Below are 60,948 nucleotides of genomic sequence, written 5' to 3'. Positions count from 1 at the left end.
CACGGTCAGCAGATCTCAATCCATTACAGCACCTTTGGGATGTTGGGGAGTTAATAATCTCTTGCTGTCTTCCACAGCATGTCTTTTGTCTCGTCTCCCTCTCCCTGAGCCTGGCTCTCCCAGAGGTTTCTTCCTGTTGAAAGGGAGTTTTTCCTTCCCATTGTTGCTAAAGTGCTCACTCATATGGGGTTGTCTGATTGTTGGGTTTTATCTAGATTATTTTAGGAGGTTTTACCTTACAATATTAACCACTTTTGACCACTAAGGTGACTTTTGTTGTGATTTGGTGCTATGTAACTACAATTGAATGTGATGGAACAGGAGATTTGCATCCTCTGGCTACACCACATTTGGTAGAAGAAGACACTGAGAAAAATATAACTGACAAAAATGTTTAATATGAAGCTTGAGATACAGCTCTGTATTGCATATTGAATTCTGGTTTTAAAAAGCAGAGTCCCTTGTTTTTTTAACTGTAGCTCTTAGCCATTAAAAGAAAAAAAAGGGGGGGGGGGGGGGGAGGTTAAAGTTGAAAAGAAAAACTGTAGTTTTCAGAATATAATGTAGAGGATCAAGAGAACAGATCAGTGAGATGACAGAAGTTCTTAAACTTGACACATACCATGCGTGTCAACTCATAGTGCAACTAATCTTTGCAAATACTCTCTGGATCCATAACTATATGGTCGTCATGCACTATCACAAGTTTTGCAGCAACTGACATAATTGAAATGATTAGATATACGGTACATGAACTCCTCATTAGGCTTGAGGGAGGAGGGGGGAGGAAAAAAAAAAAAAAAAAAAACACAACAGGCCATTTATGCACCGGGCAAATGCAGTCTTCAAACGAAAGAAACAATTTGTTCAAGTATTTTAAAAAAAAAACAAACAAAAACCAGAAACAATTACAGTTAAAATATTCTCCGTATTCATCAAAAATGAGGAAATTAAATTATGTACAAGCATTTTCTTTCGAAATGCAAAGTATTTTGGGCTGAGACGACCCAACAGTCAAAAATATGTTACATGAAAGTGCAGTCAGAGTGAATCACAAAGGAGACACTGTAACAATAAATAGATCAAAAAAAAGAAGTTTAGCAAGCCAACTTCACTTAGCCAAAGCGCTAACACTGAAAGCTAATCAATTCATAGAATCACAGTTAACCCCCCCAGCACTCAGCAGCAGTTTCCACATGTACATCCCCTCCAGTCCATCAAAAATATCTGCTGCCTCTGTTACCCAATCTTAAGAATGTAATCCTTCCAGTCGGAGCTGCCACTTGCACACAGCGAGTATCACAGCAACACCGGAGGAGCAATTTCTGAAATTCCCAGGGTACGCACTGATCCCTGATGATAACGGCCCCGCCCACTTCTCACACGGCACTGGCGTGCCAACACTTCAGTGCACTGAGCCATGTCAGAGCTGACAGCCTGCTGCGGGGCCCCAGGACTTCACCGCCTTTACGCAGCAACTGACCTCGATTCCCTTTTTAAGGCGCCAGTTATTAACAGCACCCAGTTGTGCAGGGGAATAGCCAGTCAATGCTCAGTGTTCACATATAGATAGGCCACTGAAGCCAGCACGTGTTGCTCAAGAGAGGAAGGCATTATTCTGTGCATCTTTGGGTCAAGGCATTTATTGGAAGTGACATTTTTGGAGGCAAAGAAATGGGTCTTTCTCTCCCCTTCTCACACGTCCTATGTGGGGAGTCTTCTAGTCCTATTTTAAGCCCTTTCAGCAGCCAAAGAGGACTGAAACAGAGCACGCATCTTCCTCAAGAAGCCTCTAAAAATAAAGGCCATTATGCAGAAGCACAGCAGAGCTCAGTTCATTTTGCAGTCAGAGAATTTGCACGTTAAAGTTTCTACTTTGTGAATCGTCCGAGACTAGCGGTTGCTCTCAGTGGTTTCTTCTGGCTTTTGTGCTTGTGGCGCAGAACAAAGTCAAAGTTGGCTGTTGTAGACATAGCATAGAAGACGTTTGCCTTGTCTGGTATGAGAAACTCTGGAAAGATGAAGAGAAACAACAACAACAAAATCACTGTCAGAAGAGCATTTTCCTTCCTGTCACCAGTTAAGCAATTTTTTTTATAAAGGAGTTCTCTTCTGACCTTTGCTCTGAGAGATGACCTGTGTCAGGGTGAAGTCCTGCCAGGTCATGTGCTCAAGGTGATGTTTCTCCAATGCCCTCTGGATCACCTGTGCAGTTTTGTCCTGGCTGGTCAGCTATGAAAAACAAAGAATAACGAGTGCTGTTACACATAAACACACACACAATAGTGAAGACGGAAGTTCATGGGCCACTGCGTTTAAGGAGCATTACCTCTTTGGCTCATATTACACATTCAAAGAGCACTGCAATAGCAATAGAAGCATTCTGAGCCTTAAGGTGTAGCCCTGTCCCACTCACAACTGTGACCTTCACAGAAAAGCTTATTTTCAGCAGTTGGAACAAAGTTTCTCCGCCCTCAAATCTGAATTTACCGTTACCATAAAAGTCTGACTTTGTGACAAATGATGAGAAGGATCAGTTCTCCTGATCACATCCACTGAGAATGAACTACTCGCTGTAGCACTTGTTTTAAGGATATAACTGAAGCTGGTTTCACTTCTAAAGGTTACCTCTACTTTTGCAGATATGAACGATATAAGGCAAATTATTTGAATCGTAGGTATTCACACTCCACCCCAAGATAGAAAAGCAGTAACAGGTGAAGTAAACGCAAAAGGCCAATCATATGTTCTGATAGTCGTTATGGTCGAACTGAATGAAGATTTGAATAAAGGGGCAGATTTGCTAAGTGGGGCAAATTATTGTGCTGCTGCAGTTCAAAGTTGTATAATTTGTATACAAAGACCCAGCCAGCTCACTTCATTCTACCAAGGGAGGGTAAAATATCAGCAGACCCAATGAGGGAAAGCGACACAGGCCTACTAACTAAAATAATACAGTGTAAGTTCAGGTTTTATGCATGCGTTGCCTTGCACTGAAAACAGAAAGGCGATTCAAGTTGATGAGGAGGCTGAAGGAGTGTTTTTGTTATAAAGGGATAACTTCTGATAGAAATCGTTGGGTGCTACGCATGAGATCCTGAGAAGTGAGACTCAGGTGGAGTCCAGGATTTATTCAGAGGACAGCTGCATGGTTACAAAATATTCCACCAGTATGTCCTGTACGATGTGTAGAACAGTAAATATCATTTACTTTTTGTTTACAGATGACTAAGTGTAATTAGAGATCTTTAAAAAAAACAAGCAAGAAAATAAACAAACTGTCAAATTCTCCAGTTACTGAACATCATACATCACAACGCGAGGATGAACTCACCAGGATACTTTTGTACATGTTGCCGTTGTTGTGGCCCAGATCCACGCTCACCCTGATGATGCAAGAGTCATCCACCTGACGGTTGTACACGGGCAGTGAGGTCATAGACACCGAGCGCTTGTGGTGGGCTGCTTGAGGCTTCGGCCGTGCCCCCCCACAGGGCGAGGCTGCAGAGCTGAGGTCTGCTTGGCAGTCAGGGGAGTCTGCAGACGAAGCAGCTGAGATGCTGGGAGAGGACGAGGAAGAGGAGGACGAGGACAAAGAGAAGGACTCGGATACGTTGTTGTAAGAGCTGTGAAAGGACTGCAGAGGACAGAAGATGGGGGACAGAAATGAGAGAAAGAAGACTGCTGAGTATTATTGTGTCAGAGTATTTGAAGCCTTTCACAAGTGTCTGGTCTGCAGGGGAAAGCTAGGCTATTGAACCATGGTGAAGCAGAGGACTGTAGCCCATTAAACACTACTCCAGCTCAGCTAAGCACCTCCTCGATACAAACTCCACTTGTGGAGAGCTCACGCTAGTTTCGATTGCCCTTTTGTGAAGTAGAGATTATGTAACTTTTTCAGTTTTTAAAAAGACATTCAGTGCATTTTACTTCTGAAAGCTAATCAATTCATAGAATCACTTTATAACAAAAACACTTCCCATGTTTCAGAGGTTTGTCTGACTGCTTTAAAAAGGGTAATTGTTTGTACAGTGTAAACAGTGACTTATTCTAAAACCGAGAGACCCAGTCTGAAGGCACAGCGTGACAAAGCTTTCAACAAAGGCTCCACTGTTAATGCAGCCAATGACAAAGGATGGACACAAAACATTCGGGGAAATTACTACAATGATGCACGCAGCTAAACACGGCCGTTTACCTGCAGCTTGATGGAACAGTTTGGGTTTGGGGAGGACAGATCTTCCATCTCAGACCCACTGGATCCAGAAGATGAAAGACTGATCTGGTCAGCAGGCGGTTTCTTAGTGCCGTCACTCGCCATCTTGAGACTGAAGACAGAATGAGCTTTCATTAGAAATGCCACACCCGCACCATTCAGTTACTTGAACAATGTAGTTTAATACCAGAGTATACACATCACACGATTCACTTCCATTTTACTGCATACCACAAGTTGTAATCTAAACATCTCATTGTTCTTATAGTGAGGTAAAACATGTAATGTGAACCAACAGTGGCTTTACTCTAAGTTTTGCGTGCAGCTCTTTGTGCTTAGTATAATGTGCATGTTTGAATATGCAAACTGGACTATAGCATGAGACTCACAAGGAGAGTTTCATCGAGAGTGTGCGCTGGCTCCATGGAGGTGGCGAACACAAGTCCACAGGAGGCTCCAGGCGTCTCGATAGCTCGTAGCTGTAATAAGAAGATGTTACTGAGCACCAGGGTACCTGACATCTTACTGACATATCACTTCATTCCAAACTCAAAAAATTAAACTCAGAAAAAGAACTCGAAAAAAAGCACAGGCAGACTTTCAGACTTTCTGAAAGGTGCTAGCGAACATTCCCCCCATTCTCAATTCTCAGTTTGCACATCCTCTCCTCCGCATGTTAGTCAGCGCCAGAGTTTGGTGCACAGAAGGTGAGGAAGATACAAGAGGGGGGAGTCGAGGCATTTTACAAAGTCAGACATCTTTGACTGAAGCAATCTCAGGTAAATAGGACATTTGACACAGCTGCATCATGTCTAGGGTGAGTTACCAATTTACAACATGACACAATGAGACAAAGCCATCATGCATATTTTAAATGTCAGACACACATAAGTAATGAAGGGCAGCAGGTTTGGCAACACTGATTATTTATATAATCAGTGTTGCCAAATACATATATATATTATAATTTTTTTTATATATAAAAAGAGTGGAGAGTACTCTTAGAGTGTGGCTAGAAACACCCCTGCCATTTCACATCAGCTACAAGAATAAGCGTGTTTATTTAAAAAATAAAAAATAAAAAAAACCCTCATATAACACCTCGGGTTCATTCCAATAATCCAATCCAACAATTAGCTTATGAATACAAAAGGATTTGTTCTTCTACCACCAAAAAGTCAGTGGAAACATTATCAAATGATCCTTTGAGTGGAGTAATATCAAAGGAAAGCAGCTTTATTCATCCAAATGGAGATTTAACAATCACATGACAGTATTATGTATATTATGTCTTCTCTGATGGCCTTCCTTTCATGTCCATGTTAAAATCAGGGTGTTTCAGCTCACCTCTCCTGATCAGTGAGCAGCTTGTGTCTCTGCAGCCAGGCAGCAATGCGGGGCTGGTGTCCGAGACTGTATTGGGAACAGGAAGCCTGCAGCAGACGGATCTGTGACAGAACATCAAATTCCTGTAGGCAAGGAGAGGCATGTTGATGAATAAACAGATAAACCAGGCTGACAGTTGCTTCCGCATAGTGACACAACAACGAGATTCTTTATGGTTACACAGCTTTTGTGTTTTAATCACAGTCTGTGCAAATCTTAAAGAAAAAAAAAAAGCTTTCAGCCCGACACTTACTAAGGTGTAGGAATGTAAATGTTCAAACTCAGTTAACAAAGAGCTGACGGTCTTATATGCACAACTATGCCTTCCCCCTCTCCCCCCTCCCAGCAGTCAAAAACAAAGCCAAACAAAAACAAGCAGTGACAATAAAAAACACTTACTCTCCTCCTCTTCTCAAAGTTTATAAGTCCACCCTGTAAAAACAGTACACTGTTAGTATTTCATTTATTATATTGTAATTGCGAAGTGACACAATAGCAGCACTAAATTAAATGATACACCCTTGTGTTTTTCCAGTTTAGTTATCAGGGGTGATTTATGCACTGAAAACGGAGTTCTCCATGATAAAAGTAGTTTCCCAGGCCAAGATGATAACACCAAAACACAGTAACTGGGAAACCGAAATGGCTGAATGAGCCAAAAAGTCTCTCAGTTACTACTAGAACCAAGTTTATTTATCTGTATATAAATGGGCAAAATGGAGTTTTCCTGAGGCTGAAGTTTATATGTTTATAATCTCCCATGAAGAGCATCTGATGGCAGCGCATACATCATTTAATCAGGTTTCAAAGTATATAGTGTTGCATACATACTGAGTGTATCCAACACATTGTGAACACTTTGAACCCTTAAGTCTATGAAATAATATCCAGAGGACGTGTTAGACAAAAGTACCTCCACAGTGTCTGGCAGAGCAGTGTCCAGCATGGTGAGGACGGTCAGATACGTGCCGAGGTATGGAACCGCTCCACTTGATGTACTCTGCAGGCAGACAACACGTAAGCACACAGCTAATAGGGAAACAGTTATATTTTCTTGTGCCAATATAGCTGGTCTTTTATTGCTTTATTGTGGCTAATGGGTTAAAATTTACAACATTCAGACAAGACAGGACCTGTTAGCAGCACTGTGAGGTCTTATTACAACCCAGGAGAATGTGCATATGACTCATACAAGACCCCAGCCAGGTCTATTATTACTGTCCTATAATCCTGGTGATCTGAGGCCATTTGAAACTTGCTCAGCACTGAGTGGAGCTAAACATAGTTTGGGGCTTGTGCCATGATAGATAGATACTCCACCCACACTCAGGGAAATCAGCTCTCTTGTGCCTTGCTGAAATGTAGGACAGGGATTTTTTGCATGAATCCCTTTTCAAAAGCTGAAAACAAATTCTGCATCACATGAAAAGAGAGTCCTAGGATGACGTTGTAGTATCAGCTTACGTCAAATTCAGCCATAAATGACACTGGTTGCATCGCATGTTGTCAGAACCCTGTCACCCCCCCACCCCCACCCCACCCTGAAGAATGGCTTACCATCTGTCTGGAGAGTGGACACCGTTTCAATATCCTTGGAGAAACGTTATCAGGCGTGGGACCTCCATCCTGTCACAGAGTCAGACAAAGCTATATTCAGTTCAGTGTTATTTGGATCATTTCCCCTCCCGTCTGTGTGCTCTTAGTGTTCAGTATATGTATGTAAAGCAGCATGTAAAAGATGCCGGCCCGTGTGCCAGCTTATGAAACAGTACAGCCTCTACTTGTTTCTTTGGTGCAATATTAGACTTTATTACACATTAACTCAGATATCCTGTTTAACAGTTAGCTTTCAAAGGAAGAGAGGCTTGCAAGCTTCACGACTCTCAAAACAGACTCAAGCTCCCTATAAGAGGGAGTGACTGTTTTTACATCAATAAAAAACACTGGCTGAATAAAACACTGAAAAGTGGAGGGGGAGGTCATTTTTCACTGAATAAAGCATGTTATTGTGAAGCTGCGGTTGCTATGTACAGAAAGTTTTGGTGATCTAATCCATTTCTCTATTGAACACTTCTACAGTAGCCAGACACAAGATACGGCTGACACAGTTGCCGCAAGGAGACAAAACTTAAAAGAAGAGAAATTGAAAACATTGTGTTCTAGTTTGCCATCGAAACACCGGTAAACATTTCTGTACATATGAACTCAAAAATTAAACTCTCTTAAGAGTGAAAAAACAAAAAAAACAAAAACAAACATGAAACAGGAAAACAATCACCTCCAAACTAATATTCTCCAAACTTTAAGCATGTGAAACAATCTTTGTAGCTTTTAAAACTTCAGATTCTGTTGTAATTTTAGCATTAATGTAAATTTACAATGTAAACAATTCAAGAGAAAACTAATCTCAGTGATTTCAATTAACCTCAAATCATCTCAATTGACTGCTGAGAGAAAATTATGCACAGCTGCTCGGGCTGACTTCTCTGCACTGGTAAACATTAACCTTAGATCTGCACAGAGTTCAAGAATCAACCCTATGCATTCACTGTGGAAATTTATAGGTGAAGAATTTAAATGTTTAGACTTTACAACATTAAAAACAATGATAATGAACCAGGAAACAGAAATTCCAATCAAATGTTTACCACTATCTCTGCATAGCTCTGAGCACCTGCGGGTTTATTTTGCCTGTTCATTACCACGTTTCCCAGTAATGCCTTGTGAGTATCAAGGTTTCAGAATAGTATCAGAATCAAACCTTGCTCTAAGGAAATTTACACACCTGGTGTCAAATGATGCACCACTCAAACATGTAAACTTCTCATCAAGCAGCAGGTAAAATTTATGTTCTACTTCCTTCCCTGTCCCCTCTCTCCAAACTGCTCAGAGCAGATGGCTGCTCCTCCCAGAGCCTGGTTCTACCAGAGGCCTTTTCCTGTGAAAAGGGAGTTCTTCCTGCCCGCTGACGCCAGGTGTTGGTTATAAGGGATCATTGGTATTCCCCCCTCAATGTATTGTATTATAGGTCATTTACCCTGAAGTAAGCTTTCAACATGGCACGAGTCTAAATGGACGAGTACAAGTGCAAACACTAAAGCATATGTAAGAAGTTTCAGTCTCACCTCCATCAGGAACTCTCTGTTGGTCAGAACACAATTCTCATCAGGGAAGGTCGCACAGAGGTTATCAAACGCAGCCACGTTATCTCTGCAAAGACAATGATAAAGAGCCACAGCCATCAGATATTTTAATTATTAACAATTATACTGGATGGCAGGAGTTAAAACTTGACATATTACTGCCTGTTTACACCATTAAAGGAAAACCACAAAAAGTTGTGTCTCACTCATCTTTGAACTTAGAATTTGCTTACTGCAGCGTTTCATGACCGACCTATAATATGGGTCACAGCCCAGCATTTGCTGACCTGCTCCATAAATTGACCTTAATGAGGGTTCAAACCGCTCGTTAAATGATGATTATGTAGCAAACTACACAAACAGCAAAAGCAAAAGTGGCCTTTGAACCTGCAGTTATCCAACCATACCTGCTGACAGCCGCCCAGGTCTTCCTCAGCCTGTAAACGGCATTGGACTGCAGTGCCGACAGGATCGCCTTGAGAGAAGAGAAGTTCTTCAAGCGACGACACTCCTGTAGAATAAACTTGTACTCAGTGGATGCACATCATTTAAAAATAACCCATTAGTACTTCTTGTGTTGTGACTTAGAACCAATATTAGCATCCAGACGCCTAAAAGATGCAACACAACCACAGCATTTCAACTGACCTGCGCTACTTTGATCCACTTCTCTATGATGCAAGCCCTTTGCGCTGGCGAGGTGGGAGCTAGAGGGGAGGAAGTGGGACTGCCATCTGTAGGCTGGCAGAGCAGCGACCCCATGACCTGGTTGGTGACTGCATTGAACTGTGCAATGGTTGCTCGGATGGTGGGCGACATGTTTTCCTTCTTGTCTCGCTGGGACCATACACAGCCCAGACACTGGTATGGGACCACTTTGGCAAAGAGAGCCTGGAACATCAAGAAAACCAAATCAGGCTCTGATCATTATAATACAACATGGGGGGAAATGGTGTAAAGTTCTCCTCTAACATACAGAGTCCACTTGAGTGAGCTGTTCAGCAATGGCTGCAGCAGAAAAATCCATGATGCCACCTTGATCCTGAGAGTTTTCACTGCCTGAATCTTCATCACCAGACCCCAGATCATCTTGCTCAAGATCTGCAGAAGCAGAACTGCCACTTGATGCCACTTCTGAAAGAGCCAGCATCAGCAATAATCATAAAAGTGCAATCAGGCCTCGAAGTAACGTTATGAAACAACTTGTTGTGCGTGGCCATAATTGCTGGGTCATGCTACGCAGCGAAGGATCACCTTCTTTCTGGAATGTCCTGAGCAGCTCCTCAGCTTGCCCGGCGAGTGAGCAAAAGTTGGGCTGGCTGCGCATGCTGTCATGCACCGCAGAGCTGATCCTCAGGTGATCCAAGAGCAACCGAAGCGCCGGGTGTAGGGGAGGGTCCCTGACGTCCTCGCTGTACTCATCCAACCACGTCTGGACAAAGGCCAACAGAGGGCTGGAGAAGGCAGGAGAAACGCCGTTACATTTTTAAATGACACATTAAGCCAAGGAGACACAGCAGAAACATAATAGAGACACGCTTCATATACACTTTACCTACCTCCGGTAACATTTGCCATTATCCAGATCTGACAAAACACTGTCTCTGGATATAAAAAACATAAACAAAAATTCATTTGTTATTGTTTTGTTTGCATATTATAAATACTTAAACCTGCTGCTAACCACAGTCTAAAACCTTTCTGTGCATAATAGCTGTTGTTGTAAGCCTCTGGATAATGAGCACCTGCAAGCTACTGATTATTACATCAAAGCTGGCTGAAGGCCACTGCTTCATCAGGTGGAAACAACAGAAGAAAAGATACTCAAGCAACACAACAGCCAACTTTGCATGTACAACAAGCATCGGTACCTCTGAAAGAGTAGCTCTATGAGCTTCGTGGGGCTGGTGAAGGTTCTGTACGTGGAGAGGAAGATCCTGCTGTAGTCCTGTTCCTGGCAGCCAAAGTCGAGGAGGTGATTTACAAGCAGGTCCAGGGTGGCGGCCTTCAGTCGTCGTACCTTGCAGGTTCGGTACTGCACGAAACCAGAGCATGGGCTCCCCTCAGTAGCGTTTGCGGAGGACGGGACGGGCTCTCGACGCAGGGTGACCCCGTAAACGGCGCCGTCTTCAGTCTCTTCGCCCCACTCCTGCACTGGGTTCTGGGAACAAAGGCAGCGATCATCAGAGCTGAAAACATGCACAGACACACACACTGTATATACCGAAGAATGTTTCAGGTCACAACATTAGTGTCAGAGGTTGACACACAAAAAGGTAAAAATAGCAAGCCCTCACACCCAAACACACAGATGATCCTGCAGAAAAACGAGCACTACAAAAAGCCACACTGATCCCACATGAACCACAGCAACTACATAATATTTGTTTATAGTCATAACCAAGTCTACTATCGGTGCGCAAACAAGCTGTGCTAGCTTGAGAAAATACTTAGTACTCATTTTCACAACGCAGAAAGCTAGAATTTCCTAGAATTTTGTAGGTACACACAAATGTTTTTGGACAAATAGACCTTTTAGATCATAAGTTATCACATCAAATATTACATCAAAGCAAAATTCTCACTGAGCACAAAGTTGCCATCACAGTGAGCAATCAAAAAAATAATAAAATGGTGCACTGGAGGACTATAGTTGGTTAGTGCCAAGAGCAGGTGTCATGTTTTTAGTGAAACATACTGGTTTATCATTACATAAAGTTCAAACAAGACACCTGAAACTCAGTGCACTTAAGAAAGGGAAATGGAGGTTTAAAAAAAAAATAAAATAAAAAAAAACTTGAATAGTCAGCACTTTTTTAAATATTATCATTGCAGCAGAGAGTAGCTGCATCATAATCTGCAAAGGTTGTTTGAAGGGAACCGAAAACATCTTTTTTTCTTTTCTTTTTTTTAAAAAACACTCAAGACTGAAAATCAGCTGCAATATGAGGACAACTGTCAAATGTCACCAGTAACAACACTGAACGGTTTCTCATCCATTTCTATGTCTACTTAATCTTGTCATCTCGTAAGTAAATAATGCTTCAGCTGAGGCTGAGATATCCTGAATTTAGGACATATAAGCTCAAATAAATAAATAAAAAATTTCTTGATGTTGAAACCAAAGACATGTTGCTTTCACATTCTGAGAAAACTTTACACATTAACTCTGTACTGCACCTCTAGATGCTCATAGCCAGTGCCAAGCAATCTGGGTCACACGAAATTTGTTACTACTGTACACAGCTGAACAAGACTGAAAGCTCAGTACTGAAAACAGCGTCCCATAAGCTCAGTCCATATATGATATATGAGGTGGGCTTTGCACAGACACAAAGCTGATAAAAGTAACAGACTGTTAAAAGGCTCCGGACATCTCATTTAAACTGGTGGGAGGTCTTGCATGCTTTTTAGTCAATCATTTTTAAAAAGTCATTTTGCAGTGGCAAACGTTCAGCCTCCATGTCTGCTAACCAGTAACACTCCAGCCCCATTGTCCTTCATACTAACTGGAATCAGAGCAGCACAAATGGAAAACTGTTTTCCACTCACAGTGTCCCCAGTGTGCTGGCGGTACTAAGCACTGCCAAATCCATCTCAGTGAGAAAGCATAGATATTTATTATCTGACTCTGAGTGCAGCCGATCACTGAGGTTAACAAGCTGCTTTGGGGTTCAATGATGGAGCTCATCCAGAGGACCCAACGAGACATAACCAGGGAAGCAAACATGTTGTCACACTTGAAATTCTGTAGGCCTAACGATACGTTTGAGTCACAGAAGCATGTGTAGGCATGAAAATGACGACTGCTATTCAAGTTGCACTTTTTTCCCCAAGCAAGCACTGCAGCTGGCACCGTGACAGCGTTCAAATAGTACAAAATCAGCTTTTACCACCATAGCCCCTTTACTTGACAGGAGTGGGATTATTATGATAGATGGGAACACCTTTAAAACACATTCTGGAGGTCTTTAAACGTTTTAAAAAGCAATGCTATTCAAATGTAACGCCTGGGAGGAGGAAGCAGAGTTCGTGCAGCTTCACAGACGAGCCTGTGACAGCCCACAGCCACCTCCAGCACATGTCTGATGACTTACCATTGTTATCTCCCATTTTCCCATTTCGCCTGGTCGCTCAAGGAGCGCTGAGTTTCATCTCAACAGGTCCTGAACCTAAAATGAACTTCCAGCCTTCCCGAAGAGTAGGGTCAGGGCTTCATCTTCGTGTGATAACTTATTCCTATGCTTTTTGTGTGTGTGTGTGTGTGTGTGTGTGTGTGTGTGTGTGTGTGTGTGTGTGTGTGTGTGTGTGTGTTTTTTTTCCTCCAATAATTTCGTCTCGAACTACATTCGCACGCCTTTTACAATTAGCGGTAAATCCCGACTTTCAGCGGACCGTCTTCGTTACATTTGATGCCGATATACAAACGCGTAGGGTGGTTTCCATATATTTAAACCAACGCGGACGGCATCTTGACCCGCAGTAGTCCTCTAACACCCTCTGCGGACTCTCCTCGTCGACAGTCTCCCTGACTAACCGAACCTCCTCGGCTTTATAAACAGGAGGCGACTCCTGGAGCCGAGTGAGTGCTGAGGTGTGTCTGTGAGCGGAGGGGGCGCATTGGACTCCGCCTTACTTTTCCCCTTTAAGGACAGGTGCCTGCTTGCATGTGTTTGTTAAGAGTTAAATAAAACATAGATACAGTGTTTATGGCTATAAACACATTTTTGTTTATTTGGGGTTAAGAAAAACACACTAATTCTGTGGGACTATTTTTTGCAAAACGCAAGTTGACGAGAAGCTGTAGCTAACTAGCTATGCTACCAGCTTGCCACAGTTATCCGTTTTAGAGAGCACGGACTGCTAAAGTGAGTCTATCTGGTTTTTACATGTAAATAAATAAATATAGCCAAAATGGTTTCAGGACGTTTTCCACACATACTGCAACCAGTAACATGTACAATTCAACTGCAAAGCAAACTAAAATCTTTTATGGATCGAAATAAGTCAAAGTCAAAGTCAACTTTATTTGTCAATTCTGCCACATGTACAGGACATACAGAGAATAGAAATTTCGTTACTCTCAAACCCTAGATGAAATAGCAAATGAACATTTAAATATAAGAGAGTGATTAAAAAATGCAAATGAAATAATTAAAAAGTAAAAAATTAAATAAAGCAAGAGCCTAAAAAACATTTCAGGGATCTCATTGCTGAAATGGAAAAGGTTGCAAAATAATTTCCAAGGCATTATCTATACCGTGGAATACAGTAAGCACAGTAATCAACAAGGGGGGAAATATAACTGGATGTCCCTCCAAAATTGATGAAAAGACTGGTCAGGAGCTGCAGGAATTCCAGGTGTGGACTGGTCATGTACTACATGTAATAACAATGTATGTAGTCTTCGTGTGAGCAATGTGGTAACGAGGAAAGACAAAGCAAAAGAAATGCATTTAAAACCTTTGGGGAAACAAACATCTAGTCTCAAAAGAGCATGTGGGTAAATCTTTCTTATGAGACCAGTGTTGAATTTTTTGTCCATAATTCCAAAAGATATGTTTGCCACAAGAACAGGACTGTGCATCACCAAAAATACCCACATGGAAGCGTGGTGGTGCTTATCATCAGCTCGAATTGGAGCATTAGTCAAAGTTGGGAGGAATTGTCACAAAACATTCAGGTATCTGCTAGAACACTGCAGAGGAATAATACATTTGAGCAAAGCAAAACCCCAAACTTACATCCAAACTAACAAAAGAATTAACTTTTCAGAGGATTAAAGACTTGTAGTGACCCAATTGTAATAGTTTCAAATGACACATTATAGTGTATATGCACTAGAAGCCTGTTTAAAATGCTACAGTATTAATCACCCAAAAAGAAAATGTGCATTCTGGGTAATGAGTGTTTAAACTGATGCTTTTATTGCTAATACCTAGGCTGGATTATCACATAGGCATTGTGCACACTGGATCATGTCACTTGGCAGTACACCCAAGCAGCAAATTTTAGGTTTTGGTGCTTTTATAACCAAAAACATGGGTATATATTTTTATTTCTTCATAATAGAATTATTATTTTGTAGAATACCAAAGCTCAAGTTATGAAAGGGGGAAAAGTTGCTCTCCGTAATGATTCAGAGCTATTATGTGTGTATAGGTCTTGTTATTGAGGAAAGAAGAAAAGTTGGATAGGTCCCATCAAACATTTGTGCCCAGAGTCTCCAACTTGATCATGTAAGCATGGATATTTTTATAGTGGGGTGTTACTAAGCACGATCATATTCAGAAGCTGTCCCCTACATCATCTGCCTGAAAGTCTTCCTCAGTAATCTCCAGTAACTACACATCTCTGTAAGTTCACCATTAGACCATGACGGGCGTTCAAGCTAATTGTGAGATTCCAAAACAGGCCATTCAGGAACAGAGTCCATAGCCTCTCCTTTAGCAGGTGAATGTAAACACAGTCTTCTAATGTCAAACTCAGCACATGTCACATCATTTTCCGCTGTGAACATAAAGCATATAAGCAAAGCGCTTGTTGGTTACTGACTGTTCCAAAGGGTTACACAGAAAACACAAGTATGGAAAAATGTGTGAAATTCAAAGTAGGAGAATGTTATCAGGATCACCTGATATTGTCATAAGATCAGGACATCTGCAGATTTCTGTCTGTCACTGATTCCACTGATATGTTGTTGCTAAAAAGAAAGCAAGTTATATGTAATTAAGTATGTATTTTATTGATTTTTAAGCTATATTCAACTTTATTGTTGATGATCTGTATGGAAATATATGTATGCTTAATCCCCATGTTATTTTTGTTCTCTAACCTATGAACTATGAGGAAATAAGTGCGTATGTGTGCTCGTGTTCCGTCAGTCCACTGGCTCCAGCGTTTCGTAGAGCCAACTGTTCTGTGAAAAGCTGGTGCTTCTTTTCTGTACTTGGCATTTTGCTCAGTCACGTCCTTCTTTTATTGTTCAACAAAAGCATCACGTTGTCTTTGTTTAGTCTCCTTCAGGGACTCCCTGAAACACTCAGCCACAAATGCGTGATCAAGCGTTGCCAGATGTTTTGGGTCACAACTATTCATGGGTGCTATCTCATACAAGTCGTATTGAAGTATTTTGTGGTAACAAAAGCAGTGAAACAATTGATAGGAGAGACTTCCTGATTCTACTTTGTCTCGGAGCAGATCACGTTTCCATTTTCCAGCCAGAGATTCCCTAAAGCTACGTCACTGCTTTAACACTTACGACACCCTTAGACGTCATCCACCAAATTCTAGTCACTGTTGATGATGCTGCCGTCATGTTCTGTTGGGAGGCCAGAGGCACTACTAACACGGGCCAGTTGTAACATGCTCAGTTCCTTAAAGTTCTTTGTTTTGAGAAACTCTGCATGCTAATGTAAATGGCCTGTAAATGGCCTGTATTTGTATAGCGCTTTTCTAGTCCCTAAGGACCCCAAAGCGCTTTACACAACCTGTCATCCACCCATTCACACACACATTCACACACTGGTGATGGCAAGCTACAATGTAGCCACAGCCACCCTGGGGCGCACTGACAGAGGCGAGGCTGCCGGACACTGGCGCCACCGGGCCCTCTGACCACCACCAGTAGGCAACGGGTGAAGTGTCTTGCCCAAGAACACAACGACCGAGACTGTCCAAGCCGGGGCTCGAACCGGCAACCTTCCGATTACAAGGCGAACTCCCAACTCTTGAGCCACGATCGCCCCATAATGTGCAGAATTCATTCACAGAAAAGTGATTTTGACATAAGAAAGTTACTTTTTGGGATGTGAATTTAAATTTATGTCAATTGTTTCCCTGGCTTATATTCATGCTAATATAGGCTTTGCTATCTAGAATACAAGACTGGACCCTGTATGACGTATAAAAGGAGCAGAATGTCACAGAATTGGAGCCCCGCTGTTTGTCTATCCTTGGCACCTTACTAAATGGACACATTTAATGTAAAATGATTTAAAACAACATTTAAAAATGAAAATACACTATTTTTTATTTACACGTTTTTGTCTGGACTGTTTAAAACAGTATTAGCCTACAAAAACGATTACATATGGACAGGAAAGAAGCATCAGTTTCTCTTTGTCATCTCTTTCATCTCATATTATTCTATTTAGGTTAGAAACTGATCTTGTCTCATCAAATAATCAGTGTGTTTGAGAAAAATGGTCATTGCATCTCAAATCATTGTAAGCCAACTCCGAGCTGCTGAAAAAATGTTATGCTCCAAAGTTTGTACAGATAATGTTGGCTTTGAAATTGAAGTTTGATGCTTGTTTGGTTGGTTGGGTTTTTTGCCCATTGAAAAATGAAGCAGCTTTCAGCCAGAATACCTCTTAAAAATATTAGACAATAACCTAAAATGTCCACTGGTGTTTCTTACCATTGAAGTGAAGGACTAAATTGTAATTTGGGACACAAAAAATATCTGATGATAAATTAAAATATGAAAAAAGAGCACACATTAATAAAAAAAAAAACTTCACAAAAGACAACTAGTGACCATTTCTCAATGGTAAATAGCCGCATTTCACATTAATGCAAGATAAAAATGTAATGAATAAATAAATAACATAAAAAAAATTTAGTCAAAAAAGAAGAAAATAGAATAATTGCTTTTTTAAACTTTTTAGACAGATCTAAAAGTATAAGTGCTAAACATTTGTTAGCTTACATTATTAGAGGCCACTACAGTGCTGCAATTCATTTGAGATATAACAATTTAGTATGAATACATTTTTTCTGTGTTGCAATAATCTCTTTCTGCTGTTAGAATAAATAAAAATGATGTGATGCAGTCAAGCTAACCCATTCTTGGAAAATAAAATCCTTTCTCAACTGGGTCTACCCACTTCCATGCAGACTGTTGGGGTGATGTCATACATGACTTGTCCTCACTAAGTGGTGATGCACAGGTCCAAATATATCCAGTTCAAGCTCATCGCTTCACAAAACAGCCCCCTGTAGACTTCTTCAGACCTATGCATATCTTCTTGCATGCTGAAGTATGTCTGGCAGACTGTATCACAATTTAAACTTGAGATTTCCTCTATTAGCTTCTGAAATGGAAGCTTTGTATTTACACTCATTCAGTGTCATTGGGTTAGGGTTCCTAACAACTGCATTTAGTAACAATTTGGATGTCTTACTAGGAACTAGTGAATTGTGGTGATGCTTGAGAAAGAGAACAACCAATGTTGCTGAGATTGGCAGCTGGGTTTCTCCTGGAAAAGCTTTGATCTGGAATACGGGGTACGGTACGGTCTTGATTAATGATTGGGCCAAAAGAGCAGCATTTGCTTCTCGACTCCAGATACCTGATTGATTTATGATATTGCGAAGCAGTAATGGATAAAGAAAAGCTGGCCAGTGGGTCCCTCAACCCATCATAAAGAAACACATTTACAGGTAGTTAATAGAAGACTCTGGATTTAGGAATTCAAAGACTTCAGAGGTTGACTTGCGCACAAAAGGTGCAGCAGCAGTACGGAATGCAGACAGACTGTTTCTTATCTGCATAGCACCTGAGACGAATACCTTTTGAATGTCACCCTAAGCATCACCTCATGACAGGAGCTGGAATGGACATGTGTTGTTTATCGACAGCATGTTCACCATTTTGGATTTAGTCTCAATCTTTTATAGCCACAAATGGTGAACTTGTGCATTTAGAACAGCTATAACAGTGAAATACTGAGCTTACCTTTACAAAGGTGTTACTCTATAAGAGCTAACTGATTCAGTAAAGTGGTTCTTCATAGTTTCTATGCATTTATAACTTTACAATGGTAAATTACATACCCTGCAATATATTAGCTTGCATCCCACACACAAAACAAGGAAGTCGGCCCTCATTATCTTTACTCAGCCTTTTTTTAATAGGGGGGGAAAAGCGCTTGAACTAGAAACGACTGAGGGATTACCAAAAAGCTGTGTTACATTGTTCAGGGTTAGAAGGCTCACACAGAGACGGTGAGTGCATACCAGTCAGTCTTAAGGACTCCACCACTCTTGTAAATGACTCTCGGGCTGTTCAGGTGTTCTCTGGAAGGAAAAAAACGAGCTTTGTTGACCACTTCAGGACCTCTGACGTGAAACCGCTATGAAAACAGCATCTTGTGGGATCAGAGGTCTTAAACATTGTTCACCCAGGTTCCCTGGAAGTATTCATAGCGCATGATGTATTATGCCGCAAGTCAGGTGGGTTACTGAATCAGCGCGCTGCATCTACGCAAACCACGAGCAGATCAAATCAGTCGGTCATGGGTAATGTAACATAAGCGAGGTCTTGGCCAAGAAATACCACAAACCTGCCCTCTGTGCATGCTGACTCAGAAACAGAATGATGCATGGATTTGAAGGTAGCAGATGGTATTCCGGTTCTGCGTCGTAGCATGTGTCACGGGTGTTTATAGTGTCATGGCTTCATATCACTGAACTTTGCATCTCAATCCTCTTTGCATGTGGTCTCTCCGACCATGTATGATATGTCTTTCCTTGAATGACTCATCGTCCATGTGGAAACTCTAGCATGTAGCGCTGCAGTGGATGACAGGTTTGAAGGAAAGGTGTGACACTTGGAGTTCACTCAGTATTGGCATTATTCAAACATTTACTTAGTGTCACAGAGGAGCTGTACTGAAAATGGAGGGAAGCGACACTGAGGCGGTGGCTCAGAGTCAACGTGACAAAGTGCATGCACCATAAACACAGCTTGAGAAGTCTTTGAATTCTTTAAAACAAAGTACAATGCTTAAAAAAATACAGGTTCAAGTACAGCATCAAGTCAAAATTACCTCCAGTAGGACACTAGTGTGAATGTCTCTGACCGAACAATCAGAAATAGACTTAATGAGGGTGGCCTGAGGGCTTGATGTCCTGTAGTGTGCCCTGTGCTCACTGCCCGGCATTATGGAGTCCAACTGGCATTTGCCATAGATTACAAGAATTATTGAGGTCCACCAATAGCACCCTTTGTTTTTCATAGATGAGACCAAGTTCACCCTGAGCACACGTGACAGCCATGAAAGGGTTTGGAGAAGCCTCGGAGAACATTATGTGGCTTGTAAAATTGTTCAGCATGGCCGGTTTGGTGATAGGTCACTGACAGTGAATCATATCCATGGAGGGACACACAAACCTCTGCAGGGTAGGTAACGACACCCTGACTGCTATTAAATATTGGGATGAAATATCTGGACCCAGTGTCAGACCCTCAACTGGTCCAGTGGGTCCTAGATTCCTCGTGGTGTGTGACAATGCCAAGTCTCATGTGACAAAAGTATGCAGGCAGTTCCTGGGAGGATAAAGAAACTGACTCCATTGACTGGACCCCACAATCACCTGACCTAAATCCAACAGAAGAACTCTGCGACATCATGTTTCGGTTGCACGTCAAACTGTTTGGAAGCTCAGTGTTGCCCTGGGCCAGATCTGGGAGGAGCCCAAGCACATGGGAACCATACACACTGCTGAGAACCATTCTTGAGTTTCAGTGAAATTTCAGCAAAAAGGACGAGCCTGCCATGTCATTTTGTTCCCTCCTTTATCTTTGAATTCAGCCCTCTATAATTTGATAACTGTCATTTTCATCAAACATTGTGGCATCCTATTCCTTCCTACAAATTTCCCCCCAAAATTATTAATATAGATACGCAACATGATTTTTCCCCATAACGATCAGATGTGTTTTCAAAGTGTTCCTTTAATTTTTTTTAGCAGTGTATTCATTCAAAATCAAGGGCATCCTGTTACCTGTTCGAAAACACTCTGCATTAAAACATTTCCAGAAGTGTGTCTACTGGCAGCTCTCTGACTGAAGGTCCTGTCTCTGAACCGTAACGGAGTATTTTAAAAGTATTCAGCCATATTCCATTACTGCAGAGTTGTTGATATGACTCCTAGAAAGTTGATTTTTATCAAACCCTGACAGACTTTCCCGCATTAGTCATTAGACACTTACGTAAAGCCAGCATTTACACACTACAGGTGATTTTACTGTGCCACGCTGAATGACCTGTAGTGAGGATATGCACACCCTCTCATGGTCAAACGTAGAACAGCAGTTAGGATTTTATGGATTTCTACAACCTGTAACTATGTTTTCTAAGTTTAAAGCTAAAAGGAAAGATGTGACATTTATATGTTAGTTTTGTAAGGATTTATTCAAAATCAATATATAGAATTTTTTTGAGGGGGGGGGGGGGGGGGGGGGGGTGGTCACACTCTCAGTTCCAGCAGGGAACAGAAAGTGTGACCATTTAAGCTTAGAAAGGAAACTAACCTGAGCTTATCCCCAGTACCCGAAAGACACGAGTCACATCAGGTCTATCAGAATGACACCAATGCTGAAATACTGGGAGCACCTTAAAGCCTTCGGTATATGAATACATAAAGAGTCACATGGATTTTTATAGAAAACTATGCTTTATTTGAAAACAGTTCAGCTTCACAAAAATGACAAAAAAAATCCCCTCATCCGAACCAGCACATCTATCAAGATACAAGGTTTTTTTGCTTTTGGTTACATTTCCATATGGCTGCTGATGACAGGAATGCCGCAGCACCAGATGCTTTAGGCAAAGTGGTATAAAAGCACTATGTATACCTGACTGCTGGGGTAATGGCTTTGGTGCCTACATGGTTAACTGTTAATTCAAATATGACACAAGTTATACATATTTATAGATATTTTTTTTTAAAAAAAACAAGAATAAAAACCGATCATATTACAAAACTGTAGCAGATGACCCTTTATATGTACCTTCCCGTACTACTCAAATATTAACAGTAAAACATGACAAAAAAAACAAACAAAAAAAAAAAAACAAGAATTCTACATACCACTAACATGTTTGTTCATTTTTCTTTTTCAGTTGATAAACGTGCAGTCTCTACGTTTTTAACATCCACAAAACCTGCCAGACTTCATGATGCTTTCAGCAAGAAACAAGATGTGGGAATGTGGACATTTTTAGGTCTGTGTCCAAACTGAGGTTCAGAAGAGCTTATGAAGCATTTAGTAATAACCAAATTCAGCAGACACAGCTTATAATCGATGACATGAACTTGTTATCCAACTTCAAACTCAACAAAACCCCAGTTGTCTTTAGTCCACGATCTCACCCCGCTACACGGAGTGGTCTACTGAGCTGGGTCAGTCTTGTTCTTCTTTTTCAGGATTTTGAGGAGTTTCTCGGACATCATGTAGGGCCTCTCCGGGCTGCCGTCATTCCTCTCCAAATCCTCCACTGGAAAGAGGTCAAAGAAAAGGACATTAATGCTTTTCGATGCTTTCGAGGACTTGGCATAAGTTTAAATGAGCATCAGATTTTGCAATGTATATTGACAGGTAGGAAATCTGAATGAAAACCTTTCAGTTCTGCAAAAACAAACAAACAAACAAACAAACAAACAAACCCAAAAAAAACCATCCGTTTTTTTTTATTAAAACAGATATCACTGGTTAAATTGTGTTTATTAAACCAACTGCACTGCAAAACACACAGTCATTAAAAAAAATATTTTAAAAGGCAAAGCTACGCTAATTTACAGTTTAAAAAAACCAAAACAAAAATTGCACGACTAAAAGACTCACCAGCATTCATTAAACAGAGACAAATGTGTTATGGCTTAGAGTGAACATAGATTAAAGTGCTTCACTGAGTGTATTAAAAAAAGATTCTGTTTGCATCAACTGTAAACACTAATGTGCAAAACATTAATAATGCTGTCAATTAGGCACATGATTGGCTTCAAGTTTCTATTAGCTAGTGGCAGTGAGAGCATGTTTTATGGAGGCAACGCCGAGTTAGAAATATGAAGTCACCTCATAGGGAGCCATTTACCCAGATGTTCACTGAAGTTTCACATTTTCAATAGCCATAAAACATCTGCCAGCTTTCAGCACGCTAAACAGGATGAAGCGAGTGTCAATAAATCTCTGAGTGTGAGGTGACATCACTCGTATCACAAAATTCATACAACAATTAAACACATACCAAACTCCTGCCTGCTGTAAAGCCCTTCTGTTCGCTTAAGTTGACCCTTCGCTAAGCCCCACCTCCATAGTGACGAATAATGTCTGTTGTGCTGATTTATTTGAATTATTTTAGAAACAATCACAAACTGTATATAAAACATGAGCATGGCCACTATGACATCACCTTTTGGTTTTTGGAACCCCAACTTTTGGCCCTTCCCATCGTATAATGTTTGTTTGTTTTTTGTTTTTTTTAAACAAGATATGAAGTGTGAGGGTGGATCTCTTCAAGTCTGTTAGAGTAACTTGGACCATAATTAGTCGTTTAATCATTTTTCTGTACTCATCATGATATCACACTAGCCACTGATGACATCATCAGTTTGAGGATTGCATTTACTGCGGTCATAAATATAGTAAGTAGTAGGCTTGTTTTCCCACAGACTTCCATATAACTTGAGTCGCCGCCCCCTACTTGCCGCTAGGATAAAAGCAGGTTTAAGACACAAATGCAACTCTATTAAACTACCCTATTACATAAGAAAGTAGTTTGTTTAAAAAACTCTGATTATAGCTTCTACAGGGTTTGGTTACCAGCTGTAACCAGAGTTTTCTTGTCCTATACTGTACTACAGTAGTGTGATTTTGTGTTTGTTTGTTCGATTTATTATTACCATTATTTCCTAGCAACAAGCCATGCTTTAGGCTTACTTTTAGGCAGTCTACTTTACTTTTGGTTAAAATATTTGCCTAACAAGCAAAAGATCACCAGTTGGGGAGGAGACAAATTCCTAGCAGGGTTACATCAGGAAGGGCATCCAGTGTCAAAATCCACAAGATCAAATATGCAGATTGGATCGCTGTGGTGATGCCTTGCGAGTAAAAGAACCACTGAAAAAATGAAGCCACGTGCTTCACTCTTAAATGTGTTTTCTAAATATAACAAATAGTATTCGACAGTATTTGCTGTGAGTTTGTGAAATTCTACTGAAGACAATGTGGTATCCGCTGCTGTATAAAACGCTACTTAGTGTCGGATGTAACAGTTTTTAAAGACCACCAGAGGCAAACGAAACCAAGCCTAGATAATCCATTTAGGGAACGTTCAACGTCCTATTACCTCAGGAGGATGCTGAAATCACTCTGAACTGAAAAACTTCCTTCATTCATTTTGAAACTTGCAGGGTTGCATCTGCACAAAGTGGACTAAAGCAAAATGCTGAATCCCTGCCATTTTAAGGCATGGTGTTTTGTAGCTGTACTAGTATCTGAGAGAAGTTAAGGGAGCAGATGACAGAGTCCCAGCTCATACTTTGAAAGGGTTCAAAATAAAAAGACTTTCTGGATTTTTCTCTGCCTGTAATTAAGTGGAAAATCTGAGTTTTTCCCCCACAAACTCCTCTCTAAGCCGTGTCCTCCTCCTGAGCCTCCTGTTTCAGCTGGGTGTCTTCATCGTGTTGCTGCTGCTGCTGCTGAGCGGAGGGCTCAGATGGATCCTCCTCCTTGTTCTTCCACAGAATCTCACGAAGACTTGGCGACATGTAATAAGGCCTCGCAGCTGAGCCGTCATTGCGCTCCAGGTCTTCACCTTATCGTGTTTTTGATTATTTTGTGTTAATGGGTGAATGTGAAAAAAATGTATGCATACACCAGGGTGTTAGAGGGCAAGTGGGAAGGGAAATAAGAGGGGGCGAATTAGGAAGTGAGAAATAGGAAAGGAGACACAAAAAGAGAAAGAAAGTCAAATGGCAAGCAAGCAAAAGCACCCAAAGTATCACTTCATCACCAAGCAGCAACATTTTTCAGGCTAACAGGAGCAGGCTGTTATTTTGAAATGTAGCACACCGTATTTCATGCAATTTAAAATTAGTGACAGCCCAACACCAGAAGCAAAGTGAGAAAAGTTTTCATTTCGCTCATTCCTAACATTACGCCCTTCCTCCACAGTTTTTTTTTTTTTTTCCCCTTTCACGTAAGAACCTGTTTGGACGTTTGCGTGGATAATTTGAATTACATACAGATGTCACAACTGACTGAGAATGTGTCACTTACAGAAACACAGGAACAGAGTGTCCACGCACATGGAGTACACGCTGAAGAATGCATGGGCGATGAGGTATGAGCAAACCACCATAGTCTGATAGAGATGACAACAACCACACAAACATTATCCTTCAACAAAACAATTAAAGACAAGAAAAGAAAAAAATAGAAATTCAGTCCTGCTTACCAGGATGGGTACCCAGTAGTAGTTCAGGGTTGGAGCTGTATTCTGAAAGGCTTTCACTCTCCCAGAGAAGAAGAAGAAGGAAAAGACCCCTGTGGAGAGAAACCCCAAAGAATATATAAATACAATTCCCATGTACACTACACAGTCTGAGCTGATGATTACAATTTCTATTAGCTATAAATAATGTTGTACATTATAAAATCAGTGGAAGCGATCCAGTCCTATTTAAAGCTCCAATTAAATCCTACTTCCAAAATATAAACAAATCCTAAAACACCACAGTTTGCAAGTTTGCTCTTATTAAAGGAGCCAGCAGGTCCTGCAGTAAGTTTGCAGGATTTCATCTGCTATGCAGACTTTTCTGGACTGTGAGTTGAATCGGTCATCCAGCGATGGGTGGACACAATCTTTCCAGGAAATGCTGGTTTAGTCTGATATGGTCAACATGAAGAAAAAAAAAATTACATAAACAAAAAGCAGACTCACCCAGAAGCCCAACAATGAGCAGTTTGCCCAAAAATAAAATGAAATCTGTCACTTTATCCAGCACAGCCACCCTGCAGGGATTTAAAAACAGGCATTTACTCCAGTCAGCTTTATACGATTAAACATTTAACAAAATGCTTTCTGATGAGGTGATGATTTTACATTCACCTGATCACATTCCTCATGAGGAGGAAGAAGGCGTCTCTGGCAGAGGTGCAAAAGTTTTTCCCATAGATCGCCGACTAGAGGCCAAATGCAGTCATTACATCAAGATAACATTTAACATTATAAGTACCAAGCTTTTAATCACGCCAGCTCAGAGACTTGAATAAATAATAACTGAAACACGTACCATAATATACGCATTTCTGTTCAGGAACTTGACAAATTTCTCCAGACACCAGAAACAGCACTTCAGACAGCACAACAGGAACTTTGCAAACTTATTTTGGGCTCCTGTGAATGAGAGCAATCAACCTTTAACAGATGTTAGACTTAAATAGGTCACTTTTATGGAGTCATTTATGACTCCATAAAATGTAGCAAACCTTTTAGCTTGTGGTCCAGATACTCCAGCAAAACCCTGATGATCTGGATGATGGAGAGGATAAGGGAGCCAAATGCCAGAGTCCCTGTGTGATACCTAAAACAATTAAAGAATGAAAACAGGAAGTATGTTTCAGGACCCGGCAAAGCAAATGTCAGAAGACAGTTTTACTAAAAGTCTTCACCCAACACAGATACAAACCTGAGAGATCTCCCAAGAGAAGAAAACACTGGGAAAGCAGGAATGTCATCTGGCTTTTTGGCAGCCCAGTAGTAAGAAGCAAACGCCCCGGCTAGGGTCATCTGTCCCAGTCCCAAGACAAAATTGGCACACCAAAAGAAGAGGAAGACGTTGTAGAACTGCAGGGCAATTAGGTATTTGTGGTAAGGGGTCTCTCCACCGTAGAAAGCAAAAAGGCACTTCGAGTCAGCACACTGGGCTTTCATGGGACTCGTCGAGTAGTTCTGAACAAAGACACGGTTAATTTAGTGACGCCGCAAATGTATTTCTCAAATCCAAAACGTTAAGTCCAAGCGGCATGCATGGAAGTGAAGTGAGATGAAAATTTAACACACAAATAAAGAGGAGAAAAACTTACAGCCGGGTCACACGTTTGTCTTGAGTAGTCACAATTTGTCTCATTGAAGATTTTGTAGATAGGCTGATTGGACGTGGACAAGAAACTGATCAGTTCTGTTAAGGCTTACCATCATTAACTGATAACAAAACTGACAATTATGAGTGTATAATAATACTACTAATAATAAAGAATAATATGCATGTTCCTCTGTTTTGATTGGTTTATTTGTTCATGAATGCAGTGAACTTTAATCACGCAGCTGCAGAGTATGCGTGATCAAACTTCAACCTTAGCTTTTAATGTGAATTTACCAGCCCTGTTCATCATCCCTGCACAGACTCTGTCTAAGGTATCTTTACCTCAACTGTTCATTCAGTTCATTCATAGACACATTAATTTTTTAAGTCAGTTTAAAAGTTTAAATTCTTCAAGAACATAAAAAAAAAAAAAAAAAAAAAAAAAAAAAAAAACACAGTTCAGAGTTGTATTTTTCATTTCCTCATCAACCCTAAATAACAACACTACCACGAACAATAGCTTGAAAGGATACACAGCAGTTACTCCCCAGTAGGCAATGACCACAGCCAGGAGGAGGAATGTAAACAGTGGGTAGAAAAGGGAACACAACATATGTCCAATTGCTCTGAAAACAGGATCACAGCATCAGTCGTAAAAGCAAATGCAAACATCAACCTTCACAGTTATGTATCAGGTTCTTTATCTGCACCCTTAATGCAGCGCTTAAATCCATTACTGTGAGTCACTCTAAAATAAACAATATAACGTCTAAGTTTTATTGATCTGTTTCTCTCCTACTTGCTACAGCTCTAAAATGAAGGCTGACCTGCTGGCTTCTTTAATAAGAGCAATGGCAATGAGGATCCTCTTCCAAAGGAAGATGAGCAGCAAAATGATGATGACCTCCACAATGGCTAGAATAATAACTATATAAGGAGATAAGAGAAAAATCATGTGAGTGTCTCAAGTTTTAATCAACATATGTTGAGTGTGGATGATAATCCATGGAGATTTTGAGGATGTATACTGACTGAAGGCCAGCCAGGTCTGTCTAATTTGCAGGTAGACTGTGAAATCTGTCTGGAAGCCCAGATCCTTGATAGTCACATTAGCGCCGGCCTCTCCTTTCAGGGCTGCATACTCCATGTAGCAATGGAAGATACCTAATCAGCAACAGGAAGCACACAGAAAAGCAAATAAATTTTTTGGGAAATCAGGTGGAAAAAGAGGCCTTATTTCCTTTTGGGTTTGCTTCCAAACAGACGAGGAGATCTCTTTCATTTCAAGAGTCAGATCAACTGTGAATCGGTTACAATGATAACTTTGACATCTACCTCAGCAGACTTCTCTCTCTGCCCCCTGCTGACCCTGAAAAAACTATTCTTTTCAGTCAATAAAAAAGCCAATTAAGTAAAATCAAAGGTCAAGTAGGATACTAGATCATTCTTAAGAACATTCTTACTATATTTGCCGCAGATCATTTTACAGTGATGTTTATCTTCACATTAGCCTAGCCTATTTTCATCAATCTTTCCATCTTGTGGCCACAATTTTCTTTTATCCCTGGTAGCACACTTTCCTTGTATCCCATTGGAAACAGCAGCACACCTCTCTTTCAAATGAGTATTAATTTCTGTTTTTTTGGTTTTTGTGGTTTTTTTCCCCACATGCCGTTGTGGATGAGCTGATGGAGAGGAGACAACATCAGCACTTTCAGATTAATCTATCTGAGAAATTACTTGGTTCAACAAGTCTGCAAAGTTTAACTAGTTGTTTTGCTAACACTCCACATTCATTTTTCAATTCCACTCCTTTAGAACAGATTTGTTTTCAGTTGACGGTCTTATGGTCGTCTGTTAAAGCCATAAAAATACTAACTTGCATTGCTTTTTCTTTGACTGTAAAATCAGTCTGTCAGTGATTCTTCAGTAGTACACTGGAGAGTAGCAAGGTAGCAGAGATTGAGGGTTACGTGGATGGTAGGAGTTAAAAAGAAAAGCTTAAAGCAGTTAAAATAAAAGTTAATTACTTTTTGAGACACTGAAACTGAACTCTGCGCTAAGCTTGCCAAGTGTGAACAGCACTGTTTAGAGATACTTTGAAGTAATCTGTGAAATGATCAATGACTTGGTAATGATGGAGAAAATTCTTTTTCCACAATAATGAATGTGTGTTTTTTTAATATACGCTTGGTAAGCACATGCAAAATTCAGCATTGCCAGCTGTTTGTTTTTGCATGAGACATGTCTTTCCCCCAAAGGTGTCTCATACTCTCATTCCTTTTAGTGTGAAAGGATCAGGATAGGATATGACAGGAAGTGACGCTGTGTTTTTCTTCACACTCAATTAAACAAATGGCACATTTTTATTCAAATAGAAAATCTAACATCACAGCTGTGGGTCACTTCACTCAAACTTTGCATCTTCCTTTCATGCAAATTCCTTCAGTTTGCATTTTTTCCACACTGACTACAGTTTTCTGACAACAAGGACTTTCACAATTTATCCCCAGTCAAAAGTTACCAACCCTGCATTAATATTCCTGCTGTGCTGAATTCATGCTCACGGTTATACTGACACTCATGATTTACTTACTGACCAGCTAGTCTGGACCTGCTTTCTGGGTAGGACCAGATTACTAAGCCATTATGAACCACAATGATATTTTCCACCTTGTCCCTTACCATAGCCTATCACCGCTACCAACATGGCAATCATGACCCAGACCATGATCCCTGCCAGGAAGCGGAGGAGGATGAGGAAGACAAGGCTGATGATCATGGCTATAACCAATCCCCTGCAAAGAGGAGGTACGGTCAATTTAAGGAAAATCTCTTTGCAATACAAACAGAGCTGACAAGGATGAAAAAGGAGAGTTTATTACTTACAAGAGGATCCAGTACCAGCAATGTGTGAAATCCTCAAAGATTTTCATCACCACCTGACGAGCTTCCATTACCACAGTGGCATTCCTGTGGAGAGATTCCTGTATGTTTATCTGCTTCAGGAATTTCTCATCACACTTTATTTGTAGTGGCCGGTTGACACAGACCAAGAGAGAGTAATGTAGTTGAAAACTAGCTGTGTCGCAAAATTCTACTGATGTATACTCACTGTACACCAGCAACAAGGTCTTGGGCGTTTCTAATTTTATTTCCATCATTAAATGTGGAGCTGTTTCCCACAGTTATCACCCCTCCTTTCATGCCCAAAGCTGGGAAGCACCTGCGGGTGACTGAAAGAAAAGTAGAGAAACGTGTCATTGTCAAAAATACAAAAACAAACAAATGAAATGAGTTTCCCTACATGTGTAAAGAATAATACAGTTTTCTGTGTGTTACGTCCCCACATAAAAGCTAGGCGATGAGGGTGGGGGGCCAGTAACAGTTTGATCCAGGTGAAATGAAAAGAACGCCAGGCAGAGGTACTCCCACAGCCTCACAGGATGTAACAATGTGTAGTGAGATGTTTTCATAGTGGGGCTTCTTTTTGTAAATTAATTATTTTTAAAAAAAGATGTGTCATTTTCAGCTAATAGTAAATAATTTGTACTAGATATTTGTTAAACTACAGTACTAAAATATTTTATAATTCTTCAGCCAGGAAGGAGTGCAGAAAGATAAAGAAGTTCAAGTACAGTGCAGATAAGCAGCACAAATGATGTGATTGAATCAGATCCAATTTATGTTGTCTAGTTGTTAAAAATGGGGTAAGATGGGTTTGTTTGTTTGTGTGTATAAATCTGACGGTCTCTCTGCTTGCCTTTTTGTAAAGGTCAAAGGTCATGAAGCATGCAATGATACTATCATTGCATGAATATTCCACTCCCCTAAAATTCCTTTGAAAAAGAATCATTTACACATATTTAGAGATTCTACTTACAGGGTTTGCTGGGAAGCAGCATTGCAGGACAGAGACGTTGCTTAAGGATTTCTGCAACACCCTAAAAACACAGTATATCCAAAACATAAGTGAAGGTCTGTAGAAAGCATTCGAATATATCGATACCCGAGATAGTACAGAAGACTTCAAGTACAACTCACCATTGTGTTGGTCACTCCTTCTTCGCAGAAGTTTTTATAGTAGGCAAAGTCACTATTGACAGCGTATGCTTTGATTAATGTCATGAACTTATCAGGGCACTTCTCCACACACATCTAAAGATGAACATGGACAGCAGGACAGTCAGGCCACATTCCCATCACAAAAGCAGTCAAAGAAATAATGTAATAATAATCCTTCTTCCGCTTGTTCTTAGCCGTCTCTTCTACAGAAGTGAGGCTTTTCCTCCCATCCATTCCTGTACAGGGTTCTAGTTATCGTTGTTCGGGGGTGCACTGGTGAGAGTCTTTTCTTTGAAAGCTTTCATTTCATACTACTGGCAGGCTTGTTTTCTACTGTGTGGCTCTTTGAATTTCTTTATGACACTTCTCACTCTAGCCCGTGATACCTGGAACCGCTGTGATCTTTGTATATCCATCTCCTGTTTTGTTAGCGTCAATAATTCTTTAAGCTTAAACTGATTTCTTTTGTTTTTGACAATAAAATGTTCCAAAAGAACAGTTCAAACCCATGTTGGAGTTTTTAAATTGTGCGTAAATTGGAAAATAACCCTCAGTTTTCAGTTGATGTTGTTAAGCATTGAGGATTGCAAAGCACAGCAGTGGTTTGTACTATGGCTCAATAAAAAGGTCAGTTTTTCCAGGCCTAGAAACACTGACCCTGTTCATTTTGTTTTCTGAAATAATTCTGTTATTTTGGCCAATCACAAATGTATTTTTTCTAAAGAAAACTTGCTGATAGGGGGCTGGGAGAGTAACTTTTCTCCTCATCTGTAAACAAAAGCAAAAAGCCAACTCTGCCCCAACTCTACACTCATAATTTTAAGCCTTCACGACAAAGCACATAGTGTATATTGTGTTTTTCTTTTTGTTTAAATAAATATTATAAAGATTCATCAACAGAGGAGTTGGCACCTGTGTGGTTGGGCACTGGAACTCCAGCAGCACCATGGGACTGGCACACTTCATGATGTTGAAGTAGAACAAAAAGGGCTTCTTCCTGTTGGGAACAAGACCAAAGAAAGTGCACAGAAATGTACACAAATTTCTAATTAACTATTTTTGTCCAGGGACAACACAATGCTGTCACAACAGTGTTTGCAGGGATTATTCAGCGGTCCTGCCTTTCAATTGGCTAACATGTGCTAGGTACTTTCCAGTTTACTTTTACACATTCCAAAAATACATGGTGTGGCTATTGAAACAACCCCAAAAAAAAGTATACAAATAATAATAATAATAACACTAATAACACAAATGAATAATAGTACCAGGTAAGGAAATTCCCAAAAATTGATTCTTTTCAGCTGGGACTGCAGAAGTCACCTGGATGAGGGACGAAACGTTTCTCCCACTGAAAACGCTACGTCCAGATGAACAGAATCTACTTTTTGGGAACTAACTTAATGTAAACATGCCAGGAAAACCTTTGAGTTAACTTGTTAGCCATAATTGATTGTATTAATGTTGCCTAATTAAGTTAGCTAGCTAAGCTTTCAAACCAGTTGTATATCTTTTTAGATGGTGGTACACAAAAAAGCCTGAGGAATCGAAAGAACCACCCAAAACTTTTGAGCCACCCTTCATTTCTGCTTCCAAGGAGCCAGACTCTCTGGCCACTTAACACTAGGCTATGAACCATCAAGGCATAAAAAAGGCACCTAACTCAAGGAATGAACATGAAAGAAACAGACAAAAATAAATTAATATATGTATCTTTAGGGACAACACACCGAACACCAACAAGCTTGTTTTGAGTTGTACAAACTCTGTCTTTTGTCTTATATACATCCATGTATGTTAACACATTTCAATAAACCGTTTCAACTGTTTCAATTTCAATAAACTGTCTATCGATCTCCGGCTCCCTTCTCCCATCACTCGTGAACAAGACCCCGAGATACTTAAACTCCTCCATTTGGGGCAGGAACTCGTCCCCGGCCCGTAGTGGGCACTCCACCCTTTTCAAACTTTCAAAATACCCTAAAGATCACACTCAAATTAAGAAAAATCGTGCAGCAGAGACCATTTTATCTATACTTCGGAAAGCAACTCACTCGAGTGGAGTGCCAGCCTGCCCACAGAACTGTCCTCGGCTGTCTGTGGGGTAGATCACCTTTCTTGGGTCACCCTGGGACCAGGCTGGGTTAGAAAAGAAGAAAAAAAGAGAGATATAAAGGTTATGAAACTTGCTTTCAGTTTGGATATTTGTGCTTCTGTGTTGTCTCCTTACCGAGTATTCCTACTGCAATGTAACCAAGTATGGCAATAATGAACAGAATGCAGCAAACAATGTCTGTGCAGCCCCTACAGTGGAGAGAGTTCACATGGTTAATGGAGTCCTCTGTAGTCATCTGCACAGTGTAACAGCCACATCTCTGTCTCACCTGTTCTGGATTGGGCCCCTGAAGCTCGGGTCATGCTTCCTGGGCTCACCTGCATGAAAGGAGAGAAATGCATTGATCAATCAATGAGCTCTTAGCATTGTGGCAACTGAAAGCATGGCTCGCTGAGAGGTTTAACCCTTTAAAACCTGAACCATGAAATAACTGCCAAAAATCTTGAATTTTGACTTGAATAATGGAGTGTTTTTTTTTACCTTTAGACAAAATATAAGAATATATCAAATTTTAATCTGCATACATGAGTTTTAATTTGTAACACACTTGAAGCCATATACATAAGCCATATTTTTGAAATTTAGTCATTAAAATGTCATGTAATTTACATCATTTTTGAGGGTAAAAAAAAGTCACGCTGATGATATAGATGTCACACAAAAAAAACCCTCACAAAACACATGTATCAAATACGATACGCTGGGGTTTAAAGGGTTAAGTAAACATCTTTATAATAGCTGCTCATTAATTTATGTTAAAACCAGAGCTGGATCAAGGCCATGGAGCAGTGCACCAGAGTCTTCCTCCCATTTTTCTCACAGATGACTTCCCCTGAAGGCCAGACACGCCCAGAAACTCATCAAATTCCTCCCTGCTGACTAACCGGGAGCTCATATAAAACTCATAATACAGCAGGAGCAAACATCCCATGTGTAAAGCCACCAGCGGAGCTAGTATTGTTGTTTTAATACAGCTCTATGTCAAAACAAAGCTATCATGCTCATCAGTAGACAAACAACTTCCCAGTTCATAAAATGAGCAAACTTTTTTCTTTTGTCTAAATATGGTTAGATTACAACATGCTGTCTCTTATAATAAGGACTATGTTTTCTGTTCTTTCAGCTAAAGTTGCAGGTTCAAGCAGACACTTGAGCTTGCTGCAGGTTATCTGACGGTAGTGTGTCTGCTATCTAAGCAAATTTCACTTTCCAGTTCCAGTCCAAATTCTCTAATGGTTAATCCACAAACTCTTTAATCCAAATTATACTTTTAATGCTAAATTGTCGCAAGAAGCACCCCAAACCTGACGCCTGATGTAAACAAGCAAGGAACAGACCTGACAGTGAGGGTTGGTGCTTCAGTGGGGATATCCTGGCAAATCCTCCTATCTTACACTTAAAATAAGAAAGATTTACAAAAGCTCAATTGGAAAGTGTTTGCAGTGGTCTGGGCTCTTTTCCCAGACACTTCTATAGAACTGGAAATGTCTTTTGCAACCACAGTTTTAATGTAGCAGCACGCTAGCTTCACATTTCATACCCATCGTTTATACCGTCTATGGTTTTTGGTGTAGCGGCTCAGCTTTTGTGCTTTAACACATCCTTTCAGCCAGCTCTCTTTCTTGTCTTACACTCACAAACAAAAGGCAGTTGGTCTTTCACAGCCAGGCATATCACCTTTCTATGAGATTACAAAGAACTTTCTGCGAAACAGTGCTGAAGGAGGCAACTTCAACACTCTCACCTCCCATTGGTTTGTTGCTGACCTGATCAGTGGGTCCATAGCTTTGCTTTGACTAAAGAGTTAAAAAAAAAAAAAAAAGGTCAGCATTTCAGTGCAGTGAATAATCAGCGGTATAAAAACAACGTTTGCCGAAGGAGGGCAGTTTGGCTCATGCTTAACGAAAACTTAAATGCTATTAGCTTGCGTTGGGAGGGACTGTTTCCTGTTGCCATTACTGTGACAATTATGCCACAAAAAGACATCTCCACCAGCTTCAGACCAACATCATAACAGTGCCCAGACATACACTATTAATAATGTGCAGCATATGGAGTCTTGAAGTATAGACAAACACAACAGCTGTGGTGACTCTGAAGTATGTGACTTATGAATGTGGTCAGTGGGGTTATGTTGCAACAAGCAGTTACAGCCTTTTGAAGAAGTCACCACTTCCTGTTATAGTGAGCGTAGATGTTGTATTTCGTATGTGTTCTGGTATCTAACTTTAACATATTTCAAACAAGTTTAGTTTTTAACTTTGTTCTGTTCTTCAGTATAAATACACAGATTGAGTCCAAGAAAGAGATCTGCACCTCTGGTGGTTATCTATATTCAACCTTGTAACAATAGTGCAGGAGAAAACACTGATAAGAGACTTGCCACACACCTGTATCGGTGTGCACACACATCCACTGCCGGCAGTGGCACACAAACATTCACAAACACACCCCTAGTCTCAAGGCTGCCGCTGCACTTTTAGGTGTGAGCACTATACAAGAAAGGTAAACAGCCAATCTAAAGATTACCCAGTGATCTTTAGATTGGCTAAGCGTGTCTTAGATTCATTTTTTTTTTGAAAGAGTGCCTAGTTGAGGCAAAAGTAAAGATAAACAAGTCAGTACCATTCTTTCCATAATATTCTCCACCCTCAGGCATGTTGAAATTCCTTCCTGGGCAAAAAAAATGTTTCTCCTTCTTTTCACAGCTTCTTTATCTGGTTCACTTCATCCACCTTTCCTATCTGCTGCCACAAATGACTGAGTAAGGGGAGAACCAAGTAGTTTGGTCGGAAACCAGTTCAACCTGTTCCTGAATAGCCGCACAACCAATGCCCCACCCAACCTATTTCACATTCCCATCCCTAAACACTTCTTTGTTTATCCCGAAAAAAAAAGCAGCCTCTTTCTGACCTGTGCTCCCCCTACAGTACCTCCCCAGCACTTCCAAACATGATTTCTGTCGGCCTGCTTTCCCCCTCTTGTTTCCGCGTAAAGTTGCAGGCAACTTTAACTCATCTACAGAGAGGCTGGAAGTAAAAGAAGGTGTGGGTGTGTGAAAGAGTAGGAGGAGACTAAAGTTCATTTGTGTATGTGATCAGGAACATGTGTTTGCAGTAAACAGAGGAGGAGTTCTCCATCTGGGGGTGGTTTGCGTAAATGCTCTCGCTAATTGAATTCAGGTGTTTGGGATATTTATGGCTGTAAAATGGTCACCTGCAGCGACGTGACAGCTCACAAGCTTAAACACATCAGTATTGAGTAAAAACTAAAATAGTATATGTTTCCTTCCCACGGATCTACTGCACTGGGGAAACCCAATAAATCTTACAAGCTAGTGATTTTTTTTGTTCTCTGCCTGTATGATTTTGGTCTCCACTTCTGTTTGTTCCGACAGCCGAAAGCAATCAGAGCGTGTTAAACGAACTCATCATTTTAACAAAGAGTCCACAGACAGACTAAATGCCACGAATGCTTTCCACGGACACTCAGAGAAACCAGAAAAAAGGGGAGCTGTAATGAAAGTTTCCATCCAGTTTTTTCTTTTTTTTGGCTAATGTTACTGCACAAGAGAATTACCACTGCGAGCCTTTGGTTTCCTGTACTTCTCTAAACAGCAAAAACGCGTTGCAATAACTGGCACGGCGACACCGATCCAGCTCTTTTCCTTGGAAACTTATTTGAGGTATTAGAATCAAGTGTGGTGGAACTGGTCGAACAGTCATGTGTAACTCATTAGAAATGACCTCCATCTGCAGACAGCTGCTACAACACGTGGGGCGATGCAGTGAGGGAAATGAAGCGAGCACATTTTTTATTTGAAGTTTTAATCTGATAAATACTCTCCAGTGTGCTGCAAGACACACTAGCATTTACTGGAAGCATAAAAAAAGTATAACATTTCCCACATGTAGAAGCGCTGTAACTTACTAATGAAAGGCCATGTTGGTTTTCAATGAACCTTCACAAAGACGTTTACAGTCCAATCTGCATTATTGTTGTGACTGAAGCTAAAGCTCATGTCCTCCATTGTTTCTTCTCAGCAGTATTTTTTTATTCAGGTGCAGCATTTACTCTTTAGTGTGTCCCAACATTCCTGAGCTTCCCTGTTTTATTTTCTTGATACCTTCCCACACATCCTGGAGTTACATGAAAGCTTCTCAGAGTGTTTTCTAAGGACATTCTGACCCTTTGCAGCACAAAACACACAAGTGGAGCTATATTTTTGTTTATCAGCTGACTGATATACTTGCTATTCATTTAGGACATTTCCTAAAATAAGATTTTACACTTTTATTCTTTAGAAACAATTCAGTGCTTTCAATTTTATTTATTATAGCACCAAATTAAAACAACACTTCACCTTAAGGTGCTTTATATTGTAAGGTAACGACCCTGCAATAATGTAGAGAAAACCAGGCAACCCCCTATGAGAATGCACTTAGTAACAGTGGGAAGGAAAAACTCCCTTTTAATGGGTAAAACCTACAGCAGACATATGCTGATCTCAATATTGGAAACACTGCCCATCTTTGTTGTTGTTTGGGGTTGCCACTTTCTCCCCACGTAGGTTCTCTTTGGGTACTCTCTCTGGTTAGATTCATTGGTAAATCTAAACTCCCTTTAGGTGTGAGTGCATATGGTTGTCTGTCTCTCTCTGTGTTAGCCCAGCGACAGACTGTCCAGGGTGTACCCTAGATCTTCCTCTATGGTGGCTAGGAAAGGCTCCAGCTGGCATAAAGTAAAAATAGATGAAATGTTAACAATAGCTTGTCTTGCTCTCAAGCTGCATAAAACGTTACCAAGGGCTGCCGCTGGTTGCACTAGCTTAAAATCCTGAAGCTAAAGGTCACAGCCCATCCTGTCTGTGTCCCACATGTCTATCAGTACAGAAAGAGGGTGTGGATTATTTCAGTCCAAGTTCAGATCTATTTCCGGTATTACAGAAAAAGCAACACAATGACCACACGCAAAAATGCAAGCAAACTGTTGGATCCTTTGGGAAATGGTTGCAAAGATTTGGACTCCACTTTTGCAAGAGGAGGGTTTCTTTTGAAAATTGAAGTATTTTCAGACAGCAGCTAATCTTTAAGCTCATCAAAAATGAGCACTTGCACAACAACTTTAACTACATCTGATGAGCATATCAACTGCTATTCTCTGCTGTCAGATGCAAGGAAGAGATTTCTGCTACAGATATGATGCAAAGTGAAACTCACACATTTCATTTCAACTTAGGCTTGTAACACCTATCTAGAAAATCATCATTATAAATACCACCAGCTGACGACAGTAAGTCTCTATGAAGCTGTTTAAAACTTTGTTTATATGACGTGAACACTCAGGCACAAATTGGAACAATGTCCTGTGATGATAATAACAGGAACTGTGAGTGAGATTAAGACGTGAGCTACAAACACAGACACTGCCAGGGAGAATAAATACAAGACCATAGCTCAGTTTTTACCCAGTAACTCACTCTTGGTGCCTCACACTCTCGCAGTTCAAAGCAGCTGACAAAACCACAAACCTGTTAGCAGAATCACATAACCCAGATTGGTCTGCAAGGGTATGATCAGGCACCGTTCAGTGCAAACAGAAGGCTGCAATAATAGATGTATTTTTATTTTGTTTTTGTTTTTTTGTCAATGCAGCACACGAAGTGAAATGAAAAGAAAGTGAATGGATGAAATGTTTCCAAAAAAAATCTGAATGTAGTTTCAGCATAGTCTAACATGACATGACGGAGAGATCAGGGGGGCATGGAGATCAGGTTTCAAACTACACTACTAAATATGACTTGTAATTACGCCTAACTTGCACCAGGGCGAGGCTGCATGGTTGTTTCAGGTCCTGTCATTGAGGTTTCTTCATATATTACAGCCTGAAATTACTCCAACGCATAAAACTGGTGGAGATCCTATAGTGTGTTCTGACATTTTCTGCCACATGGAACATTAAGGTTATTGTTCTTTTCTTCTTCTTCTTTTAGTTGTTTCTTTTAGCTGGTATGAAGATTCACTGAAAGATATTAAAGAATTCGAGAGGCTGTAGGCATTCTTACTCACTTTCACAACTAACTACACTGAGCAAACTGACATTGTACAAAGAGGCACACACACATACACAATATTCATTGCAATCTGTGGAAGGTAAATTGAATCAATTAGCCATCATGTGGCAAGCAAAGTGGGAAAGGGAGTGTCCAGGGAAGAGCAGGAGGAACTGCAAGCAGAAGTATCTGGCCTCGCTTTTCATTCCTCCCTATGATCATGTTGATGATAACAGTATAAACTGCAAGCTGCATGTGAAGAGACTGGAAGTTTGTACAAAAGGCACATGTTCTTGATCCAAAAACAGACTTTATGGAAGAAAAAAAACACCTCGCTGCATAACTTTGTTTGTTTGATGTTTTTTGTTAGCTTAAATCACTCTTCGTTTCATAGATAACCATTTCCCCTGTACTGATTTCACTGAGCAGAAAGCTGTACTACAATTACTATTATGTGCAAGAATAAAAACACATTTTTAACAAGTATTTTGGGATAAGTGGGGGCATAATTACACCCACATTACCTGATTACGAACTACAACAGCCAAAACAGAGAAGCACTGATACTGTAGTTGCAGTCTGCGTTTGAAATGAAACTAAAGATAGCCTTCCCAAAGCAGACTGAATGCACTCGGTGGACAAAATGAGACCCTCTTCACTTGTTTGAGGAATTTTCTAATACGCTGTGCTCTATATTCACGTTGGGTTAGCTGAGCTGCCTGCCATAGCAGTCTGAGGAATGTGGCAGCAACTGGACAAGCACAACACAAACTGGGGCATTGTGCACCCTGACAATATATAGCAGCATACTTCAGGCATCCTGTGTTTTCACAACACACACGCAGAACAGGGCTCCCGTGCCGTAACTGAAAACGTTGACTCAGAAGTAAAAGCTAGCTTACATTGCGTTAGTTTGTGACAATACACGGGTTCGACACTTCGCCAGAGAAAGTGCTAACTTGAAAAATTAAAAGTCGAGAATGAGGAAAGGTACTTTACTAAGCAAAGCTGCTGGGACCATTGTGAGACCTACTTTCGCCGCTCCAAAAACGCAATAAAACGTGGTTTTACATTAACTGCCGATAAGGACTTTGGACAAATGAAGTGAGCGTCTCCGTTTCAGGCTTTAAATATTTACCGTATTTTGATTTCTCTTCCAGTTCCATGATTATGGAATGTTTCTTCTGGACCAGAGATGCTCACGTACGACCACTAAAGCGCATTTCCAGCCCTGACAGACGTCCGTGTGCTGCGCTTCCCTCAACTTGCTCGCTTTGTATAAGTCCGCTCCAAAATCTTGACCGTTCTGCCAACGTTTAAAGGGGGATTCCTCAGAGGAGAGCGCTGACCAATGAAAATCAGGGATGCCATGATGGACAGGATATTCAACCAATCAGATGCCCAAGGCGGGAGTTCATGTTCCCGGAGACTGGGTTAATTTCTGGTACCGTTAGTGATACAGGGTTTGTTCAGTCTATAACAATGCAGCAAATGCAGTTCATCTCAATATTTAACGAGGGCTTGATGATTTGTTCGGATATTATTACCAATTCACAGTGAAAAAAATCATATTCATTGGACCAGAATGCAGCAAAGCAATGACATAGCATAACATTCATTGGCCGATGAAATCCAAGACAACATTAATTATAAAAAGCAATTTATTCATTCATAATTCAACTTACAGTCTTAACATTACCTATTCAGACTCTGCACTGTGTATGAGTCACGACAGCTCCCCTTGATCCAGAGAATGCAGGAAGATCCATGACACAAATAAATTTACTTCAGGAAATCACTCAAGTATTTTGAGCGAAATACAGTTTAGCTATGGAAAGCAAAAGCGTTGTGGAAGGGGAATACCCTTACATGATATCATGAAACAATAACAATAACATTATCAAATGTACTGTGGCATAGGAAGAGACAAGAAATGACAAGAGCTGTTTTAAGACAGATTTTTGAATTGGGCTATGTTGCTTCTTTTTAATAAGTCGGGTTTTTTATTGTTTGAGACTGTTATGTCCCTCTGCAGCCCCTAATCTCCTCAATGTTTTCAGCTGGTGCTAATTGGCACACCTAGTCAGGTGTGAATAAAAGCATACCTGAGGCAAGCTTCCAGGGAGCTCACTTGTCTTTGCCTTGGTGGCATCAGCCATTTTAACCAACCTGGTATTCCATTTTAAGAAAAAAAAAACCTCTTCTCACTAACACTCTGGTATTCATCTTTTTTTTTATGTTGCGGCTTTTGAGTTGGGTTATAACATAAGTGGGGGCTCGTCCAGGATTGTTTGGACATTTTTGTGGAGACTGAATATCAGTTTGTTTGACTTTTAAAGTGGGTGAGAGGATGGTGTTCACTGTGATTGAGCAACGTCCCTTTAGTGTGTTTCAGCTGGGTGCGTTTAAAGTTACCTCGAGCCTTGTACACCACTGAAGACTAGCTAGGTAAAGTTAGGGTTTTATTGTTTTTAGCATCGTTCCCGGTCGAGCCCCCACTTATGTTACTACCCGGCTCAAAAGCCACAACATAAAAAAACCGACGAATACCAGAGCGTAGGTGAGAAGAGGTTTTATCTTTAAAATGGCTGGTGCCACCAAGGCAAAGACAAGTGAGCTCCCTGGAAGTTTGCCTCAGGTATGCTTTTATCCACACCTGCCTAGGTGTGGCCAATTAGCACCAGCTGAACACATTGAGATGATTAGGGGCTGCAGAGGGACGTAACAGACGCTATGGATTCAAAAAAATAGCTTAAGTATTACTGTATAACCTATAATAACTTTATTTATAAAACGCTTTCAAACTAAGTGCTGAACAGCTATTTGAAGAGATAAAAACAATAAAGAATATGCATAATCATTGACACTGATTTAAAAAATCTGATAGAAACTAAGATGCTATCAAATAAAACAAACAATATTTAAGTGTAAATATGTGGTGTAACAGATCTTGTGATTTGAAATCAAAAGAGACATAAACTGAAGGTATCTTAATCATACTCACAGCAGTCTCACTACTGTGTTGTCCTCTTACCTCTAACCTATTTTGGCAGATGGCTGCTCCTCCCTGCCTGCTTATGCTGGAAGTTTCTTTCTGTTAAAAGAAAGTTTTTCTTTCCCACTGTCACCAAGTGCTTGTAGTTTCTTTACCTTATAAAGGGTGACTATTGTTGTGATTTGGCATTATTCAAGTAAAACTGATTCGAATTGAAAGGAAATGTTATTAGGGAGCAGACAATTACTAAACTGCGCTATTTTAAAATTCCTCAATTGATAGTAAAATCCATTTGTAAAAAAAAATCTTAAAAAAAAAACAAAACGAAAAACGAAATTATGATCTGGCGTCCACTTCCTGGAATTAGGGTGTTGACATGATCTTTCCTTGTAGCGATCACGCTTTTATTTTGGGAAACGGGAGCACAAACTGCCACTCCCCCGCTAATGAGCCAATCAGAGTGCGCTACAGCTGCCGAAGAGTCATTTAAAGTCGGTCATTTTCAGTGATAATAAATGGCCACAAATAAGCCGAGCGGTTGTAGTGTTACCTTTTTGGTCTCGGATATTATGTGTGTAACCTTCATTAGAAAGATGATTGATTCTATGTGGGAATAGTGGAGTACTGTTCAGTCAGAGGCGTATGGTTAAGGCATTATGCCACACTTGTCACGGCCTTTGCGTGATGACGTAGACTGAATGTGTTTACGTCCAGTCATGTAAAAGTCATCCAGGGAACCTAAGAAGAGCTAGGTCGAGGATAAGTTGTTCCACTTGACGCAGGTAAAACTTGGTCTTACGGCTGTCATTGGAGTATTAACAGTTATTCTCAACACAGAATACATTTTTATTTTAGCTATTTGGAAATTAGCACATTAATTCCCAAGTTAATAGTGAACTAGCGCTGTTAGCTTTTAGCTACAGAAGTTACCTAATGTAGCACTGGTTAGCCTGACTAGCCTAAGTGATAAAGAATCGTGGATCTTAATGGTCTTCTTATTTTCTAGACCCGTTTTCGTCATGGCATTGAGAAGCGCTGTGTGTCGTCTCTTAGTCAACCCTCACAGATGTGCTCTCATCACAGCTTCCAGAGCACAGGGAACTGCAGCACCTATCACACACGGTTAGTACGTGTCGTTATGATCAGCATGATGTTCAGATTTATCATTTAAAGTTGACAGCCACAGGGAGAAATACAATGGTTTTAAGTTTGAAGCTGCGCTTGATACAGAAATAAATATACCTTCAGTTCAGATAGTGTTCTCGAAATGACACTTGCATTTCCATTTGCTTTTTTTATAGAGGGAAAAAAACAATATTTTATCGTATATTAGGATATATTAAATAGTCACAAATCCTTAGTTCATAGTATTAATGTTTTTCTGTTGCGTGTTTTTGTTGTTGTTGTTCCTTCACAGATGCAGAGAACACAGAGCAGAAGCCTAAAGCACGTACGTGTTCACTTTAAGAAAAAATTCTGAATAACATTTGTAAATTGTACCTTTAACCCAGAACCATTTTTTTAGACTTTAAGTATTAAATTGCTTCTCTAAATGCCTGATAGCGAAGGTCCAGTTCGACTGGCGTGATGCCCTGGACCTGGAGGGTCAGTTAACTGAGGAGGAGATCATGATCAGAGATTCCTTCCGGACCTACTGTCAAGAGAAACTCATGCCTCGAATCCTGATGGCGAACAGAAACGAAGGTGAGAGAGAGCTTTTTATTTACCCACATGTATATGCAATTAGATTGCTCATTTAGTGTTGTATTACACACGTGTTGGCTACATAACTGCACATCATGTCTGGTTTTGTCATTTTTATGTCAAGTGTTCCACAGAGAAATCGTGTCAGAGATGGGAGAGATGGGTGTCCTGGGTCCAACTATTAAAGGTCAGTCCAGTCACGTGTTGGTTTTAATGAAAAGCTGTAAACTCTAATCGTACTTCAGTTGCAAAACAGGCTTTTCTTCTTCTTTTTTTGTACATTAATGACACAGCATGGACTGTGGACCTGTGCACACTGAAGTTGTGTGCAATGTTTGCTTTTGGGAAGTCTCAATAACAAACGTTTTAGCCTTTTACACTTTTTTCCTCTTTTTATATAATACTTAACATTATTTTTTGTATGTCTAAAAAGTGTTTGGAAAGAGAGTTACTGTATTTTGCTTTCTTTCCAAGCTCTTTAAGCTTCTATGACCTGGATGACTGAGAATCTACACAGATATGTCCTCATTTTATGCACTGTCACTGCTGCTCTTCTTCCTGTGTTGAATGCTAAGGTTATGGCTGTGCTGGGACAAGCTACGTGGCCTATGGTTTGATCGCCAGAGAAGTGGAGAGAGTGGACAGCGGCTATCGTTCAGCCATGAGCGTGCAGTCATCTCTGGTGATGCACCCCATTAATGCCTATGGAACAGAAGAGCAGAAACAAAAGTACCTCCCCAAGTTGTGTAAGAAGGGAAAAGAGTAAAAATACTTTATCAACAATAATTCTGATATTGACGGTTTAACTGTGAAACTCCAATGCAGACCTCATGAGCGCTCAGGTATACGTCTTACTGACTGTGTGATCCACTCTGCCCCAGCTCGTGGAGAGATCCTGGGTTGCTTTGGGCTGACGGAGCCTAACCATGGCAGTGACCCCGGAGGCATGGAAACCAGAGCCAAATACAATCCATCCAGTCGCACCTACACTCTGACTGGCTCCAAGACATGGTAAGCAGTGTCACAGTCCTTCTAGGACACATCTAACCACACAGCAGCCATATTAAAAATACATTTGCCAGTTATTTTGGGTTAACAAGCCCACGCCACATATTTAAATTACTGGAAGTGTGCAGTTTTGTGGTTCCCGCATAGAAATCCTGGTAGAATTGTATACAATCTACTGAAAAGTTGTTTGGTGGTAACTTTGACCCAAAATAAGGTTTAAAAGTATTTTCCAAAACCGACATTACTTGTTCGACACGTGCATAATTTACAGTATTACTCAGTTTTATTCAGCCAGGGCTCACACGATAGCTCTGACTCATCCCACAAGAACACCGAACAAATGCAGTGCAAATTCTCAACCACGTGCATGTGTCTGCTGGCCTGGCTGCAAGAAAGCAGATGATTGGCTCTTTGACAGGAGGGCTTGAAGGATTAATAATGCGTTTGGAAGTTATTTTGAGAGATGCACCCCATTAATGCCTATGTGTCCATCTTTGCCTTATCATGTTTTTCTAAGTGTAAATATATGACATGTTGATTGTATTCATAATATTCTGAATGTTTTCTCTGTAAATTGCAAAGTATAAACAGAGTTGACTTGTTTGTTCTGGTACAATCGGTTTTAACCGCGTGTGTGTGTGTGTGAGTGTGGGTTTGTTTTTTGATCTTCTTTCACTTCTTGTAACCTCTAAGAATTTTCCTACTTAGTGTGTTGTGTCATTAGATGTACACACGGGGGAGCTCTTCACAGCTAAAACAGTAACAGTGTAGTGTTTAATACTAAAGTTTACTAGTGTCGTTTTTATTGTTTTCAGGGCCATACCTATCCTATCTTTGTTTAGCAGTTAAAATAAAATTTAATTCTGTAAAACTTTATGTGCAATTTACATCTTGTAGCACAATGAATTTACACCCCCCCCCCCCCCCCCCCCCCCAAAAAAAAAAAAAAAAAATCGTGACATTTTTTGTAATTGGTCAAAACTGGTTGATTTCTTATGGTAACAACCATCCACAAAGCTACAGTATGATACTATAAAATATAGGTGTTCTATGTGCTTTATAAAAAAACAAACAAAAGTTGTCATGTGTCTTGATATTGTTTCATTTGCTTTCTCTTTCAGGATCACCAACTCCCCAGTGGCAGATATAGCCGTAGTCTGGGCCAAATGTGACGACGGGAAGGTTCGCGGCTTTATTTTGGAGCGCGGCATGAAGGGCCTCTCGACACCAAAGATCGAAGGGAAGTTCTCCTTGAGAGCCTCGGCCACCGGGATGATCCTCATGGACGAGGTGGAGGTTCCTGAGGAGAATCTGCTGCCTAAAGTATCCGGCCTGGGGGTGGGTATAGTAGCATGTTTAGAAAATGTTATTTCATCCCTTTGTTTTATGCGATCACTAACTTATTACTTATTAATTGAATAGTTTCTGTCACTCATGACTACTGTTTGTTGTTGTAGGGTCCCTTTGGCTGCTTGAATAACGCCCGTTACGGTATCGCATGGGGTGCTCTGGGTGCTGCAGAGTTCTGTTTCCATGCAGCTCGTCAGTACACGCTCGACAGGTCAGATGAACAAATGACATTTTTTTTTTAATCCACATTTTTAAACTCTATTTAATTTACTTATCTTAATGTAGTGTATTAATTATTCTTAATAACATTGTTTTTGTTTTTTTTATTCCACAACAGAATCCAATTTGGAGTACCATTGGCAAGAAATCAGCTGATGCAGAAAAAAATGGCTGACATGCTGACAGAAATCGCCATCGGCCTGCAGTCCTGTTTGCAGCTGGGCAGACTTATTGATGAGAAGAAGTAAAAGCACCTCTATCCTCTAACTAAAGGGCATTAGATGGGATGCAGCAGACTCTTAGCACCTCTTGCCATCCTTCAAACTAAATAGTCGCTGTGGTCTCTTTCTGTCAGGGTGACGAGGGGAAAAACATCCCTCAGTGCGTCTCAGAAGTGTCGTGAGTCAATAAAGGGCTGAAAGCTAAAAGAGTAGAGCCTGAATGTCATCGAAATGATAAATATTTGATTACCTAAGGTTCAGTCTCATTTTGGGTGTCTGTAGTGTAGTCATGTGAAGGTATTGGGTACAGTAAAAAGATACAAACACAACTTCATTCACACTTCATTGAAAAACAATGCTTAACAAGTCTGTTGCTTCCTTAACAGAGCGTCTCCAGAGATGATATCCATGCTGAAAAGGAACAGCTGCGGTAAAGCCCTGGACATCGCCAGGCAGGCCAGAGACATGCTGGGAGGAAACGGGATAGCCGACGAGTACCACATCATCCGCCATGTCATGAACCTGGAGGCTGTCAACACCTATGAAGGTGAGGACTTGTTTGACAGTCTGAATATGTGTTTAAGTGCGCTACGAGGTTTGGTTTTGATTGAGCAGATTATGCACCAAAAAAAAAGTCCATTTTAACTAAATTGCCTCATCACTAAGTGAGTCGTTTTGTAGGAGCGCATTAATCCCCAGCAGCAGCCATCTGTGCCCCCACCTCCACATGAGTAACCCCTGCGTTATCTCCTCCTCCAGGTACCCATGACATCCATGCCCTGATCCTGGGCAGAGCCATCACTGGATTGCAGTCCTTCACTGTGGGCAAATAGTTCTTCTGTTTTCCCAAAACAACAAGACAGCTGTCAGAAATGCAAATTGCATCAAAACCGTTAGAAGTCACGAGCAGGCTTCAGATCGCTTATGGACGTAATTGATTGTCAAAAGCATACGTGAGTGCGTTATTTAGGGAAAAACGTGTCATGTTTTGAACATGTCAATCAAGGTTTGTAGAGCGTAAATACTTCAGAAGAGATTCTTTTACACCCTAAAGAACATTTTTTCACAACAGGAAGCGACTTTATTGATTGTTTTACTGAAAAAACACGTATTTTGAATAATTCCAACTAAGCTCAAGATCCAGACTCACTGGCGTTATAGTTGCGTTAAAAAGATAAAACTGTCGTTATGAAGCTACAAAACATAAATGCCTGTTTTGCTTGTGAAGTGTCATGCATTTGAAATGTTGAATTGGTGTGTCAGACACAGTATACTGTGATTACTTGTAGCACTTTACAGGATCTAACACTAATGGATCATAACTTTGCATGATTTGCGAGAGGTCAGAGTTGTTGATCAGCGCTCAAATAAACATTAAAAAAAACAAATGTCTGTACAGGAAGTGACGTTCAGGTTGGATGAGACCGGCTACATCTTTTTGCCCTGCTTTCATTTTCGGTTTGGTGACAACTTCAAGACTTTTTATCTAAATAAAAGTAGAAGAATGTGAGGCATTGTTATATTTGTACATGATTAAGAGACAACGTACAAGTTACATACAAGACTTCATAAAGTGTGAAAATAATTTGTGTGTCTGACGGGAAATAAAAGTTGTTCAGTTTAAGCTGACTTCAGGATTCTTTCTTCTGTCCACGAGGAGCTTAATGCCACCTCTCAAATCCAAGCTGTCTTTGCCTTTTCCTCATCTAAATGAATGTTGCTGCCCTATTCGGGTTGGGTGCGGATTTCACTGATAATCCTCGTCTCACTTTGTTGTAGTTTAATCTTTCTCAGATGACACAGCACATGTGGAGCAGATCTCTGCACCTGTGTGACTCAAAAATGTCAGGACTCCTGGCCTGATCCTGTTTTTCAGTGAGCAGAAATGCAACGTAAAATAACAGTCGAGCTCACTGGATCAACTCTACGTGAAAAAACTGAAAGGGTTTATTATAAGCTTAAAGGTTGTTTTAATCAGCTTTTCATTTCATGTTTTTGTATGGCGACTTGCTGCAGTTATCAGGGTTAATGGCTGTCAGTGTCTGGGTTTACATTTACATTATAGACGCTTCCCTTGGGCAGTGTTATTAGAAGGCACAGAATACATTTTCGTTGCTATGCAGGTTTATCTATCAGTGAAGCCAGGTGATACACAGCAAATGGTTAAACTGCAGAAATGTCTTAAAGACATAAAAATCTTTTTCTGCTTCTAAATTCAGATAAAACAGGCTATTGTAATTAGCCCTAAAAATGGAGCTGGATGTAACTTCCAGATGGACTTTATACCAAAACAACAAACAAAGGGAAACTATCTGAAATATCCATCAAACTTACCTCATCAAAGTAAGCAAACCTAATTACAATAATTTACCTCCCTAACTAAGATAAACTGGTGAAAACTATAATCAGATAACAAAATTTACATGATAAACAACACCTCATGGCATCAGTCGTAACAATGTTAAACAAATATGTAGGACTGTTTGCTGATGCTGAAAAACTAATTATTGCATTCATCACTTCAAGGCTGGACTAGTGTACTTCATTTTCAGGTCACTCTATAAGTTCCTTAAAAGCCTGAGTTAATCCAAAACACTGCAGCAAGACAAGGACTAGAACGAGAGACCATATTTCTCCCATATTAGTTTCTTTTCATTTGCTCCCTGTTAATCCAGAATTCAATTGAAAATTGTTGTCTTTAAATATAAAGTCTTGATGAATTGGATCTATTTCTACCATAACAGAGCACTTTGCTCTCAGACTGTTTCCTAATGTGGTTCATGAAAGTAGAATGGGAGGCAGAGCCTTCAGCTTTCAGGCCCCTCTTCTGTGGAACCAAATCCCACTTTGGATTCGGGAGACAGACACCCTCTCTTAAGGGTTTTGGGATTAGACTTAAAGCCTTCATTTTTCGTAAAGTCGGAGCTTGATCAGATGACCCTGAACTTTTCCTTACAGTGCATCCAGAAAGTATTCACAGCAGTTCACTGGCATTTGTTTAGTGAGAGTCACATGTTTTTGTTTTTATATACTGAGGCACAGATCTGGAGTATAAGGGTATAAGCACAGTGGCCTCGATCATCTGTAAATGGAAGAGCTCAGGACTCTTCCTAGAGCTGGACACCCGGCCAATCTGAGCAATCGGGGTAGAAGGACTTTAGTCCGTAATGTGACCAAGAACCTGATGGTCACGCTGACTGAGCTCCAGTGTTGCTCTGTGCAGAGATGAGAACCTTCCAGAAAGACAACCATTTCTACACCAATCCTCAGTCAGGCCTGGGGTACTGTTTGCTGAATTTTGAGGTAAAAAATGAATTGAATCCAGTTTGGAACGAGGCTGTAACATGAGGAAATGTGGAAAAGTGAAGTGCTGTGAATACTTTATGGATTCACTGTAAAACTGGCAACCCTTTTAAAATGTAATGACCTTCAAGGTACAAGGTTTATTTATTCATCATTTTAATCACAGGGTTACATAATCAAATGCACTTGTAGTCTCGTAATGCTTCTATCATTTCTTTTTTCTAACCACTTATTCAGCCAGGATTGCTGGGGGGCTTTTAGCAAGAGGCAGAGCACACCCTGGAGAGGCTGCCAATCTGTCATGTGGCTTCAAACTGCTCACAAAAATCTAAGAATGCCATTATTTTTTTCCCTCCTGCATAACTCTGCGACGGGGAAATATCTGCTACTGTATACTGAGCCTCCAACTTGAGCCTCTATTATTCCCATCCCCAGCTTTGTGTTTTTTCAATAAGTTTCCACTGAGCAGCTTGGTGTTTTTCCTTTGTCTACCACTACAGTCTGTTAAAATCACTACACACAGCTATGTTTTGTGGATTCTAACATTAAAGAGTCTTTTTTTCTGTTGGTCAAGAATAGAATCAGCTGTGATACAGTAAAAGCAATACTATAAAACAGTTTTCTATTTAAACCCCCCAATCTAAGTATCTTCTCTGTAACTGTCCCTGTGTTAATATACTCTTAATGTGTTTGACAAAAGATAAAACAGGACTGTAATGTCTATAAGTTATGTCTTCTGCAGATTCAATGCAATTCAGTTTTATTTATACAGATCCAAAGCACAACAACAGTCGCCTCAAGGCGCTTTATATTGTAAGGTAGGCCCGACACTAAAGATAACCCAACAATCATATGAAATGTTCAGGAGATTATTATGTGTTAAAGCTACAAAAAAAAAACAGCAGTGATGTGCTGAAGGGGTCACATCAGCCCAGAAATATAATAATTTTCAACAGATTCAGACAAATTTAACTCCACTTTAATGATAGTAATAAATGATAAATAGTCCTTACACTACGTTTGCTTCAACTGTGACATATCAACAGCACACAACAGTGTCCTGCTTGTGCACAGGCATCCGCTCTTTTGTCTGTACTGTTTTGTCTCTCCATGTCTACCTCACTTCATATCCAGGACAAAATGTTGTCGGTGCTTCAGATAATCTTTATTTCTTTTTAATCCATAAGGCCATGAGGGATGTTGGGTTGTGCAAGTCACTGTACAGATAAAGACCTCCATCCTCTTCAGCTCCATCGCATGTCTGTCACTGCCACTTTGAAGTGGAGGGAATTAAAGAGCTGACAAATCCCCAGCCTTACATGATGCCCAGGCATGTTTTACGTGGTGCTTACATAAGGAAATTGCTTTTTTTTTTCTCATCCAATTGCCTTTCATCCTTTTGTGTATGGATATGTGACTAATTGTACCCAGCATGGACTCTGTCTTCAGGGTTCTTTCTGTCAGGAATGATGGAGGCTGACATGATGGTTCTCTTGTTATGGGAAATTAGAGGACTGCTCATATTTCCTCATCCAGGCATTAGCAGCAGCCATGGCGGTCTAATACTTGGATAATTAGGAGGCTTTTCATCTCAAATAATCATCTGGATTATAACCCCAGAGAGTTAGCAGCTCTGTCAAAATGAGTCATCGCCATGATGGGACTCAAATGGCAGAGTTTTTACACATTTAGTAGGGAAAAACACGACAATTCTCTGACCACATCCAAATACCGGATTAGTTTGTCGGTATGAGCAGTACAATTTTTGGACGGCCCATCTTTAATTTAACTCATAGACTTAAAAGCTACACATTTTTTGGACTTCTTAATCCTACGTGTGATAGCAGCAGGCTCTACCATACTTTGCATTGTATGTTAGGTATATTAGGTGAGACGGTTGAACTCTAACAGCCCTGACATAGAAATATTGAGCACTTGCAGTGTGAACTTTGGTAAATCAGGGTGTTAACACCCAATATCTCCAAACACACCTTTACTAATAACATGCCTGCTTGTCTCATCACTACATCTATGGTGAACGATTTTCTCAATGTAAAGCATTTCTATTTCTATTCTCGCTTGAAGATAGAAATTTAAATGCCAACCAAATGCTGTTAACTGAGGTATTAGAGTTATGATTACTGATTGGGCCATAGCCAGAGGGTGTTTTAATGGCACATTAATACATGTCATTTCCAGAAGGTTTCCTGAGTCTCCCAGCACAGCCTCAAGAGCAAGGAGGAGATTCCAGGAGACACACAGTTACTCTAGGACATCCAGGCGGTCCTTAACCCATCAGTAGGATTGCTCTCTGCTCCTTTGTGCAAGGAGAAACAGGAAGAGCACTGCAAGAGCTACAAATGACCTCCAGCAGGACACTGATGCTGATGTCTGGGTAGAGAGTCCCCATGACATCAGGAACATTCCCAGATGTTGTCAGGCATGCATATCAGCACATGGGGCCATACAAACTAGAGTACCATTCAATGTTGCTGCAATGAAATTTTTGCAAAATGCACTAGCTTGCCACATCATTTGTTCACTTTGATTTCCAGGGTGTGTTTGAATGCAGCCCTCTGTAAGATGACCATTTTCATTCCCATCCAATGATCTGGTATCCTTTCCTTCCTAACACTTTACCCAGTCTGTATTAGTGTAGATAAACGTGGCTTTAAGTTGTGATGTGTTTCCAGAAATATTGGCTGGGATCAGTACTTTGAATGTATCAATAATTTCCAGGACTAAAATAATGGCTGTTACCAGAAACACCTGCCTTACAATTTGTAGTGCTGATCTACTAAATGTGCCCATAAATGTCCAGTTTCCACATAGCTGGCAGTAATTAGACATACTTAGATTGAGATTTAGATTGTTGTCTAATGCAGAGTAACTTTAACGCATAATAAATGCTCAAGTGTGCATCTTGGAGGTGTGTCCATGCATGTGGTGTGCATGTTTTTTGCCGCAGGTCTGTAGCACACAGGCATCAATCCATGGATTTGTGCTCTGCTGCAAGAAAAAAATCAATATTAATGTATTTAAGGAAGTAATCGTGCTTCTCTCTGCAGGTGACGAAACATTTGATCTCACAGTATTTTTACAAGTGTTTGTCCCCAGAGTCAGGATCAAATTAAGAAGAAAAAAAGGCTTTTAAATAATGCTGCCCCCTTGTATGATCTTACTCCTGGAACGAGGAGCTGAAATTGTCAAAACTGACTACTATGGAGTTTAAGTCCATTTTCAACCAGACTTTTACATGGAAAAATAAAATATATCACTATAATGATGACACAACCTGAGTGTAATGTGAATCTTTGTTATATCCTTGACTGCTCTGACAAAAATAATAGCCAGCTGGGTTTGGACAAGATGTTGGACATAAGAAAAACTCTCATATGCTCGGAGAATACCTCTCTGACTCTATGATTATGCATTTATTTTATTTTAAAAGAAGGTCTGGGTTGTTGTTGTTTTTAAACAGTGATCATCATTATTGTGAAATGCAAAAGAATGCAAAAGTCTCATTTCTCCTATTAACGTCTGCAGGATTTTACACTTGAAAATATATATATATATATTTTTAATATTTATAATTAGCATTTTTTTTTAATATTTAAAAAAAAATACATAGCATATTTACATTTTGACCATAACCAGTAACCGTGACTGCTGCAGCAGTATGGCAGTGGGCTGTAACGCATTTTTAAAATGTGTTTGTGTGATCATTTGAGACTGTGAAAGTGGATATGCTGCAAAGAAGTGTCTTTGCCCACAGTTACCTTCAAGTCCACCCAAAGGTGCTAATAAGGTTCAGCTCACCCCCGTGTCCCGTCTACAAACCCGCAATTTATTCAGTTTAACTGAAAGACACACTGACATTAACACCTCCGGGGACGTCCCGAGCTGCGTACATGAGCAAAAATAGCATCTCTACGCGGTAGAAAGGACTAGTTTCCTTTCAGGGGACTTCTCGGTAGCGCTGCTTAAGCCTGCCGTGAGCCGACAGTTTCCAGCAGGGTGAGGGTGCGTGGGCTAAAGTGGGCGGACCTGACAGTTTACAGCTGCCGGCGGGACGCATGTTTCATTTCAGCACCAAGGACAGAGCAGGAGGCAGCAGCACCCACCGCACCTTACATAAGAACCCCAAGCCAGGAGCGCTCTTTACCGCTGAAGGACTGGATCGATTTGGTGTCTGAGAACAAGGGATGAAGTAAAGAAGTGAGATGCAAACTTATCAGAACTTCATTTTCATTTTGCCCTTCATATTTCTTTTATTTTCTTTGCGAAACTGGACAATTAACCTTAATATTAACGGCAAATTGATTTTATTATTATAATTTTTCCATAATGTCTTCGTGTAAGAAATATCACCCTCGTGTGTGGAGTATGGTCTGGTTATAAGAAGTGAGGAAAAAGCCCACACGTGTATCACCTGTTCCTGTAACCATGAATGGTTATAATTTCACCGATTTCAACTCCACCCACGAAGCACACGCTTACCCTTACTCAGCGTCGGTAGACGACCCTCTGTACCGGCAGTACACCCCGGTGAAGGAGCTCATCCCTTTACCAAAGGCGGTGCTGTATCTGCTCATGGCCGCTCTGGTAGTAGTTGGAGTTGCCTATGCCATCATTGGACACCTCATCAAGGATCTGGCCATTGACATAACAGGTACGTGCTAGTCACCCAGAGCAGGCAAATCAAACTCCTTTTACACCGTGGGCCGTGTATGCAGCCCATTTTGATCTGAATTGACCTGTGAAACTTCCATTTGTGTCAGTGTAAAGAAGTTCAACTACACATTTAATGCTTGAGATATTTTAATGAAAGAAGTGCAATTTTACAGCTCACTTTTTATCCACATGATAAAGAAATGCTGCTCTGGGCTTAAATTGTAAGAACCAAATATGTAAAATTACAGAAATGGTTCTGTTAGCTCATTGTGCAGACTGTGCTGAAATTATAAAACTGAACTTTATTTGTTAATTGACAGAATGTCTTTTTTAAAATTGTGAGCCCAGTGTAAAATACTACATTTCAACAGTAGATTGTGAAAAAACAGGAACTTTGTGTTTTTAATTATTCATCTTTATTACTGTGGTGGAGAATGAATGGCAATAGGGGAGAACTTCATCAGTGGTAAAAGCTGTACAACCAGAGAAAATACAGTTACAAGTCTAAAATTGGTGGCCAGTTCTGGCACCGGGGTCTTCTGTTTGGTACTCCTCTGTTTGGATTACAGCTCTGAGAGTACAATAACAGGGATGCAGCAGCAGTGAGGATACACTGAGTACTGATGCATGTACTTTTAACACCACTGTGATCCAAATGAGTTCATCTGCACTCAAAGCAGAGGTTATTTTTGCTCTATATGTTAATAAACATGCCAATAAAATGGGGACAGTCAGTGCTTGGTAGCTTTAGTTTAGCTTTAGTACTACAAAGGCTTAAACTGAACCACTTGTACATCACTTTCAGCCAGACTGTTCAGGAATTCAAGCTTTCTTTTCAACACAAACCTCAGTTATCTGTCAGTTTTCACCATTAATGCATCACCTTTGCCTGCTTTTTCACAGCTTTCAGTTTGTTGTGAATACTCCTTTGCTAAGCCCTGTCTTCCTTCTTTAGAGTGTGTGCTTGGTCCACCTGGAGATGAAGACAAAGACGAGGATGATCCCCAACGTATGGGCAGCCATCCCCCCTCGGCGCATCCGTTCGCTCACAATGCCTTCCACGTGTGGGACCAGGACGATGTGGTCATTCCTCTATCTCACGACGAAAGCCCCCAGACCAGTCCGCTGCTTCTGGCCGCCATCCCCTACATCCCGTCATTCTTCCCACACTCTCACAGCCCACCGAGTCACGGCTCTCCGGGTTTCCCCAACTGCCCAGAAACAAGCAAGGAAATCCCGGGGGAGTTCTGATTGTGACATGGACCTTGACTACACGCCTGAGTGTGCATAACACATGACTTTGACAGAAGGAGATGGCTGCGAGGTACAAACATGTACAAACTGCACATCTCATATCCCGTGTCATTACCAGCAGACCTTCAGTGACTGTGAAGCGAGCAGCAGTAATGAAACTGTCTCTAACACGTTAAAGGATTTGTCAGTATTACACCACATGGCTTAAGACTGTTGTCACAAAATGAGAAAAGCTGACAACCTCAGGCAGGGAATCCAAAGAGGAAGTGATTTAGAGGAGAAGATCAGCACTTATTGTCTCTGTGTGCCTGATCTTCAGTGAGATACATTTTAGATAAGTACAAAAAACACGACATGTTGATATAAAGTATTTTTGTTGTTTTTTCTGTTTTGTTTTTTTTAAGTAAAATCTGTCTGAAATGTATCAGGGGGGCTATTGTGTCCAGTGTGAGTGACATATGATGATCCAGGGCGTGAGATTGAAAGACTGTCCATCTGCTGCAGCATTATAATCCACCTGCACAACAACAGATTAGCTGTAAAGTCTGCTCACAGATTTGCATTTTTTGCAGTGCAACGTGTCTCTTTGTTGGTGATTTTAATGTTATTTTGGTATGCTTCATGTATGACTCATAAAAAAGAAAAAGGAACGCAAAATCCATTTCTGGAGTCTTTGACAAAGCTGCTTCCAACCTCCTGGCCTTCTCACACACTTCATTAAAATGTTATTTGAAGACACTCGGGGATTAGAGGAAGACTTAAGGGAGTTCCAGCTATTCAACAGTTACGTACGCAGAGCAGCTTAACCCTGCAGCTTTAGCGCAGGTGTCGCACGCGCTCGTGGATTCCCTTTAGCTGTCTTGTACACAGAACGGGACAATGCAGCTTATGGCTCAAAGGTAACCGAAGATCTGAACATTTTAAAAAGAGACATTCAAATTTGTCTTAATTTAGCAGAGCAGAAACCAGACGGGAAATGATTAAGAAATTTACAGGTTAACTGTCCTAAAAACTGTAAAAGACCCATCAAATTAATCTGAGAACTGAACTTTCTCTGAACTTTGTCCAGGCAAAACAGGACATCAGCAGACTTCAGAAAGAAAGAAATTGTAAAATGCCCCAGGAGGCCAAAACAACTACAAAATAATAAAAGTAAATGAATAAAAATTTGAAAGAAAGAGTGGTGAGCTCTGCAACTTATCCATGGAACTGTGGTGGATGATCACGGGATCCTTTCTGTGTTTATAAAATACAGTAAATTATAAAATACAGAAATGAAGAGCACTTTACCCCGAGGCAGGAAAAAAAACAGAGAGTTTAAACATTTCATCAGCATCAGGAGGAATTCTGAAATGCATGCTGTAGTAAACAGCATGGACATTGCTTCACAGAACAAATAAGCCTAAAATATTCTAGAAAAACAACCCAGGAGTCGTAAGTTGTGGAGTGACAGAGTTAAGTCACCGGACATTAATCTGACTGAGCTGCTTTTTATTAGATTAATGTGTCCAATTACATTTGAGCCCCTAAAAATAAAGGCATATGTACAGCCAAAGGTGGCTCTAAATACTCTCATTTTAATATAGTAGTTATATTTTGGTTTGGTCCATTCAAGCCCTCGGCCCATCTGAGAGGCATGGTGAAGGTTTGGGTCAGCTGACTTCAGTGTTTAATAGGTAGTTGTTAGAAACTCGATCACTACGTGTTGAAGTGGTGACGCATATCACTCTAATCTCTTTGATGGTCGCGGTACAGTTCAGTTTCAAATGTGAGCTTTTGCTAACCAACATTAGCATGAGCAGAAAGCTCGCTATTCAGCATAAGAGCTATCAGGACTGTTATGTGACACTGAAATTTAGAGTTTTACAGCCTGATCTGTCTTGATGCATGATCAATCATCCATACATCCATCATCTGGATGTAGTGTTTTCAACCATGACTGATTTCTTTAGTCTTCAACACTGATCAAAGATCATTGATCACTGATCAACGGTCACTGTTCACAGAGAGTTGGGGGATGGCTGCAACCACAGCATTGTAAGATGGTGAAAGCTGTACCCTTAGGCCCCCTCCTCGATTCAGAGATGGTCTTTCCCTTTTCACGTAAATGGCCTCCTTGACTCTGCGCTCAAACCAGCGTTCCTCCTGTCCAGGATGTGTACATCCTCATCATTGAAAGAGTGTCCACTGGCCTGTAGGTGTAAATAGACTGCTGAGTCCTGGCCTGACGAGGTAGCTCTTCTGTGTTGTGCCATCAGCTTTGCCAGAGGTCGCTTGGTTTCCCTGATGTATAAATCCTGGCAATCCTCCTGGCACTTAACAGCGTACACTTTGTTACTCTGTTTGTGTCGGGGGACCTGATCCTTGGGGTCGACCGATTTTTAGCGCAGCGTGTTTTGTTGTTTAAAGGCCACGGAAACGCGGTGTTTGCAGCCATTCCCCAACTCTCTCTGAATTGTACTCATGGTCTTTGATCAATGGTCATGGCAATTTGCATATTAATGACCAAAGAACTGACCTCACAGCCCATTGTTCATTCAGTGGGCTTGTGCAAATGTACTGTTTAGAAGATTGGGGAAACCTGCAGTCAGCTGAGACTGAAGAAGACACTTGGATGAGTGACGAAATGTTTCTCCCACTGAAAACGCTTCGTCCAGATGATCAGAATCAACCTTTTGGGATACGACTTGATCTGTTTTATTTTAATATCTTTTTAACTTTGTTTCTCTGGTAAAGACGCAGACGTCACTCAGTCGTCCTGCTGCTGATCGGCATCTCACTGAAAAGCTGCATGCTTTTAGAAATGTGTGGGAGGATTACCTTTACAGTGTATGTTTCTCATACATGCATACAAGTAAAAACATGCTCATTTGAAGAATTACAAGCCAGACTGCACTGATACCTGGAAAAAGCTTTTATTTTGACTTCCAAAAGTTGCAGTTTTATTTTTCCTGTACAAGATGATTGAATATAGTAGATCAGGGTCAAGGTGGTAAAAAAGGCAGTTTGTAACAAATTCAAGACTCATCCTCATTCACCCAGCTGCAGTGTGGAGTTCATAAAAAAAAAAAAAAAAGATGCTCTTTTGTGTTAAAGCCCTTTGAAATCAGATCTGTCTGAAGGCTGTGGTGAAAAAAAGCCCCGTCCCTTTTAGCGCTACAGTCGCTTTCAGGCCAACTGCTTTTACTGGCCGAGCTTTGATAAAGGGGACAGCGGTGGTGCCGGGCTTTGAGGAGAGACGTGGGTATGAGGTGTTACACAGTAAAGATAAAAAGGAAAGGGTCCATCCAAATGAATAATAACATTAATAACAACAGCTGGGCGGTACTCAGGAGTCCAGGCGGCATATAGGGCTGTCGTAGACCATCTGTAGGTTCACCTTGTGTCCCACCAGCTCTCTGATGTTGTTGATGCCGTATTTAATCATGGTGGGCCTGCGAGACAGAGGAGAAGCCCGCGTGAGCGGTTGTTCTGTTGGGAGACGCGACTATGTTGTGTCTAACAGACGAGAGCGAAAACAACAGAGGTCGGAGTAGTAAAGGATTACTCGCCCTGGATTACGGAACATTACCCAGCTCACTCACTCCACGGTTATTAGCTGCGACAGTTGGTCGTAGTTAAGACTCAATTAGCGCTCGATTCAAACAGCAAGCTGAATACAGTGTGCGACGGCGCGACCAGCGAGCGACTCATTTGGGACGACTTCACTTTAGAAAAGCGGGAGTGAGCAAAGAGAAAGGCAGAGACTCACAGTCTGACCTCAAATAATTTCACAGGATAATAGAAATGAAACTCACGTACAAGCAGGAGTAATCCTCCACAGGAAACAAACCTACATTTCTTCAATGTGGGTCAGTTCAGCGCGTACACAAGAAGTGATTATGAGTACACACAGACTTAATCACACACCTTTAATCCCTACATGGAACATCTACTATAGTTTGGGAGATACGTACTGACGTCCTTCCCTTTTAGACTCATGCTGTGTCTAGCGTGGCTGACCTCTCAGTTTTCCTTGTAGCTAATTAACTCGTATTGCTTTTCATGCACGCTCACCTTTCCAGAGACAGGCCCCAGGCAATTACAGACACATCCTCAGGGAGGCCCATGGGAAGCAGCATCTCTGGTCTGAACACTCCTGAGTTTCCCACTTCCACCCACTTTTTTAATCCTGTACACGTGGAAAGAAATGACAAAAAACAGGGATGTCAAACTCATTTTTACTGTGTACAGCCCACCAACAAGGACAATTTCAACACTACATCTCAGTCTAGTGTAAAGAAGATCAACTAGATGATTATTGATTGCGATGTGTCACATGAATGACCATTGGGGAGGTCTCTATCATTGGTGAAAGCTATAAAACTTACAGTTAAAAGTCTAAAATTGATGTCCTCCTTCACATTTTCCAAAGCCTCCCAGTGGGCCAGATTGGAGTCTTTGACAGGCCAATTCTGGTCCCCGGGTCTTATGTTTGACACCCCTAATATACACCATCAGAAATGTCTATAAAAGAGACTACTAGGATGTTCTTTTGGCTTTCTTAAAGCTCAGGTTTCTGTTGTGTGTAAGTTAGACTAATAGCGCTACATAAAAACAGAGTTGCACTGTACCTTCATGGTAGCTGAACACTTCCATGCTGGGCTCTGTGTAGGGGTTGTAGGCAGGCTTGAAGCGTAGTTTGGTAATTCCTAAAAAAAGGCGTTTGGTAAAAGAATAGGATATTGTAACTGTCTGTTTATTTTATTTTTTTTAAAGTGAGTATTAAGAGGCTTTCTACAAACAACTATCAGCACATTTGTCCCTTCCAAACTTTGGTCTTTCAAGTCCAGTGTCCTCTATCAGTCCTCACCTAGTTTGGTGAAGAACTGATGCAGAACACCCATGAGGTCTCCCAGAGTCAGTCCATAGTCGGCTACTACGCCCTCTATCTGGTGGAACTCTGCTAGATGGGTGGCATCGAGGGTCTCGTTCCTAAACACGCGATCGATGGAGAAATACTTGACGGGGGTGAACTTCTCCTGGTTATCAGTGTGAGGAGAAAAGGAAGGGGAGAAGAGTTTTAGAGTTATTGACTGGACACATACGACGTCAAAACAATGTGAACCCACACCTTAAACCATCTGCTGCTGCTGCTCTTCTATGGAGGGAATTACTCACATTCAGACACAGGAGCATTAGTGAGGTCAGGCGTAAGGCCTGGATCTCAGTCAAGTTTCCAGTTCACTGTCCAAAAAGTCAGTGGGTGCTTAAAGGGCAGGTCTTAAGACATGGTAATGACAAACGCTGTGCTCTTGTTGTCTAAAACATACTCTATGTTTTACTTCAGAAAACAAACATTATGTTGAAATTACATTTACTG

At 40.7% G+C, this 60,948-nt stretch overlaps 5 protein-coding genes across 7 annotated transcripts in view; 2 read left to right on the top strand and 3 right to left on the bottom strand.

Moving 5' to 3' along the window:
• Nucleotides 1–378: 378 nt before the first annotated feature.
• Nucleotides 379–13,053, bottom strand: LOC309705559 (ral guanine nucleotide dissociation stimulator-like 1). The gene is made up of 17 exons (XM_082531483.1): nt 12,843–13,053; nt 10,617–10,906; nt 10,305–10,349; nt 10,000–10,199; nt 9,722–9,879; nt 9,394–9,636; nt 9,153–9,256; nt 8,728–8,812; nt 7,160–7,228; nt 6,516–6,602; nt 6,002–6,034; nt 5,564–5,685; nt 4,606–4,695; nt 4,199–4,328; nt 3,335–3,637; nt 2,118–2,232; nt 379–2,011 (listed from the first exon to the last, which is right to left on the bottom strand). Exons 1-17 carry the CDS (start codon nt 12,864–12,866, stop codon nt 1,872–1,874), a joined length of 2,238 nt encoding a protein of 745 aa, XP_082387609.1. The 5' UTR covers nt 12,867–13,053; the 3' UTR covers nt 379–1,871.
• An 8,136-nt stretch (nt 13,054–21,189) lies between these two features.
• LOC309704438 (choline transporter-like protein 2) lies at nt 21,190–40,177 on the bottom strand. Of its 3 annotated transcripts, none has more exons than XM_082529584.1 (22): nt 35,432–35,835; nt 33,075–33,123; nt 32,921–32,994; nt 32,745–32,829; nt 31,603–31,687; nt 30,670–30,783; nt 30,509–30,569; nt 29,741–29,861; nt 29,515–29,598; nt 29,311–29,423; nt 27,658–27,789; nt 27,453–27,552; nt 27,159–27,251; nt 26,627–26,711; nt 26,230–26,492; nt 26,030–26,124; nt 25,834–25,937; nt 25,650–25,723; nt 25,482–25,552; nt 24,996–25,084; nt 24,818–24,902; nt 21,190–22,034 (listed from the first exon to the last, which is right to left on the bottom strand). In XM_082529584.1, exons 1-22 carry the CDS (start codon nt 35,463–35,465, stop codon nt 21,928–21,930), a joined length of 2,118 nt encoding a protein of 705 aa, XP_082385710.1. In that variant the 5' UTR covers nt 35,466–35,835; the 3' UTR covers nt 21,190–21,927. The 3 variants fall into 3 exon arrangements, with proteins under 3 accessions (XP_082385710.1, XP_082385709.1, XP_082385708.1); XM_082529583.1 differs by lacking the exons at nt 21,190–22,034; nt 35,432–35,835 and adding exons at nt 22,243–24,353; nt 39,997–40,177; XM_082529582.1 differs by lacking the exon at nt 21,190–22,034 and adding an exon at nt 22,243–24,353 and having other exon boundaries at nt 35,432–35,836.
• Nucleotides 40,178–42,379: 2,202 nt separating this feature from the next.
• LOC309704362 (glutaryl-CoA dehydrogenase, mitochondrial-like) lies at nt 42,380–47,979 on the top strand. The gene is made up of 12 exons (XM_082529463.1): nt 42,380–42,635; nt 42,860–42,975; nt 43,271–43,303; nt 43,417–43,557; nt 43,682–43,744; nt 44,133–44,303; nt 44,439–44,568; nt 45,687–45,903; nt 46,023–46,126; nt 46,253–46,378; nt 46,742–46,902; nt 47,115–47,979. Exons 2-12 carry the CDS (start codon nt 42,873–42,875, stop codon nt 47,186–47,188), a joined length of 1,323 nt encoding a protein of 440 aa, XP_082385589.1. The 5' UTR covers nt 42,380–42,635; nt 42,860–42,872; the 3' UTR covers nt 47,189–47,979.
• A 5,734-nt stretch (nt 47,980–53,713) lies between these two features.
• Nucleotides 53,714–56,243, top strand: LOC309704273 (uncharacterized protein). Its single transcript, XM_082529332.1, has 2 exons — nt 53,714–54,330; nt 55,288–56,243. The coding sequence occupies exons 1-2, from the start codon at nt 54,105–54,107 to the stop codon at nt 55,581–55,583; spliced, it is 522 nt and encodes a 173-aa protein (XP_082385458.1). The 5' UTR covers nt 53,714–54,104; the 3' UTR covers nt 55,584–56,243.
• A 2,242-nt stretch (nt 56,244–58,485) lies between these two features.
• farsa (phenylalanyl-tRNA synthetase subunit alpha) overlaps nt 58,486–60,948 on the bottom strand; it is an 8,038-nt gene continuing 5,575 nt past the window's right edge. The window contains exons 10-13 of the mRNA XM_082530772.1: nt 60,439–60,607; nt 60,200–60,277; nt 59,643–59,757; nt 58,486–59,020 (exon numbers count right to left, since the gene is read on the bottom strand). Of these exons, the coding sequence (XP_082386898.1) occupies nt 58,915–59,020; nt 59,643–59,757; nt 60,200–60,277; nt 60,439–60,607 (468 nt within the window). The 3' untranslated portion in view covers nt 58,486–58,914. The remainder of the gene's footprint in view (nt 59,021–59,642; nt 59,758–60,199; nt 60,278–60,438; nt 60,608–60,948) is intronic.

This window comes from Aulonocara stuartgranti (assembly GCF_965226115.1).
Source record: "Aulonocara stuartgranti genome assembly, chromosome: 4".
NCBI lineage: Eukaryota > Metazoa > Chordata > Actinopteri > Cichliformes > Cichlidae > Aulonocara > Aulonocara stuartgranti.
Note: the sequence above shows the minus strand (reverse complement) of the source record. Positions and strands in the feature narration are given on the sequence as shown.

Bases quoted from the DNA above. Each gene is read 5' to 3' on its own strand.
- LOC309704438 (XM_082529582.1), bottom strand. From the start codon at position 35,465: ATGCCTGAGGGTGGAGAATATTATGGAAAGAATG. The intron at 31,688-32,744 runs GTGAGTTGCTTT...TGTTCCCAACAG, and splicing joins CAGGCTGGCACTCCACTCGA to GAAGAAGCCCTTTTTGTTCT. The intron at 26,712-27,158 runs GTATCCTTTCAA...AGAACTGATCAG, and splicing joins TACTGGGGAGTAACTGCTGT to TTTCTTGTCCACGTCCAATC.
- LOC309704362 (XM_082529463.1), top strand. From the start codon at position 42,873: ATGGCATTGAGAAGCGCTGTGTGTCGTCTCTTAGTCAACCCTCACAGA. The intron at 45,904-46,022 runs GTGGGTATAGTA...TTGTTGTTGTAG, and splicing joins CTAAAGTATCCGGCCTGGGG to GGTCCCTTTGGCTGCTTGAA. The intron at 46,379-46,741 runs GTAAAAGCACCT...CTTCCTTAACAG, and splicing joins AGACTTATTGATGAGAAGAA to AGCGTCTCCAGAGATGATAT.
- LOC309704273 (XM_082529332.1), top strand. From the start codon at position 54,105: ATGAATGGTTATAATTTCACCGATTTCAACTCCACCCACGAAGCACAC. The intron at 54,331-55,287 runs GTACGTGCTAGT...TTCCTTCTTTAG, and splicing joins TCTGGCCATTGACATAACAG to AGTGTGTGCTTGGTCCACCT.
- LOC309705559 (XM_082531483.1), bottom strand. From the start codon at position 12,866: ATGGGAAAATGGGAGATAACAATG. The intron at 6,603-7,159 runs GTAAGCCATTCT...GTCTGCCTGCAG, and splicing joins GTCCACTCTCCAGACAGATG to AGTACATCAAGTGGAGCGGT. The intron at 3,638-4,198 runs GTAAACGGCCGT...TGTCCTCTGCAG, and splicing joins ACTGTTCCATCAAGCTGCAG to TCCTTTCACAGCTCTTACAA.